The sequence below is a fragment of the Lygodium microphyllum genome, chromosome 2, assembly GCF_053477565.2.
Source record: "Lygodium microphyllum isolate KBCC chromosome 2, Lygodium_microphyllum_v1.1.10, whole genome shotgun sequence".
Classification (NCBI taxonomy): domain Eukaryota; kingdom Viridiplantae; phylum Streptophyta; class Polypodiopsida; order Schizaeales; family Lygodiaceae; genus Lygodium; species Lygodium microphyllum.
The window spans coordinates 173501637-173573725 of NC_141136.1; the positions used below are offsets into that span (position 1 = coordinate 173501637).

The following is a 72089-nucleotide window of genomic DNA, read 5'->3' on the forward strand; positions in this document are numbered from 1 at the left end:
CACTGCTGCTATCTCTACACATCAACTGAAGCATTCACAATTGTTAGTAAAATAACACAATTAAACCGACAAAAGTGAATACCTAGCAGTCTTGAGCTACATAAATAAATCAACTAGTTAGAAATAAATCCTAACCTTAATTTATTACGAGTGCGCACTCTAAACTCATAAACGCTTATTAATTTAATATGCATTTTGCAGAATCACCCGCTATGGAATCACCCATGTACACACTAAATTAATGAAACGCCCGAAAAGGACAGGCGTCCCCATCAACTTCTCGCACAAAGAATCCTCTTTGCGTATGAGCCCCGGTCATCTAAGTTTACGGAATCCACCGTAAAACCTCACGGAATCCACCATGGAATATGCCTCCTGGCATTAGCCTCCCATATAGGTGAGGCAAATTAAGACACTAAGTTGTCTCAAGAATTGAACTCAACTTGAATGCATACGCACTTTGCTAGAGTAATCCAATTAGCTCATCAGATCATTTGAGTTGTCCCCTACTAGGAATCCAACTCGGCCTAAGTGCACACAAACACTTTGCTGAAGTAAACCAGCTGGCCCTTGAGGTCCTTTTGCTGTTGTGTTTCTAGTATCCATAGTACCTTTCACAAGAGGGGTGCCTTGGGGCATTTTCATACTAAAGTGAACAAACAAACTCTGCAAAGTGCTGGCAACCTTGGATTCCTCTTCAACCAGCACCATCTTAGAAATATTCACTGGCAGAGCAGTTGGGTATGCGTCTCTTCAATGGTAGAGTCCTTAATCTGCCACACGAATCTGTCTTGTATTATGTCCCATGACAAGCATGATTGGTCCCTACCATATCAATATAGTCAAATCTTGTCTTCGCAGTTGGACATCTGCATATCCCTTATCTAGAAGAGAACGATCTAGAACACGAAGAGGAATAGCACTTGTTCCTTGTTCTGTTGACCTCAAGGGCTAGTTCATTTACGCTAGCAAAGTGTTTGTGCATTTAGGCTGAGTTCAATTCCCAAGCATGTCTCAATCTTAATTTGCCTCACCTACATGGGGCCGGGGGGGGGGGGGGACTTGCAAGTGATTGCATGAGTTTGTAGTACATTACTAAATGGAATTCATTGGTTTCTCTCTTTTTTCTTTCAATAGTGTGATAGATATGAAAATGGGAAACTAGAATGTCTACAATGCTAGAGTGAGTATAATGAGAAACTAGAAGGTTTACAATACAAGAGTAAGCATAATGATTCTTTATCCATTTAAATAGGTTTCAAGTGCAGTGGGAGACAAGAGTTACCTCTCTGAATACAAGCTAGTTGGCATCATCCTTAAGTTATTTATTTGAATTTCTTTTCTCTCTCTTTATGGGGATAGTTTTGCTTGTATCAAAATTAGCTAATCAAAACACATGTCAAATAAAGGTATTCAAGGAGAACTTGGGCCAAAATACCATATTCTTCAAACTAACCATTTGGATACTATAGTCATGAAGTTGGCTTTGAGTTCTAGTATTGTTTTTTTAATGGAGTACCTTGTGCCCAATTAGAAAATTCATCAAGTACTTTGGTTTGGCAAATTATATCATGCTATAAAGAGGATATAAACTACTGTGAGATACCTTTACGTTTGGACTATCAATATTTGGATTAAGATTTGTAGGTGGGGAAAATATTTGTAGTCCTAGTTGTCCTTTTTTGATGAGACATAATAGTAGTATCTTTCATTAAGTCCTTAATAATCTACTTTAATGGAGTACTATTTGTACACATCAAATCAAGTTGATATTGTGTTAAAAATGTGCTTTATCTTGAAGGAGCTATTATAACTTGTGTATTACTTTGTAATTGGTATTCTTTGTTCATATATGCTCATACACATTGAATATGTGTATGTGTATGTGTGCATATAGGTTAAATCATATATAGCCATCAACTCTCATTTTTCTCTTGCTCACTCTTATTTTTTAATTACTCTAATTTTCATTGTATTGTATTACATTGTTATTAACAATCTTATTTACATCCATGTGTATTTGGATTAATGATTCAGTGCATATTTGGAGTTGGGCCAAGGATTTAGCTTCATCATTCAATAATGGCATATGTATGTGCTTGTCATAGTTAAGTTTTCAATATTGAGGACTCTTAGATTAATGATTGAACATTACAACCTTTGTTAATTGATGTGGATCTTTACTCTTCGTAATGAAGTACATGCATCATGCTTGTGATTATCTCTTTGATTTTGCGTCATGGTATCAAAGCCACTCTCAATCTCTCCATATTGATAGCATAGCTACCCTCACCTTTGCTATATCTTCTTCTCAAGTACACTCTCCATAGCCAAGATTATAAAACATACTCTCACTTCTTGAGCCATAACTCTCAAGTTACACTGTCATTTTCTATGGTTCTATCTAAATTACCTTCACAAGCACTTTTGGAGCTACATTTAGAGTATTTATTTCATCAATATTGATTGCCTAAAGCCTATTTTATTCCCATTCTAGTCCTCTAATTTTCCAAGCTTGAAAACCATAGCTAGCAAGGAGAAAGGTTTGTTTTTTGACATGGATCTATCTAAATACTTCATTTTGTGAGATTTGTAGCTCACCTTGAAGAGCTACTCAAGGCTCTTCTTCACCTCATAAAACAATGGCAACATTGTTACTATTAGTGGAGTACAACTTTGAAAGAAACATGGTAGACTTGGGCATTTTCAGATTGTATAATGGTATGATCCATTATAGTAAGAAAATTCCTTGAGATCCATTGAGGTGGAGCAAGATTGATATATTTTGGCCCACCATCTTTGGTTGGAAGGGTAGCCATTGGTTTTATTTGTGTTAGGATAATTTGGTTCTCCATTGAGAGAGTGTCTATAATATCAAAGGAAGCCATATCCACCAAGCTTTACAGTAGCTACTAGTTGAGATTAAGATTTGGCTTAAACTTGTTCTTTTCTTGTGCTTCAACTATATGACAAAGCAATATTCTTTACTAAAGATTTTCTCAAGCTAAAATGTCTCATCTTCTTTGCACTCTTCAAGTAAAAGCATTGAAGCTATTGATACATCTTGTCTGACAAAACATTTTATGAGTAAACCATGCAAATAAGAGAAGTAAGAGGTGCAAGCAAAATTTACCTCATTGAAGCCAATGAAGACCATCAAGCACAAAATAAAAATGATCAAGGAAAAAGGGCTTTCTAGAACTTAATTTGATTTTTTGCATCGCTAGGATTTTTAGCACCTTTCATCATTAAAATTATGATAATCGACCTTATGAATAATAATAGTTATTGCAATCAAGTAGAGTGTGTTTTTGCTTCCATTTTGTCCCTTTACTCTTCATAAATGAAGTTTGTACATCATAGTGTTGATTAGTTTTTTTCTTAAGGGTCCATTATATATAAACCCTTTATATATTGTGCACTCAATGCCTATTTTAAAATATCCTAATCTATGAATTTTTAATAAATAAAGCATACCCGTTTTGTATTCAATTTGTAAATGACCCTTTTATATGGCACCCTTTCGTATGTAAGAAATGTGCAAAAATGGTAATTTTTAAATCTCTTGTTTTGAATCTATGTGATATGCTTACATATTCGTGTATGACCCTTTAGAGGTTCTCTAATTTTGTGATAGTCTTAAGATTAGTTTTATAATTGTCTAATACATTCATAGTTTTTGAGTTCTCTCTTTCTAGGCTCGTTTTTTAGATTGAGCTTATAACACTTCTCCTTGGCTAGGTGGAATTCTAAAATTTATCCCCTTAAGAGGTTATTAACTTATTTTCTTAGTCTCAATTTTGAATTGAGACACCATAAGAATTATAGCTCCTCTCTTGTTCGCTTTTATCCCAAAGTTGGGCCTTCAAGAGGTTAGGCGATGTCCCTTTTTCCTCTAGCTCAATTTCAAAAATTGAGCCACTAAGTTATATTAGGCTCAATTACAAAATTAAGTGTTTCTCTCATTCACCTTGTGCTCAATTTCCAAACATTGAGCCCCCAACTTCTCTCTTTAACTTTAAAATTCACTCTCTAACTTTTTCTTAGAGAATCAGCCTACTTAACACGGGCAAACATGCACATTTAGATGTTCATATTTTTATTATTAAGAAGAGGCCTAAGTACTTTGTATATTCTTACTATTGAGAAGATTTGTAAGTACACGTTTATTAGGCTTACCAATCAATCTTCAAGTGGGTTGTTTAATGGATCATACATAAAATATTTTTATTGTAAGGTTTATAGTGTATATTTAAATTTTAGGTCACTTTGAAAGATTCTTTGAAATTGATACGTGTCAAAATTGGTAATTTAGTCTTTATTAAATGAGATTCAGCCATATCAAATCTAATATCTCAATGAGATTTCTCCACTTTGTTCACTCCACTACAAAATGAGATTTCTCCACATTGTCAAATTCAATCTCATACCACTTGTTTACAAATGAACCACTTTCTTCATTCCACTATTGTCAGAGAGAGAACTAGAGAGAGAGAAAGAGGAGAGAGAAGACTACAGAAGAGAGAGAAAGACTACAGGAAGAGAGAGAAAGAGAGTGACGAGGAGAGAGAAATACTAGAATTGGAGAGAGAAAGATAGGAAAGAGAAAGAAGCCATAGAAGCTGTGAGCAAGATGGAAGAGAAGGACAGTAATTGTATTAATGTGTCAAAAGATATGAAAAATTGCATGTCCTCTCCTTTTATACCAATGTCACTGTGACATGGCATAACATCAATATTATTTTTACACTAAATCCTTATTCTTCCCAGCTTCTTACAATCCATCCCTTCCTAATAGTTTTTGCCCTCAAAAACAAACTTGAAAGACTAGAAAAGGATGGATAGAACAGAGTACTACTATATTTTTACAGCTTTACAAATGGAAAAATGAATGAAAAATGATCAACATATGGACTAAAATTGAAGAACAAGAGTAGGCCTTAGCTATATACATGATCTGGAATAAGACAAGAGTATATGGAGCCATAAAATCTTCAACAAATAATCTCAAAAGGAAGTAGACATATTGTTGTGTAAACAGACCCCGCTGGACCAAATCTGCCATAACTTCTAGTAGAAGTGTCCAAATGAGGCATGCCATATATCAAAACGTAGCTCTTGAAGAGACTTTAAGCCCATGTAGATAGCTTAATTCTGAAAATTAGGCACAATAAAAACTGTTCTAAAACAGTGTATTGTCCTGATCTTGTCTGCACCAAAACTAGCTCCATAATCAATAGGCTTCAGCCACTAATGTATCCCTTAAGAAAGGAAACTCATCCAATATAGAATCAGGCCTGCAAGAAGCTTCCTCAGGTGGTAAACCTCTCCATTTGATCAAATATTCCATGATAGAACGAGATCGAAGCTTCTTCTCACATTGACCTATAACATTCTCTGGGATATACTAAATAAGACATTCTTCATCAATAGGTGGCAGCTCATCAATTATATCCACTGGATCACCATAGAAAGGCTTGAGCTGACTAACATGAAAGACATTGTGAATCTTTGTGGAAGAAGGGAGCTCTAATCTATATGCCAAGTCTCCAATGCATTTTAGGATCCGATAGGGGCCATAAAACCTATGAGCAAGCTTATTACTAGATCCATCTTTTAATGTAGAGTACCTAGACTTGGGCACCTTTAGTAAGACCAACTCTCCTTCTTAGAACTCTAAAGACTACCTCTTCTCATAAGCATACATCTTCATTTAGTCTTGAGCTTTCCTAAGATTCATCTTACATTATTGAAGAAGGGTTTGCATTCTTTCCAACTCTTCCTTCCCATGAGGGTTGATCCTTTCATTAAAGATGACTGTGGGTAAGGGCACCTTGTAGCCATACAGAGCCTCAAAGGGCGAAACTCCAATACTAGCATGGGTAGAGTTGTTGTAAGCAAACTTAGCCAAATGTAACCAAGAATCCCATGAAGTTTGGACATCATAGCAAAAATGGTGAAGATAAGTCTCTAACCATTTATTAACTCTTTCTATTTGTCCATCAATTTATGGATGATAGGCCATAGATGGAGCCAATTTAGTACCCATAGATGTAAATACCGCCTGCCAAAAGTTACTCATAAACTTTGAGTCTCTATCATGAACAATCACTTGCGGTAATCCATGTAGTCTAAAAATCTGCTCCATAAATTGACTGGCCACTTGAGAGTGAGGCATAAAATTGGATCTTGGTTGGAATAAAATGGGCTGCCTTGGTGAGTCTATCTACCACCACATATATACTATTCCATCCCTTCTTGGTAGTAGGCAAGCCAGTAATGAAATCCATAGTAATGTGAGTCCATTTACCTATAGGAATAGGTAATGGTTGTAACAAATCTCTTGGCTTATGGGTGATGTCCTTATTCTGTTGACAAGGCATACACTTCATGACAAAGTCCTTGACATCTTTCCACAGTCCTTTCCAATAGAAAATTTTACTGATCCTGTCATAGGTCATGAAAACTCCTAGATGTCCAGCTAAAGGCGAAGAATGTAGTTCCTCCATAATTTTCCGTGTAAAAGAAGAGGTAGAAGGAATGTCAATCTTTCCTTTCAACCAAATAAGGCCGTTTTTAAACTGATAATGTGAGTTTTCTTCCATAAGACCTTACTGTAATTTTTGAAAAATATGGTTAAATTCTTCATCCAAAAGATAAGCCTCCTATAGTTCTTCAATCCAATCATTATGCAATTCAATCATAGCTGAAACTTTGCAAGCCCACATATGAGAAAGAGAATCAGCCACTATATTGTCTTTGCCCCTCGTATGAGTGATGTCAAAATCATAATTCTGTAGTGTAGCTACCCACTGACGTTGCTCAGGAGTAAGATTAGACTGAGTAAGGAAATACTTAAGAACCCTATGATCACTCTGGACTCTGAATCGACTACCATACAAGTAATGGTGCCATTTCTTAATTGCATGCAAGATAGCCAATATCTCTTGGTCATAAACATTCATGGCCGTTTCTTTATTTGTAAGCTTACGGCTCTCCAAGGCAATCACTCCATGCTCCTGTAACAAAATAGCCCCAATGCCATGGCCACTAGCATCACACTATATGGTAAATTCTTTAGAGAAGTCCAGGCATACTAAGATAGGAGCAGAGGTAAGGAGTTCCTTTAACTAGTTGAAGCTACTATCTGCAAGAGCATCCCAAAAGAAAGCCTCCCCTTCTTCAACCTATCATTCAAACAAGCTGCAATAACTGCATAATGCTTGATGAACCGGCGATAGAATGAAGATAGACCAAGGAATCCTCTAAGAGAGGTAGTAATAGTAGGTGTTGGCCAATCTTTTATACACTACACCTTGGGATCAGCATGTATTCCTTTTTCACTGAAAATATGTCCCAAGTATTCCACTTCAGTTTGCATGAAAGAACATTTCTTCTCCTTAGCAAAAAGCATGTGATGTCTCAATACATCAAAAACCCTCCTCATATGTGCCAAGTGATCCTGTAAAGTCTTACTGTAGATTAGAATGTCATCAAAGAACACAAAGATAAACTAAAAGAGGAAAGGCTGCAAAATCTTATTCATCAGGCTTTGGCAGGTAGCTGGAGTATTTGTAAGCCCAAATGGCATCATTAAGAAATGATAGAGCCCTCGATCAGTCTTGAAAGCAGTCTTGACTTCATCACCCTCTCGCATTCGAATTTGATGATACCCTGACCTCAAATCAATCTTTGTAAAGAATCAAGCCCCCTTGAGCTCAGCAAGCAAATCATTAATCCTGGGTATCAGATACTTGTTCTTCACTGTGATCTTATTAAGATCCCTGTAGTCAATGCACATTCTTAAAGATCCATATTTCTTTTTGACTAACAAAACTAGAGATGCATAAGGTGAAGAACTTGGTTCAATGAATCCCATCTCAAGAAGTTCCTTGATTTGCTTGGCTACTTCCTCTCACTTGCACTTAGATAATCTATAAGGTGTCTTATTGATTGTCTTTGAGTTGGGCTCCAAATCAATAGGGTGATCTACTGCTCTCTTGGGAGGCAATGAAGTAGGCACTTCAAACAAATCCCTATACTCCTCAAGAAGAGTTGTCAAGGATGGATAGTTTGCTGAATTATTGGGCTGATCTTGCATATCTTTATTCAAATGTCAAATAAATATTTCTACTGTCTATGTCTACAATTGACATTTACATCTACATTGGAGCTCTCTACATACACTACTTCATGCATGTGTGCTATATCATTGATGCCTATAGTTAGTAGAAGTTATGCATATGTTTTGCCATGATCTTGGAATGACTTTTTGCACTAAAAAATCATAGTTTTAATGGTAAATCAGTGATGTACAACAGTGGGCTTTAGCCTAGGGCTAAAGCCTATTACTTCATGTTTGCGCATGCCTTTTGGAATCGTGACATGCTTTGGAGATGTACTTTGATGTATTGTTCATTAGGGATCAACTTTAAGTTTGATATTGCTTCAGATCATTGGTTGAGCTTGAGCTCCACTTTTGTAGCACTTGAATCTTTGTCTTTCGATGTACTTTGGCATGTACCTCACTTAAGTCTAACCGGTCTTGTCGTGCTTGGCTTATGCCATCTCTATACATTCTAGTTACATTGTCTTGGCATTGATTGCTATTGCGGCTTACTTGGGCTTAACATTTGATTGCTCGAAGCTTACTTTGGCTATTTCTAGGTTTTGCCAGAGTTACAGTTTGGATGTACTTGATGTCTATGGATGCTATGGAACCTATATGATCAGGATGTCTCATTGATGCTTGATCTTGGACACATGTCACTGGTGCACTCTTACATGCTTTGTTCGAGCTTTCTTGCTTGACATTTACGGCTTTTATGCCAATGGGAGTGTCTTAATATGCTTGACAGACATAGAGAAAGTGGGTTTATGCTACTTGAGCATTTAGATACTTGAGACTGTGATCTTCACTTGGATGTTGCATGGTTGATATGCCATGGTCCTCACAGATGTACTTGGGCTGATTTGGGCTTTGCACTTCCTGAGTATACACCTATTTGTGTCAGGTCTTGCTAGTGTTGTGTACACTTTTCCCTATTACATAGGGGGTGTGCCGGCTTATTGATGGATTCATTTGACATCCTTGGGTATTTGCTCGATGTCCATATGATTGTCACATGCTGATTTATGCCCACTTGATACTAGTTATGTTTTGACAGTCACATTGGTTGACTTGGGGCATTCATTTTGCCTACAGTTTGCTCTCATTGTACCTAGTTGTAATTTATTACAGCAAACATTTATATACAGAGACTACCATGGAATTTTCATGTTGAATCATCCTGATTTTATGTACTTTTGATGGTACTTGATGGAAAGCATCATTAGTATTAGTTCGTGGTCATTTTGCCTTGGTTTTGGTGATCTTTTAGCTATTTACATTAGAAAACAGCAAGCAGTTTTGAACTGCCTGTACCATTTTGGACTGCAGTATGGCTTCTTCTTCCACTAATAGTGCTATCTTCAACATCACTAAGCTTGATGGTACGAATCATGCCTATTGGAATAGCCAAGTTTGGCAGGTATTGGTGCAAAAATCATAGATAAAACCACTAAGGTTGCATGGAGAGCAGCCTGAAACTATGATTGATGACGAATGGATGGAGCTTGATGAGTTATACAAGTCCACCCTCATCTTGTCTCTCACTGAATAGGTACATTACAATGTGGTTGAGGAAGCACAGAGTGCATAGCAGCTTTGGGATAAGATCAAAAACCTTTATGACAAGAAAAGTCCAGCAAGTCAGATATATTGCCTAAAATAGCTTATGGACCTACGCATGAAGGAGATTATGATGATGTCTGCTCATTTGAGCCAATTCCATGCTATTCTCAAGAACTTGACTTTGTAGGGCATTACCTTCAATGATGAGGTTACTCCATTGTTTTTTCTTGGGACTCTAAGTGAGTGATGGGATATATTCCGCACTGCCTTATGTGCTCCTGCTACTATTTTGAACTTGCCTGATGTAGAAAGTGCTCTTCTATAGGAAGAACCCGTAAGAATTTGGATGCCTCTCATGTGTTGCATGCTTTGACTATTAGAGCCTAGAGATGGTAATGGAAAGAATGACCGTGGGAATAGCTGTGGTACAGAATCGCAGAAGTCTAGGTCTCTAAGTAGATTGGTAAGTTGTGCAACAAATATCGTGGGAGAAATGCTAATGTGACATGTCATTATTGCGGCAAGAAGGGTCATATACACCCACAATGTCATGAGTTATGCAATGAGAAGCGCAAAGAGGAGGAGAAAGACAAAGTACATGAAAATTCCTTTGATCGCAGCATGGTACCAATGAAATCCAGTGTGAAAATCGAGGAAATAAATGTCATGTAGACTGATGACTCTAATCGGGAGTACATACTAGCAGCTAGTTCTTGTAATGCTATGACATTGACCAAGGTTCCCTCTATGTATGCGCAGTGCTGGCTTTTGGATTCTGGTGCTTCATTTCATGTTACACCATGCTGTGAGTGGTTCCATTCCTACCGCACTGTCTCTAGTTCAATTCGTTTGGTGATGAGACATGTCACTTGCTATTGCTGGCATTGGGGATATATGGCTGCAGTTCTTTACTAGCAGTACTTTTCTGTTACAGTGTATGTCATGTACATGCGCTTACACACAGTCTTATATTTGCAAGGTAGCTTGATGATGCTAGGTTTCATGTCTCTTTTGGGGATTCTACCTGAAAAATTACACATGGCAGACTTGTGCTTGCTAGAGGTTCCAAGGGTGGCAGCCTCTATCCTCTTGTAGTTGATGGGTCCTCTGTTAACCATGTAATATCTTCCTCCCCTGCCAAATAATCCCCCCTGTAATTAACAAAAAAATTTCTAAAAAAGAATTAACACCCCCCTTACTCACACTGCCAGCTAGAGGACGGAGGTGGGGGCTGTCGTGTGTTGACAAGTGGGAGGGGGGCTGCCATGGGAAGACAAGATGGGATGGCAGAGAGAGGGAACACTCTGTGGTGGTTGATAGATGCCGTGGGTGATTGAGACAACATGGAAATACATCGAATAACCCTTCTCTCCCCCTGTTGCCATACTCTGCATGATGGGCGTCCACTTGGATGGCTTGTTGGGGATAAGGGGGGCCTCCATACCATGCTATCCCCCCCCCCCCCCCCCAATACACTAAAAGTCCCTTAGGCATAAGAAGGAGGGGATTTTGATTGTTACTCTTCCCTAGTGTTAGACTAGAGAGAGAGAGAGGAAGAGAGTAAGAGAAAAGAGAAAGAGAGAGAGAGAGAGAGAGAGAGAGAGAGAGAGAGAATTTTCCCTTGGAGGCTTCCAAGCTTCCCCTTTCTTTTTCCCCCTCTTTGAGAGGGTTCTCACGGTTGATTTCCTTCCACAAGGAATCAACTCTCCTATAGAGCCTGGGTGCGTAACTGCGAAGAAAAAACCGAATTATATGATACCTCCCAAGCGAAGTAAGGTCCAACCAAGTGTGAATCCTGCTTCAACCGATGGAGCTGTGGGTCAAGGAACCGCAACACTTGGTAACCAGGTACGTCCCATAAATCCTACTTTGATGGGAACTGTTAAAAACATAGATTGAATTCATTAGGAAGGGAGAAGTATTCTGGTAAAAATCTATGATAACTAAGCACCAATCAGGTTGCATTATTCAATCATGTTGGAAATTGTGTTTTATTGCACTCTGGCATGTTTAGAACAAACAACTTGCACAAAAGATTTCACATTTGTGCACACTAAAATCAAGGACTTTATTGATTGTGTTCATAGTGCATTAGATTTATGCACTAGTATTGGCATGCTTGAGAGGTAAAAGAAATTGAAAAATGGGTTATCAAGATGATAAAACATATTCATCATTAAGCTGAAATCATACTTTTTGCATCGCGAAATTTGTGAAATTGGAAAGGTAGGAGTAAAGGCTTGAATCAAGTCCATGAGGACCGTGAGTTGCTACGATAACGGTTAAGTATGTTTAGGTCATTGCAAGGCTAAGCCAGGTATTAGGCCCCTATAAACCTTGATCCCCAAAGTGTAATACATCATGACATAACCCATAGCATACATCCGGTATCGATAGAGAAGCAATACATGTGACAAATGAGCTTCGGCCCGCTCATGTACAGCAGCTCTAAACAGTCCAAAACTGTCAATTTCCAGCCCAAAAACAATGCCAAATCATGGGAAAATAAAATGCATACATTCCCAAGACATTAGGCATCATGTAGACCGCATATGGGCATCAAACAAGGTAACGGAAGCAGAGTATAAGCATCAAATGCCAATGCCAAGTGTGGCAGCCCTATTTCCAGCACTGTATAATAGTAAATGACAGTCCCAAATCAGCCAATATTTCAGGCCAAAATCATGGCATAATCATGTGCATACATTCCCAAGACATTCGGGCATCAAGTAGACCGCATACGGGCATCAAATAGCACAATCGTAATGGAGTGTAAGCAACAAATGCTAATGCCAATGTTGCTGCCCTGTTTTCAACCTGTTATGACTATTTATGACAGTCCCAAATCTGAAGAAATCAGCCCGAATGATCAAGACCAATGCCCAAATCTTGAATGACATCAAACATGAAGTCTATAGCCCTCTTGATCAAGGTAGAGAGCAAGAAGCAATGGCCAAGTGTGGAGCTGAAGTAGACGAGTGCTAACAGGCTGGAAAAAAATGGCGCAATCTGCCCTGTTGGTGCTAAACTTGCTATTGCTCCACGTGGGCTGAAAGGGGGTAATGGGGGGCTCAAGAAGGGCCTATCAAAGGCCTATGACAAGCCTCTTTGAGCCTTGATAGGTGTAAGGCACAATATGAGGGGAAAAGGCTTCAAGGGTTTGAAGCCATGGCTGCCCTTGCTGTTTGCAACCTGTAGATTGAAATAAAACCCTGAAAGAATGATCAAATACCTCAGTACCAATGCCTTGAAGGTGCCTCAATAGGCCGGGAAGGTGCTCGGGAAGCCAGGGAGTGACGGGAGCTCGGGGAGATCAGATATGGCTGTCAGGATGGAGATCCAATGCGTGAAGGGAAACGATGCGAAGGTAGAGAAGCACTGAGTCGAGCTCGAGCAAGAGGAAGCCAAGCTCTGATACCATTTGAAAGGTGAGAAGGATCAAAGCTTGCACGCGAGCTATGGCGGGAGAGCAAGAGCAAGAAAGAGAGAGACAAAAAATGGGAACTCCAACAGTCACAATGTGTGACCGGGCCTTCCTTTATTTACTAGTCACTAAAAAATGAATGTAAAGAATAAAGTGATGTGATGGGCGCCCACCACCTGTAGTGTGCAGTGGCGGGTATGTCAGTGTAGTAATACACGGGGCGGCACGGAGGAGGCGCCTTTACCCCAACACCTCTCTAAGTGTGGCTATCAAAGAACACTTGGGAGATGACGAGTCCTTGTAATGCCATCTCTTGCACCTGGAATGTCTAGATGAGACTTACAGGATAGCCCTACAATGTGCATGGAAGCCACGCAAGCTCGTAGAAAGGCCTATCATGACAGCTTCATCAACAAGCAGAAGGAGTTCAAGGAAGGTGACTTAGTCCTAGCCTATGATTTGCGATTTGACAAGTTTCTAGGCAAGCTTCAACAAAGATGGATGGGTCCATACTATAAGGTACTTGTCGTCAACCCCTAATGGCTATGTTCAAGTCCAGATAGTCAATGCTTCGGACGATCCTTTTCTGATTAATGGCTATCACCTCAAGATGTATTACCCTCCATGGATCCACACAATCACTGGTGATAGCTCCCTCATTCATTACACGACGGTTGATACGGATTCACCCAATGTTCTTGATAACCCTCTTGCTAATCATGATGATGTGGCTTCGTTCTATTGTCCCCTCACAGCCACCTTCAACCCCTCCTTAGCTTCCTTTCTGTCTGATCCAACAAAGGTGGAGAGGATAGTTTTGAGACATGGCGTTTTGCCATTCTCCTCTTTCAACAAAAAGAAAACAAAAAATATATATATCAATCATGGGAGAAAAGGACTTTGGTCCCTATCATGCCGACCTATTCTTTGAGAAAAGGTGGAAACACCCTCAGGAGTAGGGCAAAAGGAAAGAAAAGAAAAGGAAAGGAAAGGAAAGAAAAAAAAAACTATTATGGAAGAAAAGGAAGAAATTCATTGTCATAACAAGCATCGTTCCAAGAAAAGGTGGCATACACCCTTGGACGGGAAGCTGGCTATGGAAAAGGTGGTGACACCTTGCAGTCTAGGACATCTAAATCTCTAGCAGAGCTCTTGCAGCAGAAGTTCCAAAGCAACCTCCCTTGGTGCGTAGAATCTTGTAAAACCATCGATGCTTTTGACTCCTCCAACAGATTATATTTCCAATATGCAATCCAAGCACTAGACTTGTTGGCTACCTCCCTGATGGGTATGCCTCTTCATCAACCAATCCACGTTGACAACATTAGCCAATTGAAGCTGATCTTCATCAACAAACCTAGAGCGATGTGAGCTTTCATCCTAATCCAATGAGGATGTGAGTATGGGCTACCCTCTATATTCATCAATAGAGCGTGAGATAGAGGGTGGGGTGAGTGACCAGTCCTTGTCCTTTATATCCAATAAAGAGGTGAGATGTGTGAATGGAGCATTACACACACAGGCTGGGCTTCTCAATGCACAAAGCACAAAATTATTCCAGTGCATGGTACTTTAAGGCTCCTTGGCCTTCCCTTCTTGCACCGTATGTGCACACAGGGCGGGATGCACTATTGCACCATCAATTGCACACAAGGCATATAACCTTTGCACAAGTGGCCATGAGGATTCAATCAATGGGGTGTGAAGAACTCGAGTGCTCTCCTGTAATCATCAACAGAGTGAGATAGAAGGGGAGCTGAGCGTTATTGATTTTCCTTTCATCAACTAAGAGGTGAGGATTGAGAGACGTTCTAACACTTGGAGCCAAGTACGTTCTCGGTTCCCTATGTACACATGGGACATGCCTCCTCCACCATCACTCTACACCTCATTCTCTTTAGTGCACTGCACTATAAGGCTCCTTGGCTTTCCTTTTTGCACCTATGCCAAATGAGTTGGGACGCACGGATGCACCATCAACTGCATACATTGGCATACTCCCTCTGAACTATTTCCTTTGTCGATTTCTAAACCGGATGTGAGCTATGGGTTTCACCATATAAACCTGCCTTAACTACCTCCAAATTGAATTTTAATTGCATAGCCCTATCCGGATTGGTTCTCTGCATGATTCTCCTTTTTCCCCCACACTAATCCGGCCTACCGATTTTATTTTATTAAATTTTTCGTGAATTTTGGTGCTTGTTTTTCCTAAATTTTCCATGTGAACGCCCCCTAACACCATCGGAACTACGTTTTAACTTGACATCTCTGTCCCACAAGCTTGCCCTGACATTTTTTCTTTTTTTCCCCTCTGTTTGAATGCACATATTTTTTTCATATTAATTTCTAACTCTATTTTCGTTGGAATTTTTGCCATTTTCCCCTTGCAAACGTGCCCTACCGTCCCGGGAACCACTTTCAACCTTACCCATCCTATCAAACCACTTCTTACAGACATTTTTCATGTTCATCTAGTCGGGTTTTGATTGCTAGATCTTGCCGTATTAATTTTTCTTTCTAGTTTCAGACATGTTTTTACGGTTTTCTCCATGCAAACGTATCCTATCCTTGTCGCAACGACATTTTGATGTGATAGACTTGTCTGGCATGTCGTCTTGCCCACTCTTCCTTCTTTTGGCACTTTGCTTTGGCGAACGGATTTTTTGAAATTCATTTTTGCCTGATTTTGTGTCCCGACGTTGCGCGGATTTGTGCGTGAATGCCTTTGTTTCATCTTCTAACACCCGTAGATGTGTTTGTCACTTCCGCCATGTTCATGCTCATCCTCTTGGTCCCCGCAATGCAAACTTTTTTACCCCTACCCTACGCACGTGCGCGAGATGAGGAGGCCACCTTGTCCTTGACCTTACTCCCTCCCTTTACTCTAAGTTCTATCCCCCTTTACCCCGTTTCCTAACCCCCCTTAATTTCCCCCCTTTACCCTAAGTCTTACCCCCGCCCTAGTCCCTTACTCCCTGCTCTCGATCTTACCCCATTCCCCAAATGTTTACCTCCCCCTTTTTGGTGGCCCCCCTCATGGGCCCCTCCCATATGTGTCCCCTTCCTCCCCTCTCCCCAACTGCCCATTCCATCACCCCCTCCCTCTCGTGTGTCCCCTTCCCCCCTCCCCAACTACCCCTTCCCTCCCTCTTTCTCCTTTCTTCCCCTCCAAATTCCCTCCCCCCTTTCTCCTCCTCCTCCTCCCCCACCCACCGTTGGGCCGCCCACTTGGCTGCCCGCTGGGAGTGCCGCCTTTGCCCAGCCCGCTCTACCTCCTCTACTAGGAGCGCCGCCCTCCCACGACTGCTAGATGACCGCCACTAGAGCCTCCTCGCACAGCCTATGTCTCCCCATGCCGCTTGCCCCTCCTGCGTCGTCCTCGCCTTCCCCTTCCTTCATCTCCCTCACCCCCTCCTCCTCCCCCCTACCCCTCTTCCTACCCCATCTCCTCTCCTCCCCTAGGTGCCCCCGCCTGATCAGGTGCCCTTCCCAACCCTTTTTTTTTTCTTTTTTAAAGTAAAAACACAACACATTCATCACAAACATAAAAGCCAGTGTTGACAAGATACTATCTTCAATCTCGTCAGTCCATGCTCTAGGTGCTTGCTTTAGCCCTTAGAGTGCCTTCTTTAACGTGCACACATAAGCAAGATGCTCTAAATCCTCATAACCTGCTAACTATTCCATATACACCTCTTCTTGCAATTCACCATAGAAGAAAGCATTCTTGATATCCATTTACTGTACATTCCAATCTTTGGCTATTGCCAAAGCAACTCATAGTAAACTGAGATTATTACTTTGCCCTGCTTTTGGTGCCTCCACAGGCACTATCCAAGAGAAAGAATGAAAGAATGGGATAGCTTCTTACTCATTACTTTCTTGCTCAAATCCTTGCTTATTTTTCTTCACTTTAGCCTTTAAAACTAGCCTCTCTTAGGGTACTACTATGATACCATGTCAAGAATCACATTGTGGGGAGGTTTGCTTGAGCTGCTATGCCAAACACATACCCACGAGGGTTCACTCACAGTAAAGAAGACATGTCACCTACGTGCAAGGACTTCTTAAAAAACCCCTATTTATGAAGCTTGTAAGACTAATACATCCCCTTATTTAAGCTTATAAGATATATACATATATGAATTTTTATGTATCCCCTTTCTTAAATGTAAGTCTTCATAGAACATATACTGACTTTCTTTTTAAAAGTTGGAATTATCCTAAGAAATTAAAAGTATCAAAATGGCCATATCACAAAGTGATTTATGTAGTGGCACTTGGATACCATCGAAGTATGTGTCGTAATGTTTTTGAGTGCCCGTGCCCCCTTACCACATGAGGAGAGAGAGTAGGGGAGTCGAACCCCTTAATACTTAAAGTGACTACGCCAAGCGGACACCAAGCTCTCTTTGGAAGAAGGGAAGTTGAATCTCTCTACCAAAACCATGGGAGAGTGCCAACTCCCCCCCTCCCACACTATGATTAATTCAATAACCCTACTATGTGAGGGTTTAGGGTTTTAACCTTACTTGTCAAGGTCTCTTGTATGCCATGGAGAAACCAATCTATGGAGAGAGGTGATCAAATGCATCCCCCCCTTCTTCTTTCTCTCTATCCCCTCCTTAAATTTAAGTTCAATATAGGAAATCAAGAGGGGTCTACCACTAATGTATACGCTTAAGTGTCCCCTTCCAAAAAACCCCCTCCCTTACACTCACATGATACCATACAACATCTATAGTGAACCCCCCGAGCATATACCACACACACAAGAGAAAGCTCACTCAAGAACAGAGGAAGAGAGATGGAGGACAAAACTTTTTCTTGCCGATTTCTTCTTATTCTTTTATACACAATAAAATGTACACAAAGTATAGATAATATACAACATAAAGAAAAGTTTTCTATTAAGTCAAACAATGCATAATTGATTATATTAATCAACTGGAACTATAACTATACGAGTTGTAGGTAGGTGCAACAAAATAAATATAATAACTAATAAGTTAGTGGCTATGTGAAGATCGTAATGATCATGAATATACTAAGTGTAGACATGTGGATCCATCTAGCCAAGTGGTCCATCATCAATGTCCACACATGTTGAGTTTTCCATCTCACTAGGTGAGGTTAACACCAATACTATTTTGTGAAATGATGTAGCCTAGTAAAATATCACCTTAAACAACAATTACACATTTGAGTATATTTAGACTTAATCTTGCCTCTCAGCATCTTGTGAGACAAAGCCAGAGATGCGTCAGGTGAAGGATGGCCTTTCCAAAGACATTGAAATCATCCAAAAAGAACCTCATAAAATCAGTGAGGTAAGGCCCAAAAAGCTCCTTCATATCTCTTTGAAAGGAGACTAGAGCATTCTTGAGAGAAAACCACATCACTGTACAAATATATACTCTCCATGCAGTAATGAAAGCTATTTTAGCTTGGTCTTTTGGAACAAGGCACATTTGATTGTATTCGCTGAAACCATCAATGAAGGAGTACATCTCGTGGCGAACTACTTCATCGAGTATGATATCTAAATAAGTGATGGGGAAAGGATTTGGGATTGTGACTAAATTAAGCTTTCTATAATCCACACAACGAAAGAGTGACAATCATGGAGATCTAATCTACTCGATCTATTATAGCCATGAAACTTACTCTTAGTAGTCAATCCAACTCCTCATTGACTTGTTTAGCAATGTGAGGGTTCATCCTATAGCTTTGCATATGGATTGGGACATCATTTGATTTTAGAGAAATTCGGTGGTGTTGATAGAAATGAGGATCTAGCCCTTTCATATTAAAATATTCCCAAGCAAACACATTGAATTCAGTCAACAAACTAATGAATTGTTGATGGAATGTTGGCTATATTTTGACATTAATCTTGACTGGTTTTCAGACCAAGATAGATTGTGTCTAATTCATCTTTTTTACTCATGTCACTTTTTGCATCTGCACTTCAAACTTGTGCTTTTGATTTGGGATTTCACTGATGTTAGCATCATCAATAATCTCGTTAGTATTGGTGTCATCTTCTATGGAATCTAGGCTATGATTTTCGAAATTGTCTAGATTGTTATTCTTTTTGTACTCTTTCGGGACTTGAGGTTGCAAACTCTGGGATTGCATGTACTGTTCATTGATTTAGAGAACATTTATGGGACACCAGGGCTACAAGTCAACATTAGCCTTCCAAAACTCTTATTCCTCATCATCACTTAAGCCCTCGACCAAGCGAGTGAGGCAATATTGGTTAAGAAGACTATTATCTTGTGTCGACTCTAGCAGATTGTTAATTCATCCTTATCCCAGTTATGACTAACTCTTGCTTAGCATAGCTAAGGTCTTTCCAATAGTAGGTAGTAATCTTTGCCAACATGCTCCATATTCAAGACTACTAGGAAAACTGAAAACTGAATTGTGGCAATTTTGAGAAGTATAGGCCCGATGATGCCTAGAGGTCATACCCATTGCTTATTGATCATCCTCACTAGGAAGGGAATTTTTTTCCAATCCATTAATCCCAATTGTTGGCAAGTCACCAATGTGATGATATTGACCCCTTATCCACTATGGAGTACGGCATTTGGGATGATTTGGTCCTTCAGTAAACATGAATTACCAGAATGGTCAGATCAAACATGGAACCTATTGGGATCTTTTGAACTATTTCCTTTAACACATGGGCCTTCATGGCTGCTACTTCCAGTTTGATTGGGCACTCAGGTTGAATCATTATTAGGAGTGATCATTGAAAGCCAAGACCAGATTTAGGAGATCACATAATGGAATGGGATGGTAATGTGGACACGTCCCTATCCGGTTGATACTTTGGATGAGTCTAGAATAGCCAAAGTGTTTGGCATGTTCCCTTCCATTGTTATAGGTTTTCTTTTGTTTGTGTTGACTTCTACTAAATCACATATTTAAGAATTTGGGAATTCTTAATGTAATTAATATTTGGACACATGGTCAAATCTTATCCCCTTACTTGAAGGTGAAAATTTCCCTAGATACTATATAAGAAACCCCCCAAGTCCCAATCTCAAATATGGGGTTAAGATTTAGCCACTTGGTCATAATCTTTACTCCTTATTTGAAAGTAGAACTTGGGAGATTCCCAAATTCTCTAATATGGTATTACTACCTCACGCCTAATATCTAGGGTTTTACTCTGTCTCTATTCAAGATGATCTTCTAGATTCTTCTTAAGAGATTTTTCAGTATGAGCATCTAAAATTTGACTTTTTTGCTTGCCAGGATGAGCTTCTGGCTGCTTTCTTATTTGAATTCTAGGGCAACTGCCCTGGTTCTTCACTCCACTTGGTTGTTGCAAGTGTTCTCATGTAACTTGTTTGTTTTCCTCTTGTGTCACGTGTGCTATTCGTTGGGCAAAGTCCACTTTTAATCAAGTTGGGGGTTGGATTTTTTCCTACTATGGGTGGGGGTGAGTCTTCATAGACTATTACATTCCCTGGGTGGGATATGCTAAGTAAAATACAATTGCCTAGAGCTTCCTTGGGTTCTGCCTTGCATTTAACCTTCGAATTAAAACTTGGGACTGAATATTGCATGGTTGCTAGCTCACATATGGTCTACATCTTGCTACCTGTGGTGTGGTAGACTTTCTCTTGCTCAGCCCATGAACTCCCTGTGGATCACAACGCAGTACCCTTTTAGGTTTTACCAAACTAGGTAATCACATGCACCTTTGATGATCTCCACTATGTTAGCACCAAACATATGTGTTAGGCCTTGTCTTTGTCTTTTTTGAGCATCATAGACATGGATATCTGAATACTTGGATCACAAGTGCACTTTTTATATACAAAAGAAGCAATGTTTACCTAATGGCTGAAAATTCCCTCAGCCTCTTCCACCTCCACCTCTACCACACCCACCATGGCCATTGCTAGGTTGCTCATAGTCCCGATTGGTACATGCCACAGCAAGGGTAGGAATCGATTTGGCCCAAAGCTTTGTCCATTGGCTGAAAGTGTTTGCTCTGGTCCCTTGCCATCATCTAGGATAGGCCATCTAGTACCTACCATTACATTGGTAGTACTCAGTGTTGTGCATGGCCATGTTACAAATGTTGCATCATTTTAAGTTTAGGCGACATTAAATTTGAACATGTCTTGGATTGTTGCATTGTGTGCACCAAAGGTTTCGAACCTCATTCTTTTTTATGTTTTCCACTTTATTCTTAGGTTTATTTTTTTATTCTTCCTCTTCGGAGTCAGATTCTACATTGCTAGAGTCTGCTTCCAAGTAAGAATCAAAAGTGGACTCACTGCTATCATCATGTTCATGTTTTGGGATGGACTTCCTAGATTTCTTCCCTTTTCTTGACTTTTCTTTTGATAAGAACTACTCTAACAAGAGAGCTTTCTTATAGAATGGGTAAATGTTATTACCCAATAGATCATTAGAAGCAAATGCTTTCTGGAAAGGTTTGTTGAAACTTTGAACATAAAGGGTATTCAACATTTCATCTTTTTCCTAGGCATTGGCATCAATGCGAATGTTGAGTATTGTGAACTTGGCAGTATATGCCTAGACATATTTGTCACCATGCTTAAGGTGGTGGAGTCTTTTGCTTGTGCTACATTTTCTACAACTTGAGAGAGGTGAAAAAGAAGAGAAGAGAAGGAGAGAAGAGAAGAGGTGGAGAGGAAAGAAAGAGGAGGAGAAGGGAAGAAGAGGAGAAGAGAGAAGAGGTGGAGAAGAATGTAAAAAGGCAATGAAAAAGGATCCCCCTATTTTGGATGGTCTCCATTGGCCACCTTCATATCCCCTATTGAAACCACCAAAAATGAGCTTAATCATAATCCTAACCATCCCAAATTGAGTATTATTAAAAATTAATGATGTATTGGTTGGGGGGAGGACATTACAAGAAGTTGCCACTATCCTCTATCTTCAAGCCCCATAGATGGGAAACAAACATACACGCAAATCAACAAAATTTCTTCCTGGCTATTTGAGTAAGATAGACATGTGATGCTCTATCACCAATTAAGATAATGAGGCACAATGAACCGCACAAATCATGCTAAGAAATCATGACACTTGCATAAAGAGATAAATCACATGTAAAGCAAATGCTTTTAAGAGTGATAAGATATCACTAAATCCGGAGGAGTATGAATGATACAATTAGTAAGCATCAAATAAGAAAGAAATATTCCTTTATCATCAACCAGTATTCACATAATCAAAAGTGACAACCAAAGTAGCTCACATAGAGCTTGAAATTCTAACAATCACATCTTATAACTCTAGAAATTTGTAGTTTAAACTATGCTATTATTTGCATTAATTTATATATTCCCCCTTCTTCTACATGATCCAACTCCTTATTAATGTATTTATTAGTACTATAAGTAAATCCACTTAATGTATGACATGAATTTATTTACAAAAATGAGTTTCAAAATGGAGATGATCCAAAACACAACTATATGAATAATAATAAAGGTTTCCACATGACAATCATGTGAATGCCTTATGAGACTCTTCACAATTTCTTACTCTCCCTATAAGATATACCTTGTTTTTACATGTATATATAGTAGAAATAGGAATTTTAAATGCTAGCTTATAATTGCTTGCATTTAGTCCACTTTGGTTATTAGACTATGTTTATGAATCCTCTAGACTCCCTCTAGATAGGTGCTGTTGCAAAGTGAAGACTCCAAATGTTATTGCACGTAAATTGATAGACATGAGGAAAATGCATGAATTGTACATAGAAAATGGGTGTCTCAATGAATGTGAGGGTAGAATATAGCAAGTAAGTGAGCAAATAATTTGAGACATAGTGTAAACTAGGCCTACTTTACTCCTCCCTATGGTTCATGATTTTTTCAATAAAAAGACCAAGTGCCTTATGCAAAGTAATACTATCTATAGACCTTTTTGCAATGGCCTTCCAATTTTGAGCCCTTGCTCGAAGAAGTTTCCCTTTCTCACCCTCTATAAGTTGTCTAGTAAGGGTGGCTATTTGGTTCGCATCAAATAGGGCATCCTTGTGTATTGGCTTACTAAGTTGCAATCCAACTTGCCATGTATCCACGATTAATTTGGAAGTAAGCACTTGATCAGTGGCAAGGGGACAACCCAATATAGGAACACCCCCAGAGAGGGACTCCAAGGTGGAATTCCAACCACAATGGCTTAAGAATCCACCAATTGCAAGATGTTGGAGGATGTGAGATTGTGGGGCCCACTCTACCAGAAGCCCTACATCACTAATGTCAAACTCAGTAGCATCTATACTACACCTACAAGCAATTAAAAAATGTTGTTCTGATGCCTTTAATCCTTGGACAAGCTCTTTCAAATCCAAAGGGGTGAGCCTTGCCATGCTACCAAAAGCCACATACATGACACTATGTGGTTTTTGCTTATCTAACCATTCCATGCACTCATTAGCAATAGATTCATTATGATCCATTCCAATTATCTCTTCTTCTAGCATAAATAGAGGGCCAATCGCATGTGCATCAACATTATTATGCACTTTGATGGAGTTGAAGACGGACTCTTCTAAATCATGGATGGTGTTAATTAAGAGTAGGGATGCCTCACAAACCCTACGCACTTGGTCTATGTAGAAGGAGAAAATAATGTCCGACTTATCCTCAATTTGTAGAAAAGAAGGAAAATCCTTACGATCAAGGTCCCCAATGCATGGTATATGCACTTTCTCTGTATAGTCATCAGGCACATGATGGTATAATGGACGACTTGCCAACCTCCTGCCATGCACTAGGTCATCAATGTCTTCCTCAAAGGTAGATCTCCCACTTGGCACTGCAATTAAGCATACAAAGTTATGATATGAAATTGATTTTTGAATCACATGCAAAAGATCAATTGATAATACCATATGGTAGAATAAAATTAAATCATTTTTTGTAGTTGTACTCAAATTTTATTTAGCCTACAGTTACAAATAGAAGGAGCAAGGGCATGTCTTTAAAATATCACTGCTACAAAAGGAGATTACCTTTCATGAGTAATTTCAAGAGAAATAATCACATGCAATTAATTGAGTGCGAAAAGAGTACCTTTCATGAATTGTAAGAAAAATGATCACATTCAACATGTTGACAATTTTCACAATGCTTGTTGATTATATAATGCTATAACTTGGAGGGAAACTTGAAATATTTTATCTTTAGTAAAGCCATAGTTATTTTGCTATGACATCGAAACTACATATTATCCTCTTCGTATCATTAGCTTGAAAGGAATGTCATTTCCACCCTAGTTGTGAGGGTATACTAAAGCTTGAAGTTCTTCAAAGTAATAGTACACCAAGTTGAGAAATTAAGGTTTCCTAACCACAATATGGTAGATATGTGAGCTGATGCACACAAATGTACTTTTGGTTCTCTTTTGATACAATTGACATCGCATGCCATCCTCCTCTATGAATCATTGAGATGGAAAGAAAAGTGTAGAGTATATTGCAACTCATTTGATAAGAAACCACATGACAATCCTCATGCATTTGTAAGCTTATGAGTGAGAACAATTATTGCAATTCTAGTTTTAATGACCAAGTTGCATTTGTACACCTATATTTTATATAAACACAAGTTACACTTTTATATAGTTGTATATCTGTAATGGCTTAATCATTGTGCTTTCACTAATTTTTTGTACAAAAGATCTTACCATGTGTACAATATAAGCTCATATCACTTTTTTCTACCATAAGAAACAATAAAATCCTTCCTCTTTAGTCTTTTGCTCTCTTACCACATCGTTTCCTACTTTGTTTATGTAAGAGATGGAAAATAGGGTACATAGGGGTAGGTACTACTATTTTGTACCCAATTTTGACATAAGACAAGTCTCCTTCATCTCCTCTCTCTCAAGTCTCCTTCATCTCCTCTCTCAAGTCTCCTTCATCTCCTCTCTCTCAAGTCTCCTTCATCTTCTCTCTTTCTCAACTTTCATGGTCCCTCTGATTTTCTAGTCTTTCTCTCTCCTTGTCACTCTCGTTCTCTCTCTTCTACACCTCTTCTTCTCTCTCTTTTGCAATATTCTCTCTCTTCTTTCTCTCTCTTTAGTCATGTCCTTGATAGTTTACCTATTCTTGATGATTGAAAATAGTATTTCATGCACCTTGTGTAGCATCCTTGCACCCTCCATCAATGTTTATAAAGAATTAGATCAAATAATAAACAAAACTAAATTACTAAAAAGTAAAATTTTATACATTCTAGTGTGCAGTCCTTGTACCCTCCACCAACATGCATATATAATCAATTTAAATATGTCAAAAAACTAATTTTAAGATTTAGTGGATCTCAATGCAACAACATTCTAGTGTGCAATCCTTGTACCCTCCACCAACATGCATATATGATCAATTTAAATATGTCAAAAAAACTAATTTTAAGATTTAGTGCATTTAATGCAACATGCTATGTAGAAACTTTTGTAAATAGACAAGTATATGGGAGCTCAAAGGAGTAAATGTTTGTATAATAAGAAAGGATTAGCACCCTTGTATTATGAAAGAAGAGTTTTACGAACATCCATATCTTCATAGATACATAGATTGCATAATGAGATACTTACACTTCTTTAAGTTACATGAATTTAGAAATCTTACTAAAAATGAATGCATAAAAGCTTTCTTTTGATGAAAATGATAAGATTCATGCTTTACATTTTTGGCTATGCATTTAGCAAGTGAGAATTTAAACATGGACTTTCATAAGGTCTTGAGTTATTTCAACTAAAAGTGTGCCTTATAAGTAAAAATTGATTGAGTCAAAAGTGCACTGTATTCCATGTTATTCAGCTTTTCCTTGAGAACTTGAAAAAGAATAGGTGGTGACACATGTATAAGCCATGAATAGTAAATGTCAAAGTACAAGTATTATGGCTCTTGGCAAGAGAGAGTTGGATGACTTTGGCAACTAGAGCTCTTCTTTAGCTAGGGCTCTTCTCTTCTTATAGGAGGGAGTTCTAGGGTTTTCTCCCATTACTACTAGAGTTTTCCCTAAATTCATGGGCATCTATAAGAGGAGTTCTAGAATTTTGTTTTGGTGCAATGACCATTGGATTGAGAGTTGGCATCCTCACAATGAAAGTAGGTGTATTATCACATCCTTGTATTTGATCTCATGGAAAGCTATAAATCATATTTATGAGACCAATTTTGAAAGCAATGAGCTTGAGGATCTAGTGTCAAACCACTCTTTTGGCCAGAATGGATAATGTTGGGGTTCCGTGTAATAATGACCAACATATGGTATACTTTGGATTGAGAGGGATGTCAAATGACATGGATTAGCAATCATTGGGTCCAACCATTGCTAATGTGGCAAGATGATGATGTGGCAACAAGATTTCATGCAAAAAGTAGTGCAAAAGCATGTATGTACCTTGTTTTTTGTGGAAAAAAACAAAATGATGATGCTATTGATAACCAGAACAACTAATAATGATGAGAAAAGTAAAATCAATGCAAGGGGAAAAACATTCAAGGAGCCAACATGGACTATGGAGAAAAAGTGGAGCACAGAAATAGCAACATAGATTTTTTCATAGACCATGTCTTAACAGTGATGAAGAGCGACAAAAAGCTTAGTAATAGCTTAAGCTTTAAAATTAAGGAAAGTGAAGTGCTTTATGTGCACCTGGTGGAGTATGAAGGGAGTTTACGCAATCTTTCAAGGGAAAGGATGGGCAAAGACTATGAGGAGGAGGTGAGTAAGTGCAACATGAAATGCTACTAAGGTGAAGAGGACAAGAAGAGCATGGAAGCACTTTGTGGAGGGTTCAATGCAAATTTTGACGGGGATCTAATGGCCGTACATGTACTTCTATCTTTAGAGGTTTAGACGAAGGCTTGTTTCCTAATGTTTTCACATGCTAACCTATTAACCCTTGCTACAGAAGATCTTGTCTCTATACCAACTCAATATATGCTTTTGGGAATTGTGCACTAACCATAAAAGATAGACAAGGGATATATGGAAATAGATACTCCCTTATCGAGGGGGATTGCCATTCTTATTTCAAAATACCCTATTTTGTGTAATATTTCCACGCAATTAAAAGTTAGTTGCTTAGTACGAAAGTTAGTTAGTCAATTAATAAGTTAGTAAGGCTACTAACTAAAGTAAAAACTAACTAACATTGTTAACTAACAATTTTTATTTAATTAAGAATATGTTTTTTTAAAAGAAAAAAAAGAAAAGAGAGATTGGCAAAATCATGTGTGCAACGATCACAGTTTACACGCAGTAAATAGCACTTTGAATAGGGAGAAAAAGAAGGAGTGATCTAAAAATTTTCTAAGCAAGTGTCTTGGAGTTTTACCCCCCTCCGGCCAATGGAACCATCAGATTTATGATTTGAGCATTAGATCACTGATTTTTCCAGGATCCCCTCCATAAAGAGCTCTTCCTCTTAGCCACAACCCTTCTTCTCTTGTTTAGCTATAAATATGAGGCATGGGAGGCACAAGGAAGCACAAGGAGACCCCGAGAGGTTTAGAGAGAGAGAGAGGAGTTACCTTGAGAGGCTACAAGGGAGAGAGTTAGGTCAATTCCCCCTATCTTGGTCTTCGACTAAGCCATCTTCTCTTATGCTCTTCCATCTCAAAATCCATTGCTCATTTATCTCTCAAATCTACTTGTAGAAGATGGCCCCCAAGCAAAGAATGTCGTGTGCGGATGGCAATCCTACAGCTAGCAACAAAGCTTTGGGCAAAGGCATCACTGTCAATCCAATTGCGGTACTGGTCGTAAGTAATGTATTTCCAAATTGATAGATGCTTGCTTTGATTCTCCCATGAGATACATTAGGCCACATACTATGATGCACGAGAATAGGTCATTGAAAATGATAAATTTCATCTCACATATTCGAAAGGTGGGGTTTGCAAAGTGCATCTAGATGCTATGCGACAAATCCATACATAGCAAGAATAGAATATACGGTTCCAAGGTATTGTCGACTCCCTCTTCTTGTGAATTAATAGTTATGTTTTCACCATGTTGAAGGGATATGTTGAGCTTGCATGCCTAATGGATTGCATGGCAAGCAACTTAGTCTAAAAGAGAATCATTTTCAAAGCTCTAGACCCTTGCCCAAGCTCTCGCTAATATCATGTTTATCAATCCAATTTGGGGATTGGGCTAGATACGAACAACAACTCCAAGCCTCAAGGCAAGTAGAAAGCTCAAGGGATTAGGAAACCCCAGACAAAGTAAAGACCACTACGTTTGGGAAGAGGGCTGGGTTATCGATCAATGTAAGTAATATATAGGACTCGCATCTTGTACAATGTTTGAAACATTAACTTATGCCCTAGCTAAGGGAAGGGAGTGTTAAGTAAATTTTGCATAATATCGCTCCTAGATCCCAAGGGGGAGAGCGAATATGCGATGGAAAGGTTATCGCTTCTATTCTTATATTGTTTGGAAAAATACAATTGGTTTTGTTGGTTGTTCAAACATGCTTTTGCATTCAACTAATTGTTGAATTGTCATTTGAATGATTATTCCAAGTCTTATGATTTATGGTAAATGCATGGCAAGGGTCTCTGATGACAAGTTGCCGTGGGAATAAATGAATGTTTTCTAAAAGATGATATTAGGGTTGAATGCCTTGTTTGTGTTTGATTTTTAAAGGATTTAATTAAGAAAATGATATTTTGCATGTGTGGATCATCTCCAAGGTCACATCTCGGATTAACCCGAGAAGAGCACTGCTAGATTCGTAGGCTGAAGGTCAAGTGGTTAAAAGGCCAACCACATAAATGGTGTTTCACTCCTAGGCCGCTTGTGGATCAAGTGGAGCTCTGGACACCCCTTGCCAACTCCGAAACAGAGTTGAGGACATCCGTGGCCCCAACGTTTGTGGTGTTGGAAGATCCTATTATAGTTAAAGGATGGAAATTATGGTGCTGTGTGATTTGGACCGGGTACTTCTATAGGGGCAAAAGGGACATATAATTTCTCCTATATGAGCAGGAGACAAAGATTAACCGAAAGATAAGTTAAGGAACTTGTTTGTCAAAAGGATTGCTTGCTCTCTTTTCATGCCAATGCTTTAAGTTATGCGAACAAACCCTATTCCCTAAAATGCTTAATTAAGAAAGTTGATTTTAAATGTCACACATAAATGTGATAGGACCTAATTAGATAACTAAAGAACGCCCACTGAGGGAAGCGAGTGGGCGGAACCCCCAATGGGTTTGTCCTATGAGAGGGTGGTCCCAGATAATTGAGAGGATTCTCACAAGGTTTTACAAATGTCCCTAACCCTTAGGTATTGCTAGGTTAGAACCCCAATTCATGCCATTATAGGGGACCAAAATGGGACTATACCCTACAAGTAGAGAGGTTGAGCGACACATCCCTCTCATTTCCTATTCTCTTTGACCCAAGTGCAACATGGGTTTTCTTTAATTTTGGTATCTCTGCTTAAAGTCGGATGTCCAGGACCTAATGCTAGAATGCTGCCAGGAGACCTTGACCACTAGGAACCTAGATTTTAGGTCGATCCTAGTGGGTTCGCGGTCATGAACGTTCCGTTGCGAGGCATACTCAAGAAATCCTGGGTGACAAACCCCATGGCATTCCATGGGAGTGCCGGGAGGCACCACGTAGACTTATCTCTTGATGGACCTCTAAAAATGTGCTTAGACAACTGATAGGCGGGCACGTTACATTTTGTGAGCTGTATTTGGTGGAATTGAGATGGCTATAGGCAAGGGTATTGAAGCTTGAGAAGCTAGATCAAGTTGGTGATATTAAAGATGACCTGTTTGTAAAAAATTTTGAATAAGGTTATACACACTCATGCCAAAGGCACGATAAGTACAATCATGTATCTTTGCTCTGTCTTTGTTTGTAGCAATTATGAAAGTAGAGAGTACAATTTATATTGCCCACAAACTAAGCATATTTGATCGGATATCATATTTGTGAACAATTTTTTGTAGTCTTTACTTTCATGCATCAAGGAGAAAAATATATACCTATTTTGAATGGTAGGCAATCAACTATAACACTAAATGAGGCAATTTTCAAGCCTACATAGAATTCCAATAAATTCACAGATTAGTCTATTATGATGGACTTGTTGATCAAAGAGTAGAGATTAAGCAATCTAAGGCTATGGAAAAATGACTATTCAAATATTTTGTAGCAATATATTCAATACATATTTATCTAGTTGTACTTGTTCTAGCTCTCACAGTGCCTCTTATGCATCAAATTATTTAGCAATAGTTTTTTCCAGTATGTGTGAGGAGGATAAACTTGTTTCTTTTAAAGATGGTATAAAATTCCAAACATGAAATAGCTACTATTATGCAACTACATACGATGATGTTTCAACAATGACACTTGATACTGATGTGACTTGACTCCTATAAAAAGGCCATTATTACTAAGTGGGTTTGTAAGTTCAAACATAAGCCAAATTCTAGTGTTAATCACCATAAGGCTTGGTTTGTGGAAAAGGGTTATGCTCAACAAAAGAACATTGCCTTTATAATAAGACCTTCACTTGCACTTACCATGCGATGACAATTCCTAGAATTTGTATATTAAAGTAATTCATATTGGTTGGATTGTGATCAGTGGAACTTTAAAATGGCATTTATCATGATAATTTGAATGAAGAAGTGTGTGTGGTAACTCATGCATATCATGGCTATGAACAAAAAGTAGCCCACATGGCCACTTCTAATTGTGAAGCTAAGTACTCATGGTATTTATTGTGTATGGCCAAAGCCATCAGGGCTTAGGTAAGAAGAGTTTGTAGCACATAGAAGTAAAAAGCAAAAATATGTGGATTACTATATCAAATTAAACAAAATATTAGAGAAATAAAATTCATGCAAAAAAGAAGTTATGAAGTTGTACGAAAGCATATTCTCTTGCACATATTGAGGGTTGCATTGTGGTCTATCATATTTGATGAGTCTCTAGAGTCAAGTAATTGTTAAAACCAAGTTTTAAGAACTATTAAAGTTTTTAAATGAGCTATTCACTTATATAATTTTGAGCTTTCTCACAAATTAATGGATTTAATAACCCTTCAAAATAAGAGCTATTAGCTTTAAAAACATCTAAAAATATTTATTTGACATATAAAAATATTTAGATGTTAAAAAATAAAATCATAAGTTTAACTAGATTAATATTTATTTTTGTAAATTAAATAGCTAAATATTATAATATGTAATAAATAGTTAATAAATAAATCTCACATGTTTAAGTTGTTTAAATTTTAGATTTTAATTTTCAATAAATTAAATATTGCAAAAATATTGATAAAAGATCAACCAAAGAATTGTAATAACATTACTTAATCAATTTATTCTTCAAGTAGACATATGTAGGAGGGGGACTCTTAAGAGATGGTGGCAGCTTTCCTTGTTAAATTCCTACAACTTTAAATCTAACAACTTGTGTTATGCCATTGGAAGTATGGTGACATTTTCCCCCCCCAGGTTTTGTAAATGTTCATATCTACTTGAAAAATAAATCCCTTAGTTCTTTAATACTACTTGTGTACCTTCTACTTTAACATTTACTTTACTTTTAAGCTATTAATTATAAACAATTGTAAGATATGTAATTTTTTTAGTTTGAGTCATTCATTAAACTAACTTAAAATTTGAATTACTTCAAGAGATTAAAAAGGTCACTAGACATACTTAAACTAAGGTTTCCTTAAGCCATAACCTTAGTAATCCTTGAAAATTAAAAGAGAGAAATAGTAAGATGATTTTAAAATTTATTACTTAATTCTAAACATTTTCTTTCTCATTTCTTAGCCAAGACCAACCATACAACGTACACTAAAAATTTATTGAAGTTGCAAGAAAAATTATTTCATATCAAATTTTATTTCCTATGAAATATTGTAATTTATCATTTCTTATGAGTGGATATTTGCAACTTGAAGTCCACTTTTGAAGTCATTTTATGAACACATCTAGGGCCTTCCTTTACATGTAAGAATGCACATTATCCTAGATCATTTTAAAGTTTACTTATATCTTTTATCCAAGACATTTGAAGGTCTATGTGATGGTTCCCTACACCATGTCCCTTAAATGCAATGTTATAGCTACGATATAGAACTCAAAAGTGACTTTATCTAGCATTGCAATATACTTGATTACCAAACTCTAAAGTGGCCATGCCTATCAATTAAGATTCCTCACACATGAAGTCATTTTGTAGCAATTGGACTTTACATATGCATATGCTTTAGTTTACTTTGAACATTGCAAATGTAAGGCAATTTGAAAACTTTTCCGGGGCGTAATATCCTTGAAAAGTGTTGCTTGACTTATCTAGAGCATAAAATCAAAAAATGTAAATGTTTTTAAATTAATATATTTCATACCTTTTGGCGCGTACCAGTCAGTTTTAAAAGAATTGAAATATTATAACACCATTTTTATAAATTTTTTATATACAAAAGGGTATCATATAAAGGGGTTACTTACAGATTGAATAGAAAAGGGTTGTGTTTTATACAATAAAAATTCACAGATTAGGATATTTATAAATAGGCCATGAACACACGTTATATAGAGAATATATATATAGTGAACCCCCCGAGCTTCTACATTGGTCAGAAAGGGGATATTAAAGGTGGAACACTAGCTCGATTCAAATAATCAAATCCTCAATACTAGCGAGGGCCTAGGAAGATGGGGGCTCTCCAATTCTTTTAGACTAACTTGTGAATTTATTGTAAGTGCCCTTTGGCAGAGTTCTCCTGTACAACTTGTTGAGTAGGGGCATGATCTTACCTTGGCCTAGAAATTCATGGTGTTAAGTTGGAGAAAAACTTAATGCCAAGGATATTAAAGCACTGCTTCATCCATCTTTAGTGGAATCAAGGAAGATGGAAATCAATTTATTTTTAAATTAATATATTTCATACCTTTTGGCGCGTACCAGTTTTAAAAGAATTGAAATATGATGATGATGCCAAGGCCTATAAACTAAAGCTAAAGTTCAATGATTGATAAGAAGAGCATGACCAAATGGGGATGAGTCTCTTGAGGTGCGCACCTTTGAAGGGGAGCGTGCCTTGCGAGAGGAGGGTGGACGCGTGGAGGTACACCTGAAGCTCGGCAGCGAGGCTGGTCCAGAGGGCGACACGCGGCACGCGCAGGCGGTCGGCAAGATCCTGGGCCCACCCCAGGTACACGTCGGCCAGGATGCAGGCCACGCGGCGGCCTGTCATTGGCCGGATACTGTCGAGGGCCCGGTCGACGGCGAGAGGCAGGGAGCGGTCGAAGGCACGGAGGAGGCCTCGGACGTAGTCCCACGAACCCGCCGGCGCGTCCTGTTCGAGCTCCACCGTCACCACGCGAAGCCGGCCCCCACACGTCAGCAGCAGCTGCGGCGGAGCCGACGTGTCGGACGCCCATTGGTGTTCTCCGAGGAGCATGGCCAGGTGGGTGGTGTTGCGGCTGGTGTTGATGAAGGTGACGGCGCAGGAAGCGGGCGGCGTGGAGCGGAGCAGGGCCCTGCAGAGCTGCAGCATGGGCCGTATGTGCCCCGGCAGCGGGAATGGTATCGCCACCACCTCCATCCCCTGCTCGTGCTCATCCCCCATCTCTCTCTCTCTCTCTCTCTCTCTCTCTCTCGCAAAAAGCATGAACCCAGTGTTTCGGATAAGAGTTTATAGGCACTACATTTGCTCTTTACCCCTTCGCCCTCCCTCCATTCATTGGTCTAACATTAGTGGCCTTAGACTTTTCTAAACATGAAAGTGTCGTAAAGATCAAGAAAATCTCGAGTGTACTAATAAAAGGAGTAAAATAGTTATAAGTATCCTCGAGACTTAAGACTTAAGCATAGTACAACTTTTCTTAATATCGTGAAATCTATTTTATAGATTATTTAAAGCTTTCCCTTGGGGATTCTCAACCAACTCAACTGGACCAGAGCCTATGTGGCACAAGGAGGAGAGGTTTGGTATCCAAGAAATAAAGATGGCTGTTTTCAAAAGGGGAAAGGTGAGAGCCTATGTGGCACAAGGAGGAGAGGTTTGGTATCCAAGAAATAAAGATGGCTGTTTTCAAAAGGGGAAAGGTGAGTCTTTGAAAAGTTGTACCTATTTGTGGGTGTTCTATAGAGAGCAAGAGAGGGGTTCGGTATTCAAGAAAGAAAAAATGGTTGCTTTTGAAGGGTGATATGATGATACAAAGGGGAAAGGTGAGTCTTTGGAAAGCTGTTAGTGGCTCTTTCTCCAGAGAAATGATTTTCTTTTCTAATTGAACATATGAGCTAACATGATATTATATATTTTAGTGGTCTACCTATAATGTACATATACTCTAAAAACACCCGTGACAAATGCATATAAAAAGAGAGATGAATTTTCTTTTAAAGACACGAGATGACATTTTAATGGTTAAAAATATGCATTCAATATGTATATATACTACACACACACACACACACAAACATTGTATTAAAATATTAAAATTTATCTCAATTTTAAAAAATAACATTGAAATTATCAATTACAATGGTTGTTGATTGCATATGGCCTCATTAAACACATTTTTAAGACTCCCAAAATAGCCTCACATGTGAAAAAGTACTTTTTAAAAAAGTAAAAAAATAAGAGCTCCCTTTTTAGATTAAAAACATCATTTTCGACACAAGTTCTAATTAGAACAATAACTTTATTATTAAATAATTTTGTTTGAATTATTTTAAAAGCAAGATCTCATACAAGCCTTACATTTCCAAGTGCAATATTCTCGTATCTCTATCAAGGTTAAGTAAGGTCCTTATGTGCCCTATTGCAAGAAAAAGCACACTAGTCATCACCAAATAAAACCTTGTAATAAGTGATCAATCCAACCTTTTTTTTGTCTCACTATCTTATGAAACATGATTTTTTCGGCCATGATTATATTTATATGAGGTATTCTTGCTTTCATCCAAATTGATGGTAATGAACTTTTTTTGGATGCTATTGTGTGAAACACGAGTTTCATGTTGATGTTTTCTCCTAACTACATCATTATTCACATTTCATACATCAAGGACTATAGTTTGTATCTTTCACTTAATTTTTTAATTTTTCTTCCTTATTTGAGTTTCTTTTTTGCAGTTATTTGTTTTTTTCAAGGTTAGAGTGTCAAAGAGGGAGCTATCCCTTAAGGGAATCGAGGAAGAGATTTTGGAGGATAATTGTAATGACACTCTTTGATTTTCTTCAAAAGACAAAAAACTCATCCAAGTTTATGTACATTAAGGATGTATTGAATACTCCTTTTGATTTGCATGAGCTCTTAGGATATCTTAAACTTATTTGGGGGAATATGAACTCAAAAAGAACCCTTTAGCTTAAGAGTTAATAACTCCCTAATGACAAGAGATTTGAGATGGACCAATAATGAAGAGGGGATGGTGTACACATTTTGTCCACTTTTCTTTTCATTCTTGACTCAAAAAGATGGTTTCTCTCAAAAGTTGTGTGGTCTTGCACAAAATTTCTACTAAAAAATCATTTTCACTTACTAAGAAATGCTTGTATTCTAACATTGTGAAGGAAATTTGAGAAATTTTGTATTTTGAAATTTAAAATTTATTCATTCATCATTATAAACATAAATTTTTATCTCTCAAAATATGGCCCAAATTTCTATGTGGATCATATGCAAGCAATCCCTACCTAAATAGTAATATGTAACCTTAGGGAGCCTCCCTTTTAGAACATGTAAGATACCACGTGAATTCAAAGAAAATGATATTTTATTTAGTAAAATTTATAAAAGTATATTTATAAAATACATTTTTCTTGTAATTAAAAATTATAAATTTAGTAAAGTAAAAGGTGTCATTTTATGGCCTTATAGCATGTACAGAAAAGATGTTTCTTAATATCCTTTGAACACACATTATATGGATGATTTTTAATACGTACACCCCCTGAATATATAACCCTTTATAAGGGAGGAAAGGGTAGGTGGGCCCTTCCATTGATTGAAGAACATAATGGCACTACTATCACATATGGGAATGGATCCCATGATTTCCCTTTGTAAGCCCAAGCTCTAACTAGTAGGGTAAATGTCTAACGGTGTTAATACATGTAGTCCATAATATGATATTTTGAGACTATAGGCTCTTTTTTGGTATTTTAAATTAAAAACCATCATTTTTTTGTGAAAAAAATCACATTTTCTCTCATCATGGCATCTAGACCTAAAATGTTGACTAATTAGAAAGAGTAATCCTTCCCTTAATCTCTTCCTTATGAGGCCCTTTTCGAGCATACCTTTTCCCTAATTTGAAGAAACTTGAGGTATACATGGAATATTATACTAGACATGTAGAGAGTCTCACAATTAATAATTAGATTCAATTTAATTATGTGATCAAAGCAACCAATTCTCACAAGATAGCTTCAAATACTATATTTTATCTTATTGATGAGGAATTTAGAAAGCGTGAAAAAATCCATCTTTTTCATAAGGATCAACAACAATGTATTTTGATCCAAAAATACAAGATTCATTGTGTATGGAATATTATTCTTTAGAGAAAGTACAAGAGAATAACATAGAATATATTACATGCATGGATCAAGAGGTTATATTTAATAGTCAAAATATAAAAAAGGCAGAAGAAAAGGAGATAGAATTGAGTATAGGGATTGAAAAAGGCCCTCTTGATTATATCCCTACATTTCCTACTTACCTTATCAACAAAAAAAGATATGTATTGCTCACAATGATATTTAACATCTCTTCTATCTTAGAAGAGATTATTACTTTGCCATCCTCGCAGCATGGGGCGAGATTGACAACAATTTCATAAGTTATGAACCATGTCCACTAGCAGCTTTGGATGTTAAGAGGGAGATTTCTAAGATAGCTCCATAGCCTTGTATATATGTATTGATTAGATTTAAAATATGAAAATCTCGAGGGATCCACATTATAGAACTTGTAAGATACTATGTGAATTAAAAAGAAAGTGTATTATATTTAGTAAAACTTACAGGATTATATTTATAAAATGGATTTTTTAATTATAATTTCAAAAATTTCATAAGTTTAATGAAGTAAAAGTGGTAATTATAAAGCCTTATAGCATATCAAGTAAGGATATTTCTTAATATCTTTTGGACACATGTTATATAGATGATTTCTTATAGGTGGACCCCTTGAGATGAAAAGAAGGGCCTATTCTAGAAGAAGAGTTCTTAGAGGTCCAGAAAAGACTTGGCATTGAAGGCATGGGGTATGAAGAAACACTAAAGCCTCCATAAAGACCTTGATAACTTTCTTGGAAGATCCAAGGACTCTAGGTTACTAAAGCTTTGAAAAAGCCAAGGCCTTGTTTAGTATATTGGAAGCTTAAATAATCAAACTATTGCAATTTATCACTGTAGATTCTCAAGCTCTCTAAGTTTACCAATGATGCCTTTAAATACTATTTCGAAAGTCATTGGATCTAAATTTTTCAAAAGACGAGTGGAGGAAAATATAATATTGGTAGATAAGAAGAAGCGATAAGGGTTTTTGGCTACATGCCTAGTTACAATGAGTCTAGAGCCGAATATTTTAGAGTTCTTAGCTCCTATTTACTCTCCCATATAGGAGATATAAAAGATTTGAAGATTCTCCTGAGCTACAAAAGCAAGAGTTTTTGAAATATAGAGGCCTTATTGAGTGGGATAAAACCAAAGATTCCTTTGCAATAGAATCGGAATGAAGGATCTTAAAGAGTGAAGGGTTCTTGAAACCCATGTTTTACCTTCTCTTTGTTTAGTTTGTAACCATTTTGAAAATCTTTGCTAAATTTCATAAGGATTTAGATATCATTCTTTTCTTTTTTGGGTAACAATTTGTATAGTTTTTATGAAAATCTATTCTATGGTATGGTTGTATCTTTAAGCTTAAATTTATGCCAAATTTATCTATAGAACTATAAAAAAACCTCTAATAAACTATTTGCTTTGATTCTTCCTTCTATATATCTTGTGTGTCTAAAGTATTTTGTTCTTACATGATAATGTGATTTTTTCATGCATTGGGTTGACCAAATAGATAGACTTCTATATTGTTTGATAAAATATGGAGTATGGTTGTATAAAATATGCTACATAAGTAAAAAATAAAGAGAGTAGTTAAAAATATTATATGAGTTAGACAATGAAGGAATATAACAATGCTAACTTCGTACCATATCTTCTTATTGTATAGTGAGTGAACTATTGACTACCCCAAGCTTTTGTCATTGCCTTTTTGAAAATGTTCAATTGGTCTTTGAAGTCTTTGAGATCATCATCTTGTCGGAGAGAGAACTAGGGAGAGTGAAAGAGGAGAGAGAAGACTGCAGAAGAGAGAGAAAGACTCCAGGAAGAGAGAGAAGAACAATGATGAGGAGGGAGAAATACTAGATTTGGAGAAAGAAAAACAAGAAAGAGAGAAAAGCCATGGAAGTTGTGAGCAAGATGAGAGAGAAGGATAATAATTGTATTAATGTGTCAAAAAGATATAAAAAATTACATGTCCTCTTCTTTTATACCAATGTCAGTGTGACATGACATAATATCAATATTATTTACACTAAGTCATTATTCCTAGCTTCTTACAATCCATCCCTTCCCAAAAGTTTTTGCCCTCAAAAACAAACCTGAAAGACAAGAAAATGATGGATAGAATAGAGCACTACTCTGTTTTTACAGCTTTACAAATGGGAAAATGAATGAAGTATGACCAACCATATGGACTAAAATTGAAGAACAAGAGTAGGCATCAGCTATATACATGATCTGGAATACTTCAAAAGTATATGGAGCCATAAAATCTTCAACATATAATCTCAAAATGAAGTAGACAGCTTGTTGTGCAAATAGACTCTGCTGGACCAAATCTGCCATAACTTCTAGTAGAAGTGTCCAAATGAGGCGTACCATTGATCAAAATGGAGCTCTTGAAGAGTACTTTAAGCCCATGTAGATAGCTTAATTCAAAAAATTAGGCACGATAAAAACTGTTCTAAACCAGCGTGCTGTCCTGATCCTGTCTGCATAATCACTAGCTTCATAATCAATAGGCTTTAGCCACCAATGTATTCCTTAAGAAAGGAAACTCATCCAATATAGAATCAGGCCTCCAAGAAGCTTCCTCAGGCGGTAAACCTCTCCTTGCGATCAAATATTCCACGATAGAACGAGATCGAAGCTTCTTCTCACACTGACCTATAACAGCCTTTGGGAAGTACTGAATAAGACCTTATTCATCAATAGGTGGCAGCTCATCAACTATATCCATTGGATCACCATAAAAAGGCTTGAGCTGACTAACATGGAAGACATTTTGAATCTTTGTGGAAGAGGGAAGCTCTAATCTGTAAGCCAAGTCTCCAGTTTGCTTAAGGATCCGATAAGGGCCATAAAACCTGTGGGCAAGCTTATTACTAGATTCATCTTTTAATGTAGAGTACCTAGACTTGGGCACCTTCAGTAAGACCAACTCTCCTTCTTGAAACTCTAAAGGCCGCCTCTTCTCATCAGTATACATCTTCATTTGGTCTTGAGCTTTCCTAAGATTCATCTTGCATTGTTGAAGAAGGGTTTGCATTCTTTCTAGCTCTTCCTTACCACGAGGGTTGATCCTTTCATTAAAGATGATTGTGGGTAAGGGCACCTTGTAACCATACAAAGCCTCAAAGGGTGAAACTCCAATACTAGCGCGGGTAGAATTGTTATAAGCAAACTCAGCCAAGTGTAACCAAGAATCCCATGAGGTTTGGACATCATAGCAAAAATGGTGAAGATAAGTCTCCAACCATTTATTGACTTTTTCTGTTTGTCCATCAGTTTGTGGATGATAGGCCATAGATGGAGCCAATTTAGTTCCCATAGATGTAAATACCGCCTACCAAAAGTTACTCATAAACTTTGAGTCTCTATCATGAACAACCACCTATGGTAGATTGACTTTTCATCAAAAAGAAGAGTCAATTTTTCAATCTTCACAAAGGGCGCGTAATGAGGAAACCGTTATAATCCATGTAGTCTAAAAATCTGCTCCATAAACTGACTGGCCACTTGAGAGGCAGTAAACTGAATCTTGGTTGAAATAAAATAGGCTGCCTTGGTGAGTCTATCTACCACCACATATATACTATTCCATCCCTTCTTGGTAGTTGGCAAGCGAGTAATGAAATCCATAGTAATATGAGTCCATTTACCTGTAGGAATAGGTAACGGCTATAACAAACCTCCTGGCTTATGGGTGATGTCCTTATTCTGCTAACAAGGCATACACTTCATGACAAAGTCCTTGACATCTTTTCACAGTCCTTTCCAATAGAAACTTTTTCTGATCCTGTCATAGGTCTTGAAAACTCCTAAATGTTCAGCTAAAGGTGAAGAATATAGTTCCTCCATAATTTTCCGTGTAAAAGAAGAGGTAGAAGGAATAATAATCTTACCTTTCAACCAAATAAGGCCATTTTTAAACTGATAATGTGAGTTTTCTTTCATAAGACCTTGCTGTAATTTCTGAAAAATATGGCTGAATTCTTCATCCAAAAGATAAGCCTCCTGTAATTCTTCAATCCAATCATTATGCAATTCTGTCATAGCTGAAACTTTGCAAGCCCACATACGAGAAAGAGAATTAGCCACTATATTGTCTTTGCCTCTTGTATGAGTGATGTCAAAATCATAATTTTGTAGTGTAGCAACCCACCGACGCTACTTAGGAGTAAGATTGGATTGAGTAAGGAAATACTTAAGAACCCTATGATCACCGTGTACTCTGAATCGGCTGCCATACAAGTAATGGTGCCACTTCTTAATTGCATGCAAGATTGCCAACATCTCCTGGTCATAAACATTTATGGCCATTTCTTTATTTGTAAGCTTACAGCTCTCAAAGGCAATCACTCCATGCTCCTGTAACAAAACAGCCCCAATGCCATGGCCAATAGCATCACACTATATGGTAAATTCTTTGGAAAAGTCCGAGCATACTAAAATAGGAGTAGAGGTAATAAGCCCCTTTAACTTGTTGAAGCTACTATCTGCAAGAGCATCCCAAAAGAAAGCCTCCTTCTTCAACCTATCAGCAAAAGGAGCTGGAATGGCCACATAATGCTTGATGAATCGTCGATAGAATGAAGATAAACCAAGGAATCCTCTAAGAGAAGTAGTAGTAGTAGGTGTTGGCCAATCTTTTATACATTGCACCTTCGTGGGATCAGCATGTATTCCTTTTTCATTGACAATATGTCCCAAGTATTCCACTTCAGTCTGCATGAAAGAACACTTCTTCTCCTTAGCAAAAAGCCTCTGATGTCTCAATATATAAAAAACCCTCCTCATATGTGCCAAGTGATCCTGTAAAGTCTTACTGTAGATCAAAATGTCATCAAAGAACACCAAGACAAATTGAAAGAGGAAAGGCTATAAAATCTTATTCATCAGGCTTTGGAAGGTAGCTAAAGCATTTGTAAGCCCAAATGGCATCACTAAGAAATGATAGAGCCCCCGATCAGTCCTAAAAGCAGTCTTGACTTCGTCACCCTCTCGCATGCGAGTCTAATGATACCCTGACCTCAAATCAATCTTCATAAAGAATCGAGCCCCCTTGAGCTCATCAAGAAAATCATCAATCCTGGGTATCGGATACCTGTTCTTCATTGTGATCTTATTAAGATCCCTCTAATCAATGCACATTCTGAAAGATCCATCTTTCTTTTTGACTAACAGAACTGGAGATGCATAAGGTGAAGAACTTGGTTCAATGAATCCCATCTCAAGAAGTTCCTTGATTTTCTTGGTTACTTCCTCTCGTTCACACTTTGATAATCTGTAAGGTGGCTTATTGATTGTCTTTGAGTTGGACTCCAAATCAATGGGGTGATCTACTGCTCTCTTGGGAGGCAATGAAGTAGGTACCTTAAATAAATCCCTATACTCCTCAAGAAGAGCTGTCAAGGCTGGATGGTTTGCTGAATTATTGGGCTGATCTTGCATCTCTTTATTCAAATGCAAAACAAATATTTGTGAGTGCCTCTTGTACTCCCTTTTGAGTTGTTGAATGGTAGTAAGCTGAAAATATGATATACTAGGAATTCCCAGTAAATGGATAAGCTGTCCATTGAAGATAAACTCCATATACAACTATGAGAAATCCATATTGATCTTGCCTAATGTCATCAACCAATCATAACTGAGTACAATGTCTATAGGCCCCATTTCCAAAGTGATTAGATTTACTTTTGCTTCAAAGTTTTCAGCCAGCTATAAAGAAACATGTGGGTATATATGTGTGCTAATTTCCTCTTCACCATTGGCCACTTGAACTCTGATGGGCTGTTGTAAATCTGTGGGAATACAATTCAGCTTGTCCATTGATGGACTTATTCATAAAACTATGGGTACTGCCACTGTCTATCAGAATGAACACTGGCTTTCCACAAATGTTTCCCTTCATACGGAGTGTATTAGGGCTCTTAGATCCTGTCCAAGCATCCATGGAAATAGAACAATTAGTGGCAGCAAATGGCTCGTGATGAGTCCCACCTGGATCAAAAGGAACACTTCCACTTGGATCAAAAGGAAAAGAGTCAGCTAGATCATAGAAATACTCTTGCCCAACTTCTTCCTTAAGATCTTCATTTTCATCATTGAGTGCAATTGCATTAGCTTCATCCATCTCATCTTCAAAATCCTCAAAGACTAACATACTGTGAAGCTTGGGTTTGATATTTTTGTATACACACTTTGAGGCACGATTAGGTGTATACTTTTCACCACACTTGAAACATAAGCCTCTCCCCTTGTTTGAAGTCAACTCTAGGACTGTTTGCTGTCTTGAAATTACTTTGAGATTTAGAAGCATTGAACGGTGGATAAGTTGGTACCCGTAAGCTCCCATTTGGCACATGATTGCTGCCATAAGTGTTACCAACTTGCCCCTGTTTAAAAACAATCCTTGACTATCCAAAACCAGGCTAAAATGAAGATTCTCTTCTGTACTTTCTTCCATAGCGCTCCACAAAGCTCAATAGCCTTAAAGAGGGAAGTAGGGTTTTGTGCCATGACATCAGCTGATAAAGATGGCTCTAAACCATACATGTACTTGTGGAGCTTAGCCTCATCTCACTGATGCTTTCTACATACATGGTTAGGTCGAGAAATTGGTTAGTGTACTCTCTTACACTTAGGCCTCTTTGTTCCAAACCATACCATCTCCGTGCCAATTTCTCTTTTTCAAGAGGGGAGACAAATACTTCAGCCATAAGTGCCTTGAAACCTTCCCAATTCTCTACAAGTATGTTTTCTTTTTTTATATACCTCCACCAAGTATGGGCAAATCCCTCCAAATGCAAGGAAGAAAAATGAATTTTCATGTCATCAGTTTTAGGGAATATGTCAAAGTAGGATTCCATCTTAGAGGTCCACTCTTCTAAATCAGATGGTGAAGATGACTTACCATTAAATTTGGCTAGAACAATCTTGTCCTTTAGCTCTCTTTCATGGAATGGTTGTTGTCCCAAAATAGGCTGATCATGAGTACCATGTATGGAGCCCCCAAATTGAGGTGGAAATCTCCCAATAGGTGGCTGAGAACCACTATGCAATCTTCCTGTTGGTAGAGGACCCCTAGGAATTTGAGTATTTAGCCCAAAAGCTTGAGAGTTAGCTCCATTAAAATTGCCCAAATAGTCATCATGCCATTGTGAAGCCTCACCTACTTCATATTGGCTATTTGGGATGCGTCTTCTTCCAATAATCCCATGACAATGACCATTTTGGTTAGATGGCTGAAGTGGGACTGAAGGCTCACTGTTTGAATAAGCTTTCTCCTTAGCTTCTTTAGATCCCACTTGCATTTGCATCCATTGGGAGAATTGTTCCATAATTTGAGCATGAGATTCTACCAACTAACTTCTCAATGGAAGACTTCGTTTGATCAGTAGACAAAACTATTTGCTCCATTCTTGATAATATGGTCTCATGACGTTCCCTATGTCTTTGTTCATGTACGCACAAGGTATTATTGAGTATACTAACTTCCACTTGTTGTTGAGGCTCTTCAGGGCTCTCTTGAGGTGCATTATCCAACATGGAATCTTTGATTTGCTGAGCATAATCTTCCTGGACCTTATTTTTACCCTTATGTCCTGCCATAATAGTGCAGTCCTGCAGTACCCCCTGTCAGAAAAATGGCTATAACTTTTGCTAGGGAACTCCGATTTCAAAATTTTTTAGTTCAAATCGAAGCCAAGAATGCCCTCTTCGAGAGAGCTATAGCACGATATAACAGATTTAGGACAAAAAATTCTGCAACTCGATTTTTGAGTCTGAACTATCCATATCTGCACCCTGTTTTAACCTGTAAGTGCCATGTTTTGACCCTGTAAGGCAAGATAGTAGTGGGACATCAGAAGAGGACACCACTCCCTTGAAGGAGTCGGATATGTACCCAGAAGCAGCCCGCGGGACCTTCATTCGTGAAGTAGAAGGTGAAAGGCAGTTAACCTTTGTGGATTTAGAAGGCACTGAACGCCACTTGAAGGTGGGTAGTAGTCTCTCAGAAGAGGAGTTGTCAACCTTGTATAACTTGTTGAAAGAAAATTTGGACGTGTTTGCATGGTCTTACAAAGACCTAAAGGGGATTGATCCCACAATATGTCAACATCATATTGACTTGGAGCCTGATGCCAAGCCAGTACGGCAACGACAGAGGCGAATGAACCCGAATTATTCCACATTGGTGAAAGCGAAGCTGCTGAAGCTTCTGGAAGCCGAGTTCATTTATCCAGTGGCAAATAGTGAATGGGTTTCACCCATCGTGGTTGTACCCAAGAAGAATGGCAAATTGCGAATATGTGTGGATTTCCGAAAGCTTAATTCCAAGACAAAGAAGGATCACTTTCCAATCCCTTTCACAGACCAACTGTTGGACACAGTGGCAGGACATGAACTTTATTCCCTTCTGGATGGATTCAGCGGATACAACCAAGTCCAAATCGCAGAAGAAGACCAATCCAAAACAACCTTCACCACAGAATGGGGGACCTACGCTTACCGAGTGATGCCATTTGGGCTCTGCAATGCCCCTGCTACTTTTCAACGAGTCATGATGGCCGCATTTCAAAATCATCTGCACGACTTTATTGAGGTATATTTGGATGACTTCTGTGTCTATAGTTTGATCCGTGAACACTGGGGACATTTGGAACAATGCTTTGACCGATGCCGGGAGTATGGGATTTTCCTCAACCCCGACAAATGCATCTTTGGGGTTTCTTCTAGAGTTCTGTTGGGCCACATTGTCTCTGCACAAGGGATATCAACAGACCCTGCAAAGATCGAAAAGATTGCAGCTCTGGCAGCATCCACCAACCTCAAACAGTTGAGGGGATTCCTAGGCCATGTGGGTTACTACAGAAGGTTCATAGCCCATTTTGCGACAAAGGCAACTTCCTTGCAGAAGCTCCTGAGGAAAGATGCAGAGTTTTCTTGGACAGAAGAATGTGACAAAGCCTTCCACACTCTGAAGCAGTGTCTAATTGAGGCACCCATTCTGCAACCTCCTGATTGGACGAAAGAGTTCCATGTACACACTGATGCATCAATTGAAGGCTTAGGTGCTGTCCTCTGCCAGAAGGGCTCCTCCAAGTTGGATCAACCGATCTATTATGCAAGCCGAAAAGTCACTGATAGGGAACGGAACTATACAGTGACCGAGCTGGAGTGCTTGGCAATGGTGTTTGCCCTGGAGAAGTTTCGCCATTACCTCCTATCTACCCACTTTAAATTTTATGTGGATCATGAGGCCCTGTCCTTCTTGATGAACAAAGAAGATGTGAAGGGACGAATGATGAGATGGCTCCTTTTATTCCAGGAGTTTGACTTTGAGGTGATTACTAAGCCTGGTCGTTCCCATGTTCTGGCTGATCATCTGTCGCGTATCCCACAAACTGCAGACGAGGAGCAGGATGATCCAGACCTCCCTGATGCTTCCCTATTCTTGGTAGAAACTGTAACTCCCTGGTATGCAGACATTGCCAATCTGCTGGCAACCCAACAGTACCCTCCTGGTATTTCTAGTCGGGAAAGGAAGAAGCTCATGCTAGAATCAGCCCCCTACACCCTGCTAGGCGGTGCACTATACAAGAAAGGCAAAGATGAAGTACTCAGAAGATGTGTTGCAGGAGATGAGATTGGGATTGTTCTGAAGGCTTGCCTTTACGAGCCATGTGGAGGTCACTTCGCAGGAGAAGCTATGGCCAGGAAGGCTCTGCTAGCAGGATATTGGTGGCCTGCAATTCACAAAGATTCCTATGATTACTGTAAAAGATGTGATGATTGTCAAAGAATGGGGAAACCCACCAAGACAAGTGCCATGCCATTGCAACCTATCCTTCCGTTGAAGCCGTTTGAGAAGTGGGGCATCGACTTCGTAGGTCCGATCGACCCTCCCACCAGAAGGAAACAGAACAGATACATCCTCGTATGTACGGATTATGTCACAAAGTGGTGTGAAGCTAAAGCCCTAAAGCGGGACGATGGTAACAGCGTGGCCCTGTTCATGTACGAGAATATCATCACCCGTTTTGGCAGTCCCTTAGAGCTGGTAAGTGACAGAGGCACTCATTTCCTTAATAAAGTCATGGAAGAGTTGACAGAGTTGTATAAGATCCGCCATCGTAAGTCCACTCCCTATTACCCCAGAGCCAACGGCCAAGTCGAAGTCACCAATCGCATCCTCTGCTCGATTCTGACAAGAACAATTGCCGCACATCGTCGTGATTGGGACGATCGACTTACAGAGGCCCTCTGGGTGTACAGAACCTCCCATAAAGCAGCAACGGGACAGACACCTTTCCAGTTGGTGTATGGTACAGAAGCTGTTTTTCCTGTTGAACTGGAACTACCCTCTTTGAGAGTGGCTATCAAAGAGCGTTTGGGGGATGATGATTCACTGCAACGCCGTCTCCTGCATTTGGACTGTTTGGACGAAATTCGTCGGATGGCTCTACAGTGCATGGAAGCCACGCAAGCCCGACGTAAGGCTTACCATGACAGTTTCATCAAGCACAAAGAGTTCAAAGAAGGTGATTTGGTTCTAGCCTATGATTCACGCTTTGGCAAGTTTCCTGGCAAGCTCCAACAGCGGTGGATGGGCCCCTATAAGGTACTTGCAGTCAACCCTAATGGCTCTGTCCAAGTGCAGACCGTTGATGCCTCTGATGATCCCTTTCTGATCAATGGATATCGCCTGAAGAAGTACTTCCCTCCTTGGGGATCTTGACAATTACGGACACTTGATCCTTTCCCTCATTGGCGCGGCACTGTACTTCTTATGATGTTACTTCTGTTAGCCGTTCTTCAATCACTCCTGATGAAGTGGACGCAACCCTCTATCTCCTCAAACCCCCCTTCTAGCCTTGATTTCTTATCCTCTATTTTCCACCAGCGACAGTGGCGAGGTGGGTTCTGACAAATGGTCTCTCTACCATTCCCTTGCTCAATATTGAAAAGAAAAAAAAACATATCGGTTATGGGAGAAAAGGACTTAGGTCCCTGTCATGCCGACCTATTCTTCGAGAAAAGGTGGAAACACCCTCGGGAATAGGGAAAAAAAGAAAAGAAGAAGAAAAAAAAAAATCTGTTATGAGAGAAAAGGAAGCAATTCCCTGTCATAGCAGGCCTCGTTCCAAGAAAAGGTGGTAAACACCCTTGGGCGAGAAGCTGGCTGTGGAAAAGGTGGTAACACCCAGCAGTCCAGAAAGTGGATTCATTAATTGATATCCCTAGGATCCAATTCCGACGCTGCCTCCCTTGGTACACTGTGTCCTGGGTCTCTTTGCAAAGTGACTAACTGTCCTCTAGCAGACGACATGTTCCTATCCAACACAATGTTCGATTTGATGGCTATCTCCCTGGGTACGCCTCTTCAACAGCTGATGACGCGATCTTCATTGACAACCCCTTGAGTGATGTGAGCTTTCATCCTAACCGGATGGGGAAGTGAGTACGGTTGCCCTTTGTATCTATCAACAGAGAGTGAGGCAGAGGGTGGGTCGAGAGACCAGTCTTTTCCCTTCAAATCAAATGCGAGGTGAGAAGTGTGAATGAAGTGTTGCATGCACGGGATGGGCCTCTCAAAGCACAAAGCACGATTTGTTCTGTGCACTGCACTATAAGGCTCCCTGGCCTTCATTCTTGCACTGTATGCCGGCACAGGGCAGGATGCACTGTTGCACCATCAACTGTGCACAAGGCATACACCCTTTGCACAAGCGACTGTGAGGATTACATCAATGGGTTTCAGGAAAAGGCTGCCCTCCTGTATCTATCCACAGAGCGTGAAACAGCGGGTGGGCTGAGTGTGACTGGAGTTTCTTCAATCAATTACCGAGAGGTGAGATTGAGGGACGTTACGACACTTGGAGTCAGGTATGTTCCCGTTTCCCTATGCACCCACGGGATGGGTCTTTACCGACATCACAAGACACATCACCCTGTTCTGTGCACTGCACTGTAAGGCTCCCTTGCCTCCCTCTTTGCACTTATGCCAGACGGGTTGGACGCACTAATGCACCATCAAATGTGCACCCTGGCATACTCCTTCGCACCATTTTCCCCTTGTCGATTCCTCAACCGGGTATGAGATATGGGTCTTAATCCTTATTCTTCAAGAGATATTAGTCATGGGGCGAGTGACTGATCTTTCATTCCAATTGAGTGACTGTGAGTTGAGTGCAATATCCCTCATCATCGACGAATTTCTTGCGATTCCTTCCATCAGCTACCTCCCTGGGTGCTGCCGCGTGGTCCCTGCCATGACGGACGTGTGCGCTATAAAGATGCCTTGGTCCCTCCAGCGCCGACAACAACACTGGACGTGCCATCGACACTCAACCTTGATTCTTGACGAAACGGGCCAAGTTTTTCTAACCCTACAACTTCTGGTTCTTAGTGATGGTCATGTTTTAAGTGTGGGGATGTTAGTGGATGGTCTATGGCGTGGTCCTAGGTCCCTGTTGCTCGGTTAACCCTATCCGTTAAGGTCTTAAGTGTGGGGACGCGTCCCTGCGCGTCTCTCGTGCATACTTTTCTGCATATGTCTTAACATGTTCATGCATGAAGGCCATGACTTGCTTTTACCCTAATGGGATTCCTTCCCACCCATCCGGTTACGTTCCGCCCACCCTTGGGGCTGTTCCCTTACAGTTTTCCTTCATTCCCTGATTTTGAGGTCCTTCCATGTGAATGCACCCTACGTTCACCAAAGTCCCCATCCAACCTTATAGCCCTGTTCCTCCCATTGAACGGTCCATTTTTCCTTTTTACCTACCCCTATTCTGGTGCACGGTTTTTGAGTTATTAATTTTTGAAGCATTTTGTGCAATTTAGCCGGGTTTCCATGTGAACGCGCTTTTCTTGCTTCGGAACCGTGATCTGATGTCATAGCCCTGACCACCACTTTTCCCCTGACATTTTTCCTTTTTATTCCACATCATTTCGGTACATGGTTTGTCCGTTATTAATTTTCCGGTTTTTTAAGACTTTTTCGTGTGTATTTTTGACATTTTTCCATGTGAACCTACCCTATTTGCATCGGAATTCCAATTTGATTTGACAGCCGTGTCCCCTGTGCCTTCCCCCACCTTTTTCCTTTTTCCTCCACCCTTTTTCGACTTCTGGATTTTTACTTATTAATTTTTAAATGAGTTTTCGAGAGTATTTTTGGAGTTTTTCACATGTGAACCCCTCCTATTTCCGCCGGAACTGCGTTTTAACGTGATAACCCTGTGCCACCCCTTCCTGCGGACATTTTTCCTTCTTACTGCATGTCATTCCGGTGAATGGTTTGTTCGATATTAATTTCCGATCCCATTTTCAGGTTTATTTTTTGGGTTTTTCCCATGTGAACGCGTCTTCTCTCGGTCGGGATTATGTTTTGATGTGATAGGATTGTCGGGCACATCTTTCTGCATAGTTTTCCTTTTTTCTGTACCTCATTCCGATGCACGGATCTTTCGATATTAATTTTTAAGTTACGTTTTTTGTTTGTTTTTTGTATTTTTTGCACGTGACCGCCCTTTACCTGTCCCGGAACCCCCGTCCCGTATTTTCCTTGTTTTCCCCCTGTCGTCCTGCCCACTTTTCGTTTTTACGCTATTTCGTTTTGACGTCCGGATTGGGAGTTATTAATTTTTCTTTATTTTTACGTTTTTTCTCGCGCCCGTTTTGCGCTTGAACGCGCCTTTTTTCGATTTTACGAATCTCCACGTGCCCCGGTCGTGTCCGCGTAACCCATACCGTCTTCCCCGCGCCATTTCAATCCCGTCACGGCAAATTTTTTTTACCCCGCCCCGCGCACGCGCGCGGGACGGGGGTACGCACCCTTTCCCCCCACCCCTTCCCCTCACCTGCCCACCCCATGGCCCCCCCATGGGCCCCCCCACCCCTCCCCCCCCCCCCCCCCCCCCCCCCCCCCAACTGCCACCCCTTCCCCAACCGCCCTTCTCAATCTTTCTTTCTCTCTCTCCCTTTCTTTCTCTCTCTCGGTGCACCCTCTCCCTCCTCCCCCCAGCCCACCGTGCTTCCTCCTTCCTCGCCTTCTTCCGCCTACCCCCAGCCCCCCCGACTTCCTCCTTCCCCCCCCGACTTCCTTCTTTCCTCCCCCCCGCCTTCTTGCCTTCTCCTCCTCCCGCAGCCGCCATCCTCCCTACCCCTCCCTGCCCCCCCAGCGCCTTCCTCCTCGCCTTTTCTTCCCCTGCCCCCCCAGCGCTTTCCTCCTCCCTCGCCTTCCCTCCCCGCCAGCAGCCCCTCCTACCCCCGCCCGCGCCTGCTACCTCCTACCCCTCCCCCAGCGGCCTTCTTCCCCCCGCCCACCGCCATCTTCGCCTCCTACCCCCCGCCCGCCATCGCTATCTCCTCCCTACCTCCCGCCGTCTCCGCCTACTCCCTACTCCCCGCCCGTCCGCTTTCCTGCCTACCCCCCGCCCGTTCGCTGTCTTCTCCCTTCTCCTCCCGCGCCACGTCGCCCCAGACACGCCGCCACGTCGCCCCGCCGTCGCCGCCAGCGTTCCGACCACCCAGGCCGCCGTCGCCGCCGTCGCCGCCACGTGGAGCCGCCGTCAGCCGTCGAAACGCCGCCATCCACCTCCCCTTCCTCCTCCTCTTCCTCTTCCACCTCCTCTCTCAGGCTAGTCACTAACCTCCCTAGTTAATTAACTAACCTAACTAGGTTAAACTAACCCTAGTTAATTAACTAACCTAACTAGGTTGAACTAACCCTGGTTAACTAACCTAATCCCACCCACTAACCCTAACCTAACCTTAGTTAGGTTAACTAACCTAATCCCACCTACTAACCCTAACCTAACCTTAGTTAGGTTGACTAACCTACCCTGACTAACCTAGCTGACTGACTTACCTGACTAGACTTAGGTAGACTAACCTGACTTATCCCACTAACCAGATTTAATTGACTTATGCTTAACTGACTTATCTGATTAATGTGATTTAGGTGACTTAATTAATCACTACATTCATTTTTCCATAAAAAAATTTCAGAAAAATTTCTAAAAATTCCTTTTGCCTTTTGTCAATTTTTGGGAATTTGTCTGCTGGAAATTGCCTACCCTATAATTTCTGAAAATTCCACATTTCCTAAATTTACCCCTAAATTGCCACTAAATGTAGAAAATTCATTTAAAAATTTGTAAAAAATTCTAAAAAATTTCTCAAAACATTCTAAAAAATTCCCCTCACCTCCCTTGCTCATTTTCCATTTATTCAACCATAAGTAATCACAACTAAAAATTAAAAAAAAAATAAAAAATAAAAAACCAACACAAACCAAATCAACACATCTGCTAAGGTGTTGTCATTGTTGTTTCATCAGTGCTCTTTACTTTTCCTTTACTGGAACTCTTCCGTGTGCATTCCTGCATTACATACACACCCCTTCCAGGTATTTATTTTATGTGCTTTATTTATTTTTCATTTTCCCCTTAATCACAAATTAATTGTTAAAATAAACCCTTTAATTCACCCGCAGTTTCCACGCGCATTCGCGCTAAACACACATTTTTTTTAAATTAAAATAAACCAGCCATTCACTTAGCACGCGCTACGTGCGCTAAAGAGGCACTTTAAAATTTTTTAATTAAAATCAACCCGCCATCACATGAGCACGCGCTGGCAAAAAAGCGCTCCACATCACCTTAATTTGTAATCAATGAATTGCATTTAGAGACCCAGTCGGGAATCGAAGTCCGGGAATCGAATAACTGCACCGTTTTAACCTAATAATTGGTAAATAAATTTATAATAAGGAACCGCCGTTTTCTTGTTAAGGTTTATCACCTAATAAAAATTCACCCATTTTTATTAATTAATTAAAATCAACCCTTCATTAAATTAATTCCCCCCTCACTGCACTTAATTCCCCTTTTTAATGAAGCGTTTCGTGGGATGGGTTTGCGCAGTTCTTAGTGTTATTTTCCATGGTCCAGTCTTGGTTTATCACAGATATAGTTTTGATATGTGTCGGATATGGTATGGTTTTGGTTTCCTGTCTTAGTTACGGTTACGGGTACGGTATGCAATTTTTTTTTTATTGCCTGCTACGGGGTTCAGGGTGTTTGTCTGATGCATCGCATGAAGCTTTCGGTCGCATTTGTCTCAAGGTCATGTCAAATTTTTTTTTTCTAGGATGTGGTTTGCTTGGGGTTAGTAGGTCGAGTCACGTTTTATTGGTAATTCTCTTATCCATGGTTTTTGACTGTTGCTTTGCAGGCATTCTCCTTGATTGTCTGTGTTTGTGGTGTGTGTGTAACCATCTGAATGGCGCCTTCTCATACTCCTCCCCCTATCCAGTACGTCCCAATAGTTAGTAGGGATTACTCGTCCCTACTTACTTTTGAGCCCCTCACGAAGGCGGGACTTGCTGCTTTTGTGGCCACTCCTTTTCCATTGCTTCCAGAGGATCCGTCCTTATGTGATGAGTTCCTGGCCTCTTACAGCAAGAAGACAGGCGTAGTCCACGGAATGTCTATGACATTGACATCTCGAGGCTTAGGGAAGGCTCTATCTTTACCCTCCAAAGGAGAACCTTTTGTGACCACTCGTCAGCTCTTTTCTAATGAAGAGATTCTCAAGCTGTTGCAGAAGCAGACAAGGGAAGTCCTTGATGTTAAGAAAGTGATAAACTCTTCAGGAGTTTCGTTTTCTATGATCACTGATTCCGTATGGAAGACGATGTGTCAGTTCCTTCAGGACAGGTTCATGCCTGCCAAAACGCCATCCCACTATTTGTCCAAAGAGCTTTTCACAGCTTCCAAGATGGTGCTGAAAGGCGTTGCTATTGATTGGAGCACATACCTCCTTACTAAAATGGATCAGCATTTTGTTAAAGTCACCAGGGGTAATGTTACCAATGTTACCTATGGATCCTATTTGTCTGCCTTCTTGACCTATTCAGGTTTACAGAAGACTGTACCTCCACCTCCTCCATCAGATCCAGTACCTCCTCCTCCACCTTCAGAAGAGTCAGCCCCTATTGACATTGAGGATGATGATTCTCCGCCTCCCCTGGTCATACAACGCAAACGCTTGAAGAGGGTAGTGGATAAAGCCCCTTTTGTACTTCCATCAGTGCCTATCCCTACTACTTCTGGCAGTGAACTCCCTGGGTATCTCACTTGTAATAACCTGTTCAGAGCACATCGAGAAGGATCCTTGGAGATCTCAGTTCCTTCCCTGAACAGTCTCGTCTCAGGAGATGCCATTCCTTTCCTCTGCAAGGATATTCAAAGTTCCATTGAGTTGTCAGTGACAGCCTGTGTTCAACAGCTGTACGCATCTTTCTATGAAGAGCTCATGCAGTCCAAAGACCAGTTGCATAAGGCAACATCTGAGTTAGCTTCTGCTAAGGATACCCTAGCAGATCTATTTAAGCAAATGGAACAGCAAACCCAACTAGTTGCCACTCAAAGTGATGAGATTTCTTCATTGAAGACCCAGTTATTCGAGGCTCAGTCACAGGTTACTAGCCTTTCAGCAGAGAAGGAGAGGATGTCCAGCGAAGCGGAAGAATTCCAAGTTCTTTTAGATGACAAGCTTTTAGCTTTACAGACTGCTAATGACACAGTGGCCAACCAAGCCTCCCAAATCCAGCAGTTGCAAGATCAGCTTGCAAAGTCCCGCTCTGTTCCTCCAAGCCCTCCTGTTCCATTAATTCCTACTCTTTCACAGCAAGACTTGGCTGCCCTACAGAGACAGGCTACTTTGTGCCCTCTATTCCAAGACAAAGTGGAAAGATTGCAGTCCAGAATGGACTTGTTATGGTCTACCTTTGAGCAGTTTCAGGACTTTGTCTTACCAGACCATTCTTTCTTTGTCCACTACCACTTACAGAAGTTGGTCTTCTACATGAAGCTTTCCACGATGGATTTACCTTTTCCAGAGGATGGCTGGAGTGGGGCTTGGTCTGCTGAGTTGTTGACAGAGGTAGTCAGAATGGTCTTTGAAGATTCTGTCATGCCAGACACCATGTTGTTGTCATACATGTATCTACGAGGAGATTTGTTAATTCCAGATGAGGTAGATATGGCATGGTATGTGGGGGATGTGGTCTTACAGGCTGTTTTATATGTCAATCATTTGGAGTTGCGCATAGCTGATATGTTTCAAAGTTATTCCTCCAAAGTAGCTGATTGTCAGGATAATTCGTGGCATCCCATGATTGATTCGGTGGTCCTCAATCAAAGACAAAACACAGCTCCTACCTTTGTACAGAGTACTAACCAACTGAGGATGGATCTCTTAACCTATCTTTCCAAACATAATCCATTTGATGCTACCTTCTTTGATGCCTATCATAGACGATCTCTCTTAGGACCTTCTGTTCCTACCCTCCTCTATTACCAACAATTGGCTCACCGCTATGATATATATTTTTCCCTTTGTCAGTCTAATTCCACAATTATTTTACCACTTCTTTTCCAACCTTCAAATTTCCCTCAAATTCCTATTTTCACTTACTGTTCCTTTATTGAGGATAGGGTATTTTCCCCTTCTCCACCCTGTCCTTCACCCCTCATAAATGTACCCTCTACATTTCCTATTTATCAGTTAACACCGTTCCTTAGTGATTCCTTACAAATTTCTGCCACTCCTTCTTTAACCTTTTCTTCCTTTTATGATTTTTCCTATCCTTCCCTACATCCACTTTCCCTTATTCCATTACCCTCTCCTAACACTTCCATATCTCATCCACCTCAGTTGGTTAGTGACTGTGACGGTTTTGATAATCGGATTTCTAGAAGAAGGGGATGGAGTTCGGATGATTGCCTTACAGGACCACAGATTAATTGGCTAGTAATTCCAGGAGAATGGACAGCTTCCAGTCAAGCTTATCAGAACTATGTTCATTTTGCCCAACAATATTCACAGTCTGCAGATCCCTCAGTGAGATTAACTGCTCACTTTGCTTGGTACCTGGCGTATATGCATAGGCACTCTCATACTGATTCAAAGCCTATTCCAAAGTTGTGCATGAATGTCAATGTTAGCATTGATTCCCAACAGCTGGAGATACTGTATTTTCATGCCCTCTGTTTGCCTAGCAGATACTTGGTCCTGTTGGAAAGGATGTGCTGTCTCCAATTTTTTCAAAATCCTCCTAAAAACTTTGTAGATGAATCCTTATCTATGGATCGATTCTGACAACATCAATCTTTTAAGAAGGATCATCTTCATTGATACCTTTCCAATGTATGGTGGAAGCTTTTAATGAAAATCTTTCTTTTTGAAGAAGTCATTCAGATGGTTGTGTTGTGTATCAGTGTTTGTGTTGTGAGTTCATGTATGTCAAACGAACGTGGTGGTTTCCTATTGGATTTTGTGTACGAGCTATGTTTTGGAGATTTGTAAAGATGGGGTCGTGGTTGGAGAATTGAAGCTGATGCTGAAGAAGACGAAGCAAAAATTTATATCCTTTACATAATTTGTTGAGATTTTTAGTTTAATAAGAGGTGTTAATTTCAAAAGAGTTTTCCTTTCTTTGTATTTTTATATCAGAAACAGGTTATAAGTTGGGGTCGTGGTGGATGGATTCTTTTTGAGAAGATATTGAAGATCAAAGTTGAGCTTTTCCATGAACTTGTATTCCCTTTTTCCTGGGTCGCAAGGACGCTTCCTTATTAAGTGTAGGGATATGTTGAGTGTTGAAATGACTTGTGTTTTGGCTGATTTTTGTTGTTTTTGAGAGCTAAATGGTTGATTTTATAGGATGATTGATTGATTTGGAAGTGGTTTGAGAGTGTTTTAGATGATAATGATTGTGTTTCGGAAGTTCATGATGTTTGTTGATGGTTCTGTGATGTTCTGATAGGTTCTGATTGGTTCTGTATACCTTCTGTTTCGCTCTGTTTTGCTCTGTTTTGTTCTCATTGTCTTCTGTAAGGAGGGAAGGAGTATTGATTGATGAAGAATGAGATATTGTGAAAGTTTATTGAATGGTTTGTGAGAGTTTGGAATGATTTGAGAGTGAGTTATGAGGTTTTGATGACCTTCTGTAACCTTCTGTAGGTCTTCTGTAGAGCTTCTGCTTCTGTTCTGTTTCTGCTTCTGTTCTGTTCTGGTACTGTTCTGTAGACTGTTCTGTATGCTTCTGTAAGTGTTTTGTGGAATGTATATGTGACTTTGGGAAAGTTTTCTAGCCTTGGAAAGAGGTGAATACAAGTGCAAAAGAGCTGAAAGAAGTGGAAGAAGTAGCTGCTAAAGACTCAAGTGAAGACTAGAGTGAAGTGACAGTAGTGAGCTATGAAGAGACACTGTAGTGGCTTTGGTGACTCTTCATATCAGACATACCTCTTGGGAGGGGTATCCACGACCTAAGAGTGATTATTGAGAGTGATTTTTGAGAGATTGTAGTGAGGATATGATGTATTATTGATGGAGTGAGATAGAGAGAGTCAGAGATAGCCAATTCTACTCAAACAAAGTGATTGTATATGAGAGATTGAGAGAGAAGACTATGAAGATATTGAAGATGAATACTATGTGATGTATTTCCATTCAAAGATGGTGTACTTCTTTGCTTTCTTTGTTCTATTGATGGATTTTATGAAGATGTTGAAGAATATGGTTGATTCTATTAAAACCGTGGGAGATCTATATGATGCTGCATGAAGATTTGTTGTGCCTGGTGTTCTTTTCTTCATTGTGATCATATGAAATATGAAAAACAAGCTTGTTGATGTTACAAGATAGATTTTCTTGCAAGAGAATCCCCTTTTCCTTGGTGTTCCTCTCGGGGCTCCATTTGGAAAGTCTTCAATATTCAATTCTCCACTCGCTATACTTGTGTGAGGGATAAAACGGCATGACAGGCTCCCTACACAGGCTCTGAATCACCGGGAGGTGGGCAAAGTTTCCCCCGGGTCGGTTGGTTGCACCCCTTCGGGATCTTTGATAGTGAGGGAGGGTCACCACTCTTTTGTCCCACTATCTCCCCGGCATCCACATTTTTCCTCGGTGGGTATATCAACATGGCAGTAGTTTGCTAATCCAATCAATCAGCATGAAATGTATTTCTAAAATATTCATTCAGCTCCTTTCATGAGATGCAATTGAATGAAATCTTGAAAGTTTGGATAGGGAAAGGGTCTTACCAATGCAATTCTGGTGCGCAGATCGGACGCAGGTAGCTCACGTAGTGAATTCCCAAAGGTCCCCAAGAACAAAGCACTCTACTTTTTAGCACAAAAACCAATGTAAAAGCAAGCACGACATGAGACAAGAGACAAATTGGGTTGAATCTCCCCCATGCCTTGTGTGAGCGCTTCACAAAGCATGTATTTAATATATATTTTCAATCTTTTTGCTCAAAAATAGCCCAATTACAAAAATATACAAGCTTTTAGCTTTTGAGTTTGCTTTCTACCAAAAATAGGAAAATAAAGCTAATGGACGGTGCCCAAAGAGTCTGGCACGCCCAATCTCAATGTCCAAATAAAAATAACATATCCAGGCGCATAAGCGCATACAAAATAATAATAAATAGTCGATGTCTCTATAGACATAATCAAAATATAGGCGTGGCGCCTATCAAAATATAGTCCAAAGATCAGAAAACCCGCTAGACTCCAATGCTTTCCTCTGCCACTGCTGCTATCTCTACACATCAACTGAAGCATTCACAATCGTTAGTAAAATAACACAATTAAACCGACAAAAGTGAATACCTAGCAGTCTTCAACTACATAAATAAATCAACTGGTTAGAAATAAATCCTAACCTTAATTTATTACGAGTGCGCACTCTAAACTCATAAACGTTTATTAATTTAATATGCATTTTGCGGAATCACCCGCTATGGAATCACCCATGTACACACTAAATTAATGAAACGCCCGAAAAGGACAGGCGTCCCCATCAACTTCTCGCACAAAGAATCCTCTTTGCGTATGAGCCCCGGTCATCTAAGTTTACGGAATCCACCGTAAAACCTCACGGAATCCACCGTGAAATATGCCTCCTGGCATCATACCCCCGGGGTGGGATAGCAATTGACCTCAATTGCTATTAGCTCAATGTGGAGCTAACAGAGTGGGGAAAGCATTTAGGTCTCTAGCGTGCATCCATTGTGCTTCTTCTACAGGATGGTTCTTAAATTTCACGAGATATCTAGAGTACCTTCGGCCAGTTCTAGTGGTCATGTAGTCAGTGTCTATAATGGCTTCTGGTTCAAGTATTTCAGTCTCTTCTTCTAGTAAAGGTGGGTTTTCATAGACAGGGTGGATAGGTAGCTCACGTAGTGAATTCCCAAAGGTCCCCAAGAACAAAGCACTCTACTTTTTAGCACAAAAACCAATGTAAAAGCAAGCACGACATGAGACAAGAGACAAATTGGGTTGAATCTCCCCCATGCCTTGTGTGAGCGCTTCACAAAGCATGTATTTAATATATATTTTCAATCTTTTTGCTCAAAAATAGCCCAATTACAAAAATATACAAGCTTTTAGCTTTTGAGTTTGCTTTTTACCAAAAATAGGAAAATAAAGCTAATGGACGGTGCCCAAAGAGTCTGGCACGCCCAATCTCAATGTCCAAATAAAAATAACATATCCAGGCGCATAAGCGCATACAAAATAATAATAAATAGTCGATGTCTCTATAGACATAATCAAAATATAGGCGTTGCGCCTATCAAAATATAGTCCAAAGATCAGAAAACCCGCTAGACTCCAATGCTTTCCTCCGCCACTGCTGCTATCTCTACACATCAACTGAAGCATTCACAATCGTTAGTAAAATAACACAATTAAACCGACAAAAGTGAATAGCTAGCAGTCTTCAGCTACATAAATAAATCAACTGGTTAGAAATAAATCCTAACCTTAATTTATTACGAGTGCGCACTCTAAACTCATAAACGTTTATTAATTTAATATGCATTTTGCGGAATCACCCGCTATGGAATCACCCATGTACACACTAAATTAATGAAACGCCCGAAAAGGACAGGCGTCCCCATCAACTTCTCGCACAAAGAATCCTCTTTGCGTATGAGCCCCGGTCATCTAAGTTTACGGAATCCACCGTAAAACCTCACGGAATCCACCGTGGAATATGCCTCCTGGCATCAAATTCAGTGACTCACTGATTGCTAGTACTTATCATTTTACAATATTTCAGCTTGGATAAAAGAATTTAGCCAATCAATGGATTAGAATGAGAAAATTCATCAATCAATAGATTCAATCAATTGGATTCAAGTGTTATGCTGGAAATTTCAGATTGAAGCCTCTAATTCACTGATTAGAACTAATATGCATAGAGCAAACATTGCATTACATGAATGGATTGATTCAAGCAAGGGTTGGTTGAAATTTGATGGATATTATTCAATTCTTTAATCTCAATCAAATGGATTAAGCTCAGCAAATGGATTAATGAGAGAGATTAAGAATTGAAGAAGAGTACCTTTGACATGGTTGATGATGACTTGATCAATCTTCATATGCTTGATAAAGCCTCCAATGGTCCAATGTTGCCAAAATAATCTTCAAGACTTGTGTATTCAATGCTTAAGAACAAACTTCAAGCTTCAAATGCTTGAGATTGAAGCATTAAACCCGTTTCCCCCAAATTTTGGCTCCATGGAAGCTCTTGAGCTTCAATATTTGACCATTCGTGCTTAATCCTTGCAATTTGTTGAAGAATCCTTACTGAAATGATCCCACAGACTGAAAAGATGAAGAATCTTCAAGAAATTGTTGAGAAATGAAAGCTTGGGCTGAAGCTTTTATGGCTGCCCATGGACTGTTCATGTAGGGTTTCAAGAGAGTGAAAGGATGAAGAATATAGCCTCATTTGAGAGCTTACACAATAGAGAGTTGAAGTAGACCATGCCAAAGATCATTGAGAAGCATCAGTGCTGAATATTTGCTGAAGATTGATGAAGAACAGGGCTGGAAAAATCAGCGCAAAATTCGGGCTGCTGTCTTACACACGTGGCTGTCCATACAGTCATGAAATTGGTGCTCTACCTATTCCATTTGATGCCTAGAAGGCCATTATGCATGCCATTATTGAAGAGAAGCAAGGATCAGTGAAGGAAGAGAAGATCTCTGTTGAAAACTCCATGGACGCTTGGCCAAAACTTGGAGAAAGAGGAAGGGAAGACCTCTTTTGAAAAGTAACCATAGTTTAACCCCAAATTAAGCCCGGTTAACTCTCCTTTACCCTAGTTACCTCTAGTTTTGCATGAAATTTAATGACGACCTGCCACTTTAGCCATCCTCTGCCATATTTGACCTTGGAGATCTCCAGATGTAGTCTCTTACTAACGGTAGATGGTCTGCAGCACTCCACTAGTCACTATCTTGTACAATACTTGTCTGAAATTGATTTTGATGGAAGAAAATAGGACTAAAAATTAGAATGACAAATGGATCAAAGAACAATGCTTTGATACCACTTGTTAGAGAGAGAACTAGGGAGAGAGAAAGAGGAGAGAAAAGACTGCAGAAGAGAGAGAAAGGCTGCAGGAAGAGAGAGAAGAAGAGTGACAAGGAGAGAGAAAGACTAGATTTGGAGAGAGAAAGACATGAAAGAGAGAAAAGCCATGGAAGTTGTGAGCAAGATGAGAGAGAAGGACAGTAATTGTATTAATGTGTCAAAAAGATATGAAAAATTACATGTCCTCTCCTTTTATACCAATGTCAGTGTGACATGGCATAATATCAATATTATTTACATTAAGTCCTTATTCCCAGCTTCTTACACATATTTTCAATAAATTTTATCACAATTAAAAAATATTTTATCTAGTATTTTTAAAAATTTGGCTTTTCTATTCTGAGCCTGTCCATTATCAACACGATGCTTAATGGTATTATGTAAGAATTTTCATTGATTGTATTTAATGGTTGAATCTCCATTTCTAAAGTTTATCTTACGAAGTTTTTCATGAAAGCATAGGAATATTCTAGCCTTTTCCCCATCAATAGATGGCCTTTTGGATATATAATTTTCATACTTAGACTTTTGAGGATTTAGTTTAATAACAATACCTCCATGCAAACCAATTGCATGCTTGAGCTCAACTCTTGTGCCTCGTCTAAAGACAAATCATAGAATCTAATCATCAAATGTTGTAGGGTAGGTAGCTCAATAAAAATGCCATTAAATTCATTAAAAATAATATCTTTCTTCTTGCATTTGAAGTTGGCATTTATATGGAAAGGTTCACCCAAGACTTTTATCACTTTACCATTAACTCTTTGTCTGATAGTCTTCACCACAGATGACCTTGGAAGTAAACAATTGCATGGCTAATCTTATTTCATATTTGATTGCATTAGTTGGATGCTTAATGAAAGAATCCAAGCATCATCTCTTTAGTTTTTAGAATTTCTTCTTCTCAAGAGTATTTTTTGGGACTGTTGAGGACAAAATATGATAATAGAATTGAGATGTTGTTGAAGCATCTCTCTCACTTAATTTGGCTAAAGAAGAGACCTAAACAAGATCAACATCATAACTCAAATAATATTACAAGCAATGCTATATTTTAACATTTCGTAAGTAAAAAGATATACCTTACTACTTGGATTATTTTACTACAACCACGTGTTTATTTATCAAGGTATAAACTTTTTAAAATTTCAAAATAATTCTTATTTTGAAAAATATTTTCTCTCTCTAGGATCTTTTACACTAAGGATGTCAAATGATAGTTTGATAGAGAATATATATAGGATGTTTTGAATGAGGATGTAGGAGATACGAATGCTAAGATTGAAGATGTAGTTGTGAAGATTTTAGATATTATTCAATATATGCAAGCCAAATAAGGTGCTCTTCAAGGTGTTATCCTATCAGAATATGTGATCAATGCTATGAAGTTGGCTTATCCATGGATGCATAATGATGGCTACAAAGCTAGAGTGGATTAAGCCACTTCACTTACATTTCTACATATGTTGCAAGGTACCCAAAAATGGATAATAGATCAAGAAAAAGCGTTCTTTTATGTACATGCTAATGGAACAAATATGAATATATTGTATGAATATATCTTGGTCATTGGATAACTCTTCCATACCATTAGCATCTTGAAAAGCACTTTACATCCATGCATCATTAGCAAACTTAGCCTGCACATCTATAGAAACCACATCTACATCATGCAAATCACATGTATCTTTAGGTTTCATAATAGTATCCCAAGAAGTAAGTGGAAAGTTTCCAAGGTTATCATGCACAATATTTACTACTACTTATTGGTAAAGAGATCTCATAGTGCACCTCTCCAACTTTTAGTATAGTCTTTGTGGTAGCATGGGCCCAACGATTCCTAGAATAATGACTCTTGGGTATCACCCCCCTGAAGCCAATTCATCCTCTATATAGTGCATATGCCATACATATATTGTGCTATTACTACATATCATAGTCTTCACTACAATACTATTCATTTTAGCACTATCTACAATAAGGTCTTTTGTTTTTTCATAAGTAGCTTTTGCATTTGCATCATCTTCAGAAACCAACTATATGCCTTGCAAATATGTTTTTTCATCACTTTGTATCATAGCTTGAGTTAACTCACTCAAAAACTATATATTTTTAATAATATCTATAATTTCTTCATGGAACTCTCATTTCACAATTCTAAGGATTTTACTTAATGTAAACTCGATTTTACTATTTAGAATTCTCCCTTCCAAAATCTTTTTAAGATCTATGGTTGTCTCCATGTCAAAGACTAGCTTGTATCTTGGTTGCTTTTTCTTCGGCTTTTCTTGTTTTTTTTTAATTTCTGCTCTTTCTTCTTCTATACATCTTCCACATTATGCTTTGGTCTGGGTCTAGCAAGAGGCATAGACTACTTAGGCTCTATCCTACCGCCGCCCTAGTAACTCTATTTGAGGTCCCTGGTTTCATGTCATCTCTTTTTCTTTTATCTTCACTATTACATTTGTGTTCTTTTGCTTTACCAAATAAGCAGAATAGGAATCCATAGGGGAATCCCACCCAATTTTCTCTCTAATACTCCAACCTATATCATTTTACTATGTCTTTGGCAATTTACCTGTACCTATAGTCTGTATGGCATGGGTTCATAACTCTACTTTCTTACCTGCACCAAAAACTAGAGATCTCTCTATTTGCAGTCCATACATAGTAGCATTTATGGCTATATAGGCATTTTGTTCTACAAGATATTCATGAATCTTTTGCATACCTCCCTTCCCGAAGTTTGTAGAAAGAGGTATACAAGTTTCATTTGCATGAATCCTCCCATCCTTCCAAATAATCAAATTTATTCTTAAAGCATCTTTGTATGACAAGCAATCTTTGCATTCATGCTCTATACTACCACATCATATGTAGTGATGGACAAAATCTCTACTATGTGGGATCATATTCGAAGTAGAAGCTTTCCATGACTCTTTAAGCTTAACAATATTGACCTAAAAATCTTGCATATTTCTAATAAGTTCATCCATAACACTGCCTTTTGAAGAATCTATATAAGGCATGAAGGTAGATGCCTAATCACTAGCTTTGACACTCTCAACTAACTAAACATAGGCCTAGGCATGGCTAATTGCTCTCTTCTTCTATATCTCTTCACTAGTTTAGATATAGCATCCTGCATATCTTTCCATTCAGTCTTGATGCCGTGTTCTATAGTATCATCCTTTAAAAGCTTCTCTAGCTCTAGCTACAATAAAGGGTCCGCTACCTTTAAAAACAAAAGTTATTTCGCTCTAAGAAAAGATAGTTGTTTTACATTGTCCAATTGATCAAACTTCATCTCAAACTCTCTTTGTAGTTCTGTAGAGTGGAAAAGCCCTTTGTAGGTTTATGAATCCACTTTAGGAAAGTCCGCTTGGTTACTTTGTTTGTATTCTCTATGAAATACTCCTTTTTTAGAGCTCTCTTGAAATAGTCTATGTATTCTTATAAGCTTTTTAAATGGACTCTACGTCACTTGAAATTGATAAGAAACAACCTTGGTAAAATATCTCAGTCTATTATCTATTGATATATTAGCAAGCTCTAGCTTCTCTACATAAAAACAAAGAAATCTTGAAATATTTCTACTATCAAACTTCTTCACCACTGTAATCACTTCTTGAAAAATTCTAGCAATTGTCTCTTCATGTTTAATCAATTCATAAGTCCTCTAAATCTATGATATGTGTTATTCTTAGAATACCTTCATCTTTAGTTGGTTCTCCCATCTTGTAGACTCTAAGGTAGGCCTTTCATGTCAAATTCACTAAATATTAAGGGTTGCAAAGGTCTAGGCCTAAATCTACTAGGAGTCAAGGGAAAAGAGAAGATAGATGGAAGAGGAAACAATTAGAAGAAGAAGACTTGAATATACTATAGATTAGAAGAAACATATGGAAACTTTGTATAACTACCTTTAATCTAAATACACTGTCGTAAGATGATAGCTTGGGCAAACTCTATCTAAGATGATAGCTTACACCACTCTTTCAGGTGTTAGAAATCACAACAACAAATACAAAGGAAACACTTGGAAAATACTAAATAATACCCTACCAAAATAGCTTGGATATGCATGAAAAAACACATAACCAATTCAGCCCTCTTTCTTTGGTAAAACCCTATTAGATCTCTTCAATTATAGCCACGCAAATGCTTTCAGTTATTACCTATAGTAGCAGGTAAAGATATCTTCAAAAATTTCCCAAAAATTAATCTCTTAAATGTAAGCCTTTCTCGACTAAATGCACATGAAAAGAGGTAGAACCACTTGACTTTTACTTCAGCCTCGTGAATCACAATAGTAAATCACTTGTTTATTTTCCCAACTACTTTTTAACTTCCAAACTCTTATTGATTGCTTGAGTGCATTTACTAAATTTGTTTTCCTCTATGCTGGTACAACTTGTTTCAACAATAACTTTTTCTTATTAAATCAAAATAGGGTGCTATGGTACTCAAATGGAAGTGACAAACCTAATTAACAAGTCAACGTGAGAAAAATTGTGAAGATCCTTTTAGAATAGTTGAAAACACCATTTTTTGATAAATGCATCATTTTTAAATATATTTTGGCTTGGAAGTCTTGTACTACTCAAAATAAGACCTTGTATTTTTTTACAGCTACCCAAAGATCTCATTAATTTATTAAAACTTAATACTAGATCCTTAGACTATCTCAAAGACTAGTTCTATTCCTAGAAAACCTTGTAAAGACTCCTCACCATGAGTCTTTGTACAAATGGTCTTTCCTATGGTTTTCCTTCATTGAACCTATAATCATATGACATCACTATACTTCGAATCATGTGAAGGTTCTGAGATCTGTAGATGTGTTTTTTAATAAAGAAATCAACAGTGTTGATGTTGATGAATGGAGAAAGTAAAGGGGAAAGCACTGAGGTCAATATACCACAAATTGCTAAGCATATGGGAATCCAAAAAAGAAACCTACATATAGCCAAACATCACATGGCAATGGAAAGTGAAGCTAGTGGTTTGTTCCTTGCATTTGTGTATCATAGACAAGATAGACAGAGAACCCACATCTCTCAACTTGTCAAAGACTTAGTCTTTTAGTTTTGGGTGGCTGAGACAAGGGTGTCCCCCAACAATAGAGAGGATGCTTATTGTAAAAGACTCGCTAGATGTTTGTATGTAAGACATCCAGTCCACCTTTTGGAGGAGCCTTTAGTAGTGATTTGTTTTGTACATATCATTGTTTATTGGTAGTACAACCTAGTTTGGGTGTTTTGCACCACTTGCTAGTTGTCTTGCAATGCTAAGAAGTTGTGAAAGATTTACTATACTTGTCTCGAAGGATTCCAAATGTAATATTTGAGTCAGTATACCTTTTTTTTTGAAGCAATGATGTTGGTGAATGATGAAAGTAGGGCGAAGTTGTGATATGAGCATAGCACAAGCTACCAAGCTTGTGGGAATCTACAAAAGCAACTTATATACAATCAAACATCACTTAGCAATGGTAGGTGAAGCTAGTAGTTTATTACTTATATTTGACAATTTAATTTATTGGTCTATAATAATTTGCAATGTTATTTATCTCTAAATATTTCTAAAGCACTCATCCTTATGATTATTTTCCAATCCCTTTTGTCTTTGAACCAATTTTTTATTTTATTAAAGCTAGTCACAAATGTATTATAACTCTTTTCTATCTCTAGACAAGTCTTTTATTTAATACACTCTTCTATCTCTCAACTAGTTTTTCATTTTATTGGAGATAGGTACAAGTGGTGCACTATAACTCACAGGTGGTTGCTAGCACTACCACTTATTACAAGACACATGACTAGTTACAAGTGATGCTCCGGCACTTAGAAATGCTACACTATCAATCATAGATTATGTGCTTCACTTATGGTCACTTACAATCACTTTGCCATAGTGTGCTACCATTTACAAGCTATTTGCCTCCCACTTGAAAGTGTGCTACACAGTGCAACTGGTCCACTCTATGACTCGCAATGGAACACTAATCCTTGAAAGTGGGGCACTACCATTCATAAGTGATATGCCACCCCCTACAATTGGTCTTGTATCACTTTCAAATGCTTCTCTAAACTTTATAAGTTGTCCTCTACCACTTGCAAGTGATACCCCCACCACTTGGAATAGGTTCTCTATCACTTACAACTAGTCCTCTATAACTTGCACCTAGTCCTCTACCACTAGCAAGTAGTGCACTACCACTTGCATCTCATTTCTACCATTTACAAGTGGTGTGCTCCTATTCATAAGTGATATACACTCCATTGAAAGTGGGATACTACCATTCATAAGGGATGTCCCACCCCTTACAAGTGGTCCAGTATCACTTACAACTACTCCTCTAAACTTTCTAAGGTGTCCCCTACCACTTATAAATGATACCTCCACCGCTTGTTGGAGCTAGTCCTCTATCACTTGCAATTGGTCCTCTATAACTTGAAATTGGTTCCCTACCAATGGCAAGTAGTGCATTGCCACTTGCATATGGTCCCCTACCAATTACAAGTGGTGTGTAGCAGCTTCAAGTGCTCCCATAGAGCTTGTAAATGGAGCTCTACCACTTCAAGTTGGTGAGCTACCATTCCCAAGTGGTCTAATTTGCCTCATAATTGGTCTCCTACCACTTAAAGGTTGTGCATAAACTTTCAAGTGGTGTACTACCACTTATAAAAGCTTTATGCCCACTATGTTGCTACTTATAAAGGCTTCCATGTATTCCCATAGAACTTGTAGTTGGAGCACAACCACTTCTACGTGGTGATCTACAATTCCCAGGTGGTCTACTTCCTCTTACATGTAATCCCCCACCATTTAAACCTCTTACATGTAGTCCCCCACTATTTAAAAGTGGTGCATAGAAGTTTCATCTATGCTACCACTTACAAAAGAAAGATTATCATTTTCAGTGCCTTGCTACCACTTACAAGTGCTTTATTCTGATGATGCAAGTGTCTTTACCACATACATGTGGTGTAACACTATTTGAAAGAGGTTCCTTGTCACTTACAACTAGAAGCCTTCCAATGGAAGACAATGCACCACTATTCCTAAGTGGTATAGTACATTCCAAGTGGTTGTTTACCACTACAAGGTGGTGCATATCACTTCCAAGAGGTTTGCTATCACTAACAAAAGGTTTCCCACCACTAACTAACACTAAGCTACTCGTACATATTTGTTGGCTAAACTCCCGTGGTTGCAAGTCAACTATTTATGCTCATCACTTATTTATAAAGGTGGATCCTCCACTCTCTAATGGTTGTTTTTGACTTCAAGTGGCTGCCATCTCTCATGAGTGGTAAGTCCTAAAATTTAGTGATCTTCAAGCTATTGGTTGCCCACTGCTTTGAAGTGGTAGCAACCACTTGAAAGTCCTTGCTTATTAACTAAGGAGTGGACTTGGGGAGTCCACCTATAATAAATTATCTATATAACGTGGGTTCAAAGGATATTAAGAAATACCATTTCTTTACATGCTATAAGGCCTTAAAATGACCCCTTTTACTTTACTAAACTTACAAGTTTTTTTCAAATTGTAATTTTAAAACTCCTTTTGTAAATATAATCTTGTAAATTTTACTAAATATAATACCCTTTATTTTGAACTCACATGGTATCTTACATGTTCTATAAGGTGGATTTGCTAGGGGAATGGATTGCCACCACTTGTATATAATCAATCATATTATTCTACAGATTTTATCACATCTTTCCATTGACTGATAAGAACTTTCATATGGTTAAATCGCCACTTTTTAAAAAGAGCTCTCTTTCTTGGTACTTAGTATTTGAACATCATTGTGAAGTAGTTATTATGCAGTTTAACTTGTTGGTAAAAACTAAAAATTGGTATTCAACACTAAAATGTGTTGGCTCTTAAGTGTGGTCTCAAGTGATCATAGACTACCATTTTTGAACATCACTCCTATCTGACCTTTTGGAAATGTTGCCCACCTCTATGTTGTTAACATCACTTTCAAGTATTGTGATATTTCTTTCAATGTTATCACATCACTCTTATGCCACTCAACAGTGGTATTGCAACACTTTTTAGTAGTGCCTCCATACATTTTATGTTGTGTAGTTTACAAGTGAAACATTTCTACCAAATGCAGTTCTTAGAGGCATCAACTTCTTTTTAGTTGGTGATCCGAAATTGACTATGTCCTATTTTATTCTTAACAATACTGTATTTGTGTATTGAACATTGAGATCTATATTAGATTCAAGGAAAAGTCTATAGGTATCCATATTTCTCAATATTCTTTTTAGTCTATGAAAATATTATTTATCCAAAAATTAAGGGATCACTACACCTGTTGTTGTACTGTGTATATACATATGATTTTCCCTAAAGGAGCTATAAGTCACATGCCAATTCAAAGTTTTGATCTTCATGGTTTTTGTTGCACAATCAACTATTTTTATGTAATTGTCATGATAGAGTTGTCAAAAATGGATGTTTTACATCCAAGAATACACACAATAGTATCACCTTACTTTGGGAATCTATCCTTTGTTATATTCTTTTTTATCATAATTTCCATTGTCACAAATGCTTAATGGGAACACGTCATCAAAGCGTTTGGGATCAAAAGTCTATTGGGGGGGTAAGAGACAACAGGGTGAAGGGAAATTCAAAGAGAGGATTAGACAGAAGAGAAGGAGTTCAAAGAAATAGAAGATGTAGAAGAATACTCACAGAGGTGAAGCTTGTCAATTTATTTCTGCATTATGAGAAGATAAATCTCTTGTAGACAAAAATGTGCATACCTTCATCTATGCTACTTAGATCGCCAATCCGATGCTTTCATTGGCTCCGAAAGGGGGGTAAAATACTAGCACACCTGGCTAGAATTCTGCCAGATCACTCCTTCTTCATCTCTCACTTCGGGGTGTTGTTCACTACCTGAAAACTGTGATCGCACATCGCAGGATTTCGCAAACCCTTCTTTTTACATAAAATCCTCCCAAAATGGCTAAAAATTACACGCTTTCTTTTACATGTCATCCTATTCTAGAAGTTGTCGATAGTTTTTGGATTTTTACAAGAGATAATATCTAAAATATCAAAAATTGGCTAAACTTGTCCAAAAATCTAGTATTTTTGGACCATCCATACTTCGAGTACTGACATTAATGACTAATATGGCATTCATCTCTAGATCAATAAGAAAGCTGCACTCTATAGTTTTTCACATTGTGTCCATGTAGTGGTACGACATCCATCCCCTCTTAACCCGCACATCCTCCTGCATGTGCCAAAGTCTTATGGATCTATAGTGTCAGAAGAAGTATCCTTTGTCGTGTCAATGTCTTCATCTTCTACCTTTTCTTCTTCCATATTCTCATGTTCATGCTCAGCAAACTCTTGAATGAATTCATACGTCTCTAAAGTGTCAATATAAATAACCTCTTTTTCTGCCCTATTTTCAACATTAGTTATTGCAAAAATTTCAATCACTGTATCAACATCAACTAGCCTTGAAAATAGCTTTGAAATACATTCATTTGCAGCCATCAAACCATATGTCTTTAGCTCTTTTTTAGCCCATCCTACATATTTCTTTTCAACCCTGGACATGACTGAAATATTCTTAAAACTGCAAAGACTACATGCTGTCCATTCTTGCAATCCAAACACAAACACAGGTTTCCCCTTTCTTGGAGGCATAATTATCTTCCTAGAGGCATTGCTGAAAGGTGAGAAGGATTGAAGCTTTCTTGAAAGAGCTATGGCAGGAGAGCAAGAGCAAGAAAGAGAGAGAGATAAAATGGGAACTCCAACAGTCACAATGTGTGATCGCGCCTTCCTTTATTTAAACTATCAATAAAAGAATAAAGAATAAAGTGACCATGATGGGCACCCACCACTTGCAGTGTGCAATGGAGGGCGAGTATTGTCAATGTAGTAATACATAGATGGCTAGGTGGAGGTGCCTTTATCCCCAACAACCTCCCACTTAAAGGTAAATATGCCCCATTGAGGAGTGAAAAGAAAAAAAGAGAAGACAGTACAATGTACACACGCACAATAGGATGAGGAAAAATGTCATCTCATCAAACACCCATCAATCTCATGAGGAAGGAAAAGTGCTTAGTAGTGAGGCTTTTCATGAGCAGATCTGTAGGATTTTTGTCAATGGAGATCTTGACAAGGTCAATAGACGTGTCCTCCAAGACCCCACATATGAAGTGATACCTCACCTCAATGTGTTTCGTCTTCGCATGGAAGACCGGATTCTTGGCTAGTTGAATAGCACTCATAGAATCTAAATGCAGCATAGGTAAAGCATCAATCCCAAGATCATGAACCAAATGGCCCAACCATATGGCCTCCTTGCAAGCCTCAGTGGTTGCAACATACTCGGCCTTAGTGGTAGAGAGAGCCGTACACTTCTAAACCCTGGACATCCAAGAGACATCACCTCTAGCATAGATGAATACATAACAAGAAGTGGACTTCCTACTATCTGCATGTCCTGCATAATCGGAGTCTGTGTACCCCACAACTCTTGTATCCTGGCTACCATAGCAAATACACATTTTTGCTGTGCCCTTAAGGTTCCTCATGATACCCTTCATGACATCCCAATGTTTCTTAACATGTATAGCCATATAGCATGTCACAACACCAACTGCAAAGGCAATATCTAGACGAGTGGCTATCATGGTATACATCAAACTGCCCACAGTTGATGCATAAGGGATCGTGGCCATCTCAGCCCTCTACTCATCTAATCGGCCTGTGAGACCTTCACATAAGAAGGTCATGGACAACCAATAGGATTCATGTCCTACATGCGAAAACACTCAAGGAGTTTATGAATGTACTCCCTTTGTGAGAGGTAGAGTAGTCCCTGATGCTTGTTGTGCTTAATGTGCATACCAAGA

At 39.0% G+C, this 72089-nt stretch overlaps 1 protein-coding gene across 2 annotated transcripts; it reads right to left on the reverse strand.

Moving 5' to 3' along the window:
- Positions 1-22320: 22320 nt before the first annotated feature.
- Positions 22321-33824, reverse strand: LOC148040628 (UDP-glycosyltransferase 85A7-like). 2 transcript variants are annotated; one of them, XM_087701439.1, is made up of 2 exons: positions 33197-33824; positions 22321-23930 (listed from the first exon to the last, which is right to left on the reverse strand). In XM_087701439.1, exons 1-2 carry the CDS (start codon positions 33786-33788, stop codon positions 22954-22956), a joined length of 1569 nt encoding a protein of 522 aa, XP_087557565.1. In that variant the 5' UTR covers positions 33789-33824; the 3' UTR covers positions 22321-22953. The 2 variants fall into 2 exon arrangements, with proteins under 2 accessions (XP_087557565.1, XP_087557574.1); XM_087701448.1 differs by lacking the exon at positions 22321-23930 and adding an exon at positions 32602-32937 and having other exon boundaries at positions 33197-33822.
- Positions 33825-72089: the final 38265 nt, after the last annotated feature.

Bases quoted from the DNA above. Each gene is read 5' to 3' on its own strand.
- LOC148040628 (XM_087701439.1), bottom strand. From the start codon at position 33,788: ATGCTTTTTGCGAGAGAGAGAGAGAGAGAGAGAGAGAGAGAGATGGGG. The intron at 23,931-33,196 runs GTGCGCACCTCA...GCTTAATTGCAG, and splicing joins AGGCACGCTCCCCTTCAAAG to TGCCAAGTGGGAGATCTACC.